The sequence below is a fragment of the Triticum dicoccoides genome, chromosome 2A, assembly GCF_002162155.2.
Source record: "Triticum dicoccoides isolate Atlit2015 ecotype Zavitan chromosome 2A, WEW_v2.0, whole genome shotgun sequence".
Lineage (NCBI taxonomy): Eukaryota > Viridiplantae > Streptophyta > Magnoliopsida > Poales > Poaceae > Triticum > Triticum dicoccoides.
The window spans coordinates 164325204-164397292 of NC_041382.1; the positions used below are offsets into that span (position 1 = coordinate 164325204).

At 47.4% G+C, this 72089-nt stretch overlaps 3 protein-coding genes across 3 annotated transcripts; 2 read left to right on the forward strand and 1 right to left on the reverse strand.

The window, feature by feature from the left end:
• Positions 1-5561: 5561 nt before the first annotated feature.
• LOC119353997 (chitin-inducible gibberellin-responsive protein 2-like) lies at positions 5562-9100 on the forward strand. Its single transcript, XM_037620703.1, has 2 exons — positions 5562-5814; positions 7060-9100. Exon 2 carries the CDS (start codon positions 7141-7143, stop codon positions 8803-8805), a length of 1665 nt encoding a protein of 554 aa, XP_037476600.1. The 5' UTR covers positions 5562-5814; positions 7060-7140; the 3' UTR covers positions 8806-9100.
• A 606-nt stretch (positions 9101-9706) lies between these two features.
• On the reverse strand, positions 9707-17769 carry LOC119353998 (WRKY transcription factor SUSIBA2-like). Its single transcript, XM_037620704.1, has 6 exons — positions 17275-17769; positions 16055-16222; positions 14971-15511; positions 14353-14518; positions 14092-14250; positions 9707-10646 (listed from the first exon to the last, which is right to left on the reverse strand). The coding sequence occupies exons 1-6, from the start codon at positions 17506-17508 to the stop codon at positions 10076-10078; spliced, it is 1839 nt and encodes a 612-aa protein (XP_037476601.1). The 5' UTR covers positions 17509-17769; the 3' UTR covers positions 9707-10075.
• A 1191-nt stretch (positions 17770-18960) lies between these two features.
• LOC119357759 (extensin-like) lies at positions 18961-34241 on the forward strand. Its single transcript, XM_037624600.1, has 4 exons — positions 18961-19387; positions 20036-20472; positions 32930-33614; positions 33699-34241. The coding sequence occupies exons 1-4, from the start codon at positions 18961-18963 to the stop codon at positions 34088-34090; spliced, it is 1941 nt and encodes a 646-aa protein (XP_037480497.1). The 3' UTR covers positions 34091-34241.
• The last annotated feature ends 37848 nt before the right edge of the window (positions 34242-72089 follow it).

Sequence of the window (72089 nt, forward strand, 5' to 3'; positions counted from 1 at the left end):
CCGCATCTAGTGGTGCAAGTGGTTGGACACGGGGACGCCGGAAACGACGCCGGCGAGCTCGACAGCGGCGGCCGGAGTTCGGACGGGGTTGGGTTCGATGCTACGGTGCACGGGAGAAGGAGCTGGTGGTGGCTACGGGCTCCTGGTGCTGCGCTGAGCACAACGGTGAGCTTGGCTTCGAGCCACTGTGGCTCTAGCCACGACGGCGCCATGGCCGGCGGCGGGGAGCTTTTGGGTGCGGTGGAAGTGGCGACTACAGAGGCCAAATGAGCACAGGAGCTAGGGGGAGAGGAAGAGGAGCTCACAGCGGGGTCGGAGAGGGGGTCAGCGAGCTCGGGGAGGTCCTGGCGGCGGCGAATCGACCGGAGATGGCTCGGGTGCCCGAGGTTGAAGACGAGGGCGAAGACGGCGTTCGGCGGCGTTTGGAGTCGCGTGGGTCAGCGGAGAGGTCCAGGGCGACGAGGCGGAGCTATTGGGCTTGTCGGAGGGGCGAGGGGGTGGCGCTGGTGACGTCTACGGCGAACGGCGGCGAGGATCACGCTCGGCCATCGCGGGAGAGGGTGAGGGAGACGAGGGGGAGAGTGAGGGAGGATGAGAGGGGGACGTGGGGGTCAGCGTGGCATCCCTGGACGTCTCCAGGGCGTCGGCAGAAGCAGGAGGTGGCCGGCGTGTGGCCGCGGGCGCCGGCCACGCGCTCCTCGTCCTTCTGGCGGGAGGAGGACGACGACTGGCAAGGCCAGTCGGCTGGGCTGGGCCAGCACAGGTAAGGCCCAGGTGGGCTTCCCTCTCTCTCCTTTTTTCTGATTGTTTTCTTTTTCTATTAAACTGCAACTGTTGGGCTTTATTAAAAATACTAAAATGTTTCCAAAAATCCTGAAAATAATTGTGGGCTCTGTTTAGAATATTTCCAACAGCAAACATTTATTTCCAGAATTATTTGAGCATTTAAATTATTTTATAGCATTTAAATGCCCAAATTCAAATACTTATGATTTAATTCAATGACCTTCTGTTGACCTAGAAAATTGTGCACCAATTTAGCCAGGGGTTCTAACCCAAGACAAAGAGGGTGAACTTTTTAGAAGGGCATTTCAAGTTCATTGAAAATAATTTTAGTAAACCCTAATTGTTTCCAGGAGGGGTGTTGGGGGTTTCTGCCTTCCCCATTTCAAATTTAAGAGGAATTTAAACATGATGCACACTCTAATGCTTGAACTAGCTAGGGTGTGACAATAGATCTTGTCTACATCATGTCATCGTTCTTATTGTATTACTCCGTTTCTCCATGAACTTAATACACTAGATGCATGTTGGATAGAGGTCGATGTGTGGACTAATAGTAGTAGATGCAGGTAGGAGTCGGTCTACTAATCTTGGACGTGATGCCTATGTATTGATCATTGCCTTGGATATCGTCATAATTATTTGTCTTCTATCAATTGCCTAACAGTAATTTGTTTACCCACCGTGTGCTATTTTCTCGAGAGAAGCCACTAGTGAAATCTACAGCCCCCGGGTCTATCTTTTATCATATTTGCTTTCCGATCTATTTTTTGCCGCATTTACTTTCAGATCTATTATTCCAAAAACCCAAAAATACCTTGCTGCATTTTTTATTTACTTATTTTATTTTGTATTTTTGCGAGATCTATTTACGCAAACTCATACAAACCAATCTATCTTTTCCGCAAGGAGGGATTGAGAACCCCTCTTACGTGTCAGGTTGCAAGAATTTGTTCTTTGTGTGCAGAGACCGTTTACATAGTGTTGCTTGGTTCTCCTACTGGATTGATACCTTGATTTCACAACTAAGGAAAATACTTACTGTAGCTGTTGCATCATCCCTTCCTCTTTGCAGAAATACCGACGCAGTCTAGCCACGTCAGCACCCAATGCGGGCAAAAGGGTTGGCAATCCCCTTGAACTCGTTACTTGCAGGGCCTAAATCTGGTAGTGGTAGATATATAAATTGCAAAACAAAATAAAAGTACATAAATTGCAGCAAGGTATTTTTTAGTTTTTATAATATGATAAAAGTAGACCCGAAGGCCATAGTTTTCACTAGAGACTTCTCTCTTGAAACATAGCATACAGTGGGTGAACAAATTATTGTTGGGCAATTGATAGAAAAACATATAGTTATGATGTTATTCATGGCAATGATCATGCATATAGGCATTACGTCATGACAAGTAGTCCGAAACGACTCTGCATCTACTACTATTACTCCACCAATCGACCGCCATCCAGAATGCATCTATGATATTAAGTTCATAACAAACGGAGTAATGCATGAAGCAAGTTGACATAATGTAGACAGAATAAACTCAAGCAGTATGAATGAACCTCGTCGTTTTACCCTTAATGACAACAATACAAATACGTTTCTCGCTACCCCTTTTGTCACGAGGTGAGGACATCGCAAGATTGAGAGCCCATTACAAAGCATCTCTCCCACTGAAGATAAATCAATCTAATTGGTCAACCCAAACGGATAGCTCGAATAGAAATACAAAGCTACGACAATCATGCATAATAAAGTACAACAAAGACTCAATTACTTTCAATGAATAATCTGATCATAAACCCACAATTCATTGGATCCCAACAAACACACCGCAAAAGAAGATTACATTGGATAGAGCTCCATGGAGATCATGGAGAACTTTGTATTGAAGTTCAAAGAGAGAAAAGAAGCCATCTAGCTACTAGATATGGACCCATAGGTCTGTGGTAAACTACTCACGCATCATTAAAGGGCAACAAGGGTTGATGTATAAGCCCTCTGAGATCGATTCCCACTTTGGCAGAGTACCGGAAAAGGCCTCCAGATGGGATCGCAGAAGAACAGAAGTTTGCGGCGGCGGAAAATGTGTTTCGGGTGGCTCTCTATTGGTTTCAAGATTTACGGAAATTTATGGAGTTGGAATTAGGGCAAACAGAGCTACGAGGGTGCCACAAGCTTAGGGTGCACCCCCTTGGGGGGCGCCTGGTGAGCTGGCTCTCTCATAGCCCCCATGATCTCCTCCCGAGGCTCCTAGGGTCCCTTCTGGTCCTGAAAATATCATCGTAAAGTTTTATTGTGTTTGGATTTCGTTTGGTATTGATTTCCTGAAAAAACAAAAACATGCAGAAAACAAGAACTGACACTGGGCACCGAGTTAATAGGTTAGTTCCCAAAAATGATATAAAATTGCATATAAAGTATCTAAATTTGATAATGTAATAGCATGAAACAATCAAAAATTATTATTACGTTGGAGACGTATCAAGGGCCAGGGTATGTGTGGCCTATTCTTCAGTTGTGGACGAGTCCTCGGCCCAGCCCATGATCGGCAGGCCAACGTGGTGTGCACCCCCTAATCCAGGACACCATCAGGCGGCACTGCCAACGTCAGGCGAAACTGGAAGCCGACTACAAGGAGTTCGACGAGGCGGCGGACGCGGTGCGGGGCAAGACCGACGACGACGAGGACACCGCCAAGGCCGCGCCCGCCGCCACGACCATGAAGTCGGCACGTCCGCCGGCGCCGTCAGCAGCGAGGAAGAGTAGTGCATGGTAGGTCGCCGCTGGTCGGGTCATAGGAAGGCCACCGCTCTTCCCCTCCGCCTGAAGACAAGCTTGGCAGGCCGACAATCGTTCACTCAAGCTATGGTGGCGGAGGCTGCGGAGGCAGAGCTGAAGAGCGCTGATGCGGAACTGGAGAAAGCGAAGGCAAGCACAAGAGCTTCAGTTCTCGGGGCTCATGGTCGGACATGAGAAACGAGCGCCGTCGATCATATAGATTAGGTTTAGAACAGAAGTATGTCCGAAATTATACCTCCGGACTCGGACGAGCTCCACTTTTAGTTGAAGTATGTCCAAAATGTAATGAATTTCATTCAATTTATATAAAATCCACTTTGTTTGCATAAATCTCTTCCCAATTTTATTGAAGTTTGCCCAGCTTGCATGAATTTCGTCTGTTTTGTTTCAATAGTTGTTGAAATATATGCGGCATCGTTGGATGACGGCCTCTGGCACAAGTGTCCGCGAACTAATCCCCTGTCCGGATAGATGTCGGAGCAAATTTGAGGGTCGACGTTGAAGATGCCCTTAGTAACTAGAGAGATGAGTGATACAGCTTGTACCACCGACAGGTGGAGGCTGAGACCGCTTGTCAGTGGCACAAGGTGTGACATTTGTGCCAAAGTAGAAGTCTGGTACTATGTCAATAATCTCAATAATATACTACTCCTATTATACAATCCACAATGACTCCGGCAGCGTTGCTTTTCCTACAAGTACCCGTAGGAGTGAAGATTGCACAATCAGTCCTAGTCACCGCATGCATGCCATCCACAATTCTGGAGGCGTACACTCTAGCGAAGAAGGAACGTAGACCCTTGGAAATCAACCAATTCATACAAGGCGTTCATAATATGATGGAACAGCAGCGCGACAGCCGACACATCAGAAAAGATACCGAGCACTCATGTCTACGATAACGGCAGTGGCGTTATCATGTTAGAAGTATCAGCCGCAGCTAAGCTTGGGCGTGGCGCACATGGACCCACCATGCGATCTTGGAGTTAAAAGGGAAGGAAAAGGTCGCTGGACGCCAAAGGATGGGTTGTCAAAAGCGAGAAAGGCGGTACGTGGATGATAATTTCCCGGGGACAGACATGAGAAATGATGCCACTGAAAGAGGAAATGATGCAAACCGCAGCGTGACTAGGACCCCCCGGCCTTTTCATATCTGTGTAGACGCGGAATATCTAGTACGTGCTGGTCATGTGGTGGAAAAGCCAGGATAAGCATGCGTAAAATCTTGTTTGACGGAACGGATTGGAGATGCTCCGCGTGTGTGGCAGACATAGAAAGAGAGCTCCTCAAAACCATGAGCTCGCTTCGCTTGTTTCTGAACTTTCAGTTCGTGTTCAACACCGACATAGCATACGACACATACGTGTGTTGAGACCAAGGAGACACGGTGAAAAGTGGCAGGAAGGCGACGGAGGCGTGTTGGGAGCAGGCCGCTGTTCATCAGCCCGTTGTTTAGCTCACCTTTTGGCGAGTGTCAGCTGGCAATTTGATGGCACGAAGCGAAAAATATCTATCGAAAATACACCTTGACGAAGCATCGTCTAGTCCCAGCAGCACGTGATGATCTCTCCTTGCACGACGACGGCGACAGTTGCTACGACAAGTATACCGTCGTCGTCATCCCGGCGCATCACGCACAGCACAGTTATCTCGACTCCCGAGCAAGCAAATACCTGGCGCTGGAGTGGAGCCTCGTGGAGTCTCACGGTCCAACCTCCATCCAGTCCGCAGTCCAGCCGCGTAGCGCGTCAAGTATTCGATGCACGACGCACGAGCGCGAGGTTGGTCGCGACTCGCGTGGGGGGCAGTGCTGAGATATTTGATCCATCCCCGTGCCCGGTGCGCGCCACGCACGCAGGCGCGGTCTGAACGCCCCCCGACCCCGACCCCGCCCGCGCGTCACGCCTCACGACGGCACAAACCGCGGACGACGCGTCCCCGCGCGGCCCCGGGGTAGAAATAGCAACGGCCACCCGGAGCATCCACTAGCTCAGCCCAGACCCCCCTACAGGAAACAACATCGCACTCCCCCCACAACCACAGCACCAGAGCCACCAACGCCCACCTCCTCTCGTCTCCTCTTTCTCTTCCCCTCTCCCTCCCTTCGCGATCTCTCTTCTCTCTTCTCCCGGCGCTAGCTCTTCACCATCGCCGCACGAATCCTCCTCCCCCCGACTTCAGCTCAAGGGTTCGACCGAGAGCCACCGGCCGGAGCTACCCGGGTAGAGGTACTTCCCTTCCTCGTTCCTCCCCTCTCGCCTGCCTTCTCTGTAGCAGCTACGAAGGAAGCTAGGCCAGTTTTGAGCTTCATGAGCGCTTGAACAAAATGAAGGCGGATGCTAGGCTAGGCCATGGCCTGCCCTTGCTCGTTCCGGGTCACGGTTAGCTAGGGGGCCCTTGATGTTTGGTCGCGGCCAGTGGTTTTCTCCCATGAATCCATGCCCAGTTCGTTAGTTTTCTCGTGAGATTGGCAGTCGCTCAAGCGAGGAAGAAGCTGCTTCCGTAGTTTTTTGTTTTTGTTTTTGGCTAGTACTTTTTGTGCGACAGTCGGCGTATTTTGCTTGCAAGCCTAGTCGTCGCAGCCGCACACCACACCACCCGTACGGCCTCGGTACTAGCCAGCCTACTAGGCCATGACCAAGCTTGCGAGCTACGGAGAATTTCCTCAGACCGCGTCAAATGGAGGTTGGTGATAGATTAGACCTCTCGATTTGCGCCCGCCAAAACAAGCAGATCCAGGGGCTTTTGACCATTGACCCGTGCGATCTTGTGTATATTTATTTCAGTGGATGTCAGTTGATTAATCCTGTCCCTGCGCCGGGACGGGAAAGGGGGTGTGGTTGGTTTGGTTGTGCCGACGGGCGGGTCAAACTGCTGCCGGTTTGGTGCACTGCAGGAAAATTATGATGAGGTGGGGATTACTTTACGACCCGTTGTAGTCGTCTACAGGCCCCTCTTTTGTTTGCGCGCGCTCAGGTCATACTCCCACTTTAGTAGTACTACGGCTGTTTTTTCTTTGCCCGGACTGGGAGTCTTGGCGATGTAATCGTGACGATCTTCTTCGGTCAGCACCATGCTCCTCCCTTCACTTGCTTCTTGTTAACTGTAGGATGCCTACTGGTTGTTTGTGTTGGTTCTGTACTACTCAAAGTGTTTTCTTCAGACTAACTTGATCATCTATTTATATATGCCTTGTATGCCATCTTGTAGTGCTAGTACTATTACTTTTCATCACTAGTAAAAGTATGATCGCTTGTGATTGTTAGGCTCTTGTACTTTTACATGTCTTTTTTCAGATACAGTATGTTATTATTTCCTGTGTCTGGGATTGAGATGGTGTTTCCATTCCATGTATACAATACACCAATTCTATCTCTGTTACTGGAAGTGTATGCTTGGCTACCAGTATTACCTTTGGAGTTAGTAACTCGGTGTGCTTTTCTTCTTACAGTCTTATTACTCTCCTGTTTCAGATTTCTCGTTTCATCTGGATTTCTGGGCTAGAAGATAGATCCATGCAGTGAATAGTGCGTCAGATCCTTCACAGAACAAGTATGGCCGATACTCCAACCTCCCGGATGATCCACCCCTTCAGCAACATGCAGAGGCAGAACCCGAAGCAGTTCCAGTTCCAGTACTCGGACAACCCACAGCATCCCTGCCGCCCTTACCAGCCATCTCCAGACACCCATGTCGTGCCACAGCACCTCTACAGCCTCAAGTCGTCATCAGACGCTAGCTATGAGAACCAGGTCGCTCAGATGAAGCACACTCTGGACTCCTCGGCGGCAGCCGGCTGCATGAGGCACGACTCGCCGTCCAGCCATAGCTTCACTCCTCCGTCCATCAGGAGCGGCAGCGGCAGCCCGTCGTCCCACGACGACAGCCGCTCCGACTCCACCAACGGGTCTCCGGTGAGTGCTTCATGCGTCACTGTGACGACCGAGGATCCCAACGATCTGAAGCAGAAGCTCAAGGACCTTGAGGCTGAAATGCTCGGGCCGGACGCCGAGATAGTGAACAGCCTCGAGAGCTCCGTCGCGAAGCAGCTGTCGCTGGAGCCGGAGAAGTGGGCGCAGAGGATGGACTTCCCCAGGGGCGACCTGAAGGAGCTGCTGCTCGCCTGCGCCAGAGCTGTGGAGGAGAAGAACATGTACGCGGTGGATGTGATGGTGCCGGAGCTGAGGAAGATGGTCTCGGTCTCCGGCACACCGCTGGAGAGGCTGGGAGCCTACATGGTGGAAGGGCTGGTGGCCAGGCTCGCCTCCTCCGGCCACTCCATCTACAAGGCCCTGAGGTGCAAGGAGCCCAAGAGCTCCGACCTGCTCTCCTACATGCATTTCCTCTACGAGGCCTGCCCCTACTTCAAGTTCGGCTACATGTCGGCCAACGGCGCCATCGCGGAGGCCGTCAAGGGGGAGGACCGGATCCACATTATCGACTTCCACATCGCCCAGGGAGCGCAGTGGATCTCCCTCCTCCAGGCCCTCGCGGCCAGGCCCGGCGGGCCGCCGACGGTGAGGATCACCGGCATCGACGACACGGTGTCGGCCTACGCGCGGGGCGGCGGGCTGGACCTTGTCGGGAGGAGGCTGTCGCACATCGCCGGGCTCTGCAAGGTCCCCTTCGAGTTCCACTCGGTGGCCATGGCCGGCGAGGAGGTGGAGGAGGCGCACCTCGGGTTCGTCCCCGGGGAGGCGCTGGCGGTGAACTTCACGCTGGAGCTGCACCACATCCCGGACGAGACGGTGAGCACGGCGAACCACCGGGACCGGATCCTGCGGCTGGTGAAGGGGCTGCGGCCCAGGGTGCTGACGCTGGTGGAGCAGGAGTCCAACACCAACACGGCGCCGTTCCCGCAGCGGTTCGCGGAGACGCTCGACTACTACGCGGCCATCTTCGAGTCCATCGACCTGACGCTGCCGAGGGACGACAGGGAGCGGGTGAACATGGAGCAGCACTGCCTGGCGCGGGAGGTGGTGAACCTGATCGCGTGCGAGGGCGCGGAGCGGGTGGAGCGGCACGAGGTGTTCGGCAAGTGGAAGGCGCGCCTCACCATGGCCGGCTTCAGGCCGTCGCCGCTCAGCGCGCTGGTGAACGCCACCATCAGCACGCTGCTGCAGAGCTACTCGGAGAACTACAAGCTCGCCGAGAGGGACGGCGCGCTCTACCTCGGCTGGAAGAGCAAGCCCCTCGTCGTCTCCTCCGCATGGCACTAGTGCTGTGGTGTGACTGCTTTTGTGACCTCGCTGCTCGTAGGCGAATCTAGATGCATGCTTTGTTGGACTCTAGGATGCTGCTGCTGCTGCTGTGGAGAAGAATAGCTCCCAGGTAACCTGCTGTTGTAACGCCGAACTTAGGTCTAGGCCTGGATAAGAGGCTGATGAGATGTAGTAGTGGTACAAGTTCGAGGGCTACAGTATATGTTTCAGTTTCAGACGTCTAATCTTAATGTAATTGCATGTAAGTAAGTCTCAATCAGCACTGCCAAGTAACTAAAATGATTTGAGATGATGGGTGTTGGTGCCTTTGGAGATCTTTTTTTCTTTTTTGAGGGAAAGCCATCACGACAATTTTATTAATTTTCGAACATGGTAACATCATCCACCAGGCTAGATATACAAAACAAAAGTCGGAGGATCTCCCGTCGAGAAAAATTCCTCGCTAAGAGCACACACTCTTCGTAAATTGCCGAAGCTTTGGTTGTTGAATAGCCACCATCATGCATAGACTAAACCACTTCCATACAGTCCGAGTTAATTATGATATTCTCGCATCCAACCTGTCCTGCAAGGATTAGACCATCCATGAAAGTTCTAGCTTTTGCAGTAGGTGCCGAGTTTACATGATCTATTCTACTGTTACTCGCCGCAAAACAAAATGCCCACGATCATCTCTGATCAGTACTCCAGTAGCACCAATCTCCTCCTGAAGGCTCAAGGCAGCAACAATATTCAATTTAACATAACTCTCAGGAGGTTTCGACCACCCATGCTTCTTGATGCACTTCTGGTTGTTCATGCCCTTTTTGGAGTAGGGTTGGAACTTGTAATTGAGTAGCACAAAGTAAACCTAAACCCAATCAAAAATGATTGCTGTACAAGCATCCATAAATAACAGTTGTCTTAACGGTAAAAGAAAATTACGATGGATCTATATTTCTGTCAATATTCCAGTACAGAAGATAAGACAGTTCACAAAACCAAATTCTCATAATCTAATTAACTAATCATATTAGGTTCGCTGTACAACGAATGTAGGGCTGCAGCGCTACATACAGCAGGGGCCTTTTCCGCACTTAAAAAGACACATGCGCATTTGCTGCAGTCCCCCAGGTATAGCTTATAGCTTACTTGCCTCCGGCTGGAACTGACTTGTAACCGATACACAATTAAGAATCTTGCTGAAGAGATTGTCGTTACAAAAGCATTGTTTGTAATATATGATTCATGGAGCTATAAGCATTTGCAGACACTCTCATCATTCCACTCATGGACCCATGACCAAGTTCCCAGCACCGCTATAGCATAGGTTAGCTGAATGGTCCATCGGTGTGGCTCTGAAAGTAAACCCTTCGCTACCTTTATCTTCTCTGGAACCATACATGCGGCCAGCAGAGTTCCCTTGTACCGTTGGCATTGCCATTGATGGATGTCTCATGTTGCTATACATCGAAGCCATCGGTTGCATTTGATACTGCATCTGATCAGGACCTGTAGACTGCATTTGGTTTGTGGCGTCGCTGTGGTTCGGGCTGATCCCAACACCAAGGTCAAGACTGACATTGTCGGTTTCAGCGGCTTGAGAATATTGGTTGCTGAAGTTCCTGACTTCACATGCTCGCATCATGCCGCCAATGCTGCTGGGCATATTGCTGTTAATCTGATGCACGACATTCTTCATGGGAGGCGCGGACATCTCATGGATTGCATTCCTCGCAGCAGGGACTTCATGGTTATGTTTTCCTTCATACGTTGTTATCACTGATTTAGGATCATGCGATGCTCTCTCAACATGCTTCCTCACAGGGCATCCTGTGCTTGTGCATTTGTAGTAACTCCTGCAGTCAAGAACAGAAAATATATAAGAGTGCAATGGCTCACATAACAAACTGAGTAGCTACTAGCTACATATAAATCCATTCACAAGGTGATACAAATTTAGGTCGCGGTGCGATCCATGTGGTTGACTTTTCGTAACATCAATCACCAGAATCAATCAAGCCCTTAAAAGCCTGACTCACATATTATCATCCAAAAAAATGCATGCTCATGTGGCTCATTATTACTTGGTGCTGTATGTTATGGTTCATTATTACTTGGTGCTGCCAGCGTGTGGTCAGGTTGAATGAGTGTAGCAGTGTGATTAACCAGTGGTTGAACTGCTTTTTTTACTACTCCCTCTGTCCCAAAATGTAAGACGCTTTTTGACACTATCATAGTATCGAAAACGTCTTACATTTCGGGACGGAGGGAGTGGAAAATTTGCTGCCTAGCTGTCCTAAAAGAAAAAGGCCGGAACATTTAATGCTCATAGCTTTGTTTTTAAGAAGACATGCATTCGAATGATCCCATCTTATTTGTTATAAGGACTAGCATAATGTCGGTGTGTTATTACGCAACCACAAAAATGATTACAGTTGTACTCCCTCTAAAGAAATATAGAGCGTTTAGATCACTCCGCAGAGGGAGTATTAGATTAGTAGCAGTATACAACAACCAATGCACTTGCTAAGCATAACACCATAAAAGGTAATACACCATAACTATAAATGGATACTGGGAGGCTGGAGGACATGGATTGGGAAGGAGGGAGCGCCAGCCAGCGACTGGCTGGCTTGTGTTGCAGTGGAAAAAGAAGTGTACGCTCGTGCACTTGTAAAGTATTTTCTCATTCAAAAAATATTAGTAAGGCAGTGGCTTGCTGGTTTGACTGAGCTATGTTTAGCAGCAGGTCTGGGGTCCATAATTGCATTATATTACTGTTTTGTTTATCATTTTCCTTCTTTCCTGGTGGGTCCTGGATGGATGAGAGAAATTGGGCTGGAGCGGTGGGAGTGAACTCACCACGATCACCACTAACTCCAATTTATAAGATAAATAAAATAGAATAAAAAAGTATATTAGTATAAATAAAATAGAAGGGGAGCCTTGGCGCAGTGGTAAAGCTGCTGCCTTGTGACCATGAGGTCATGGGTTCAAGTCCTGGAAACAGCCTCTTACAGAAATGTAGGGAAAGGCTGCGTACTATAGACCCAAAGTGGTCGGACCCTTCCCTGGACCCTGCGCAAGCGGGAGCTACATGCACCAGGTTGCCCCTTTTTTATTAGTATATATAGAACATCCATCCTTCGTGAAAGATCTACGCTTGTAGGAATCCTTGTTGAGCCACATTCTTTTATTGGAATAAGTGGGAGTTGTGGCATCATTTGCATTTGATCAAGTATGTTACAAGGTGAGCTTTTTGGAGTTCGGACCTGCATTATGGGTACCTCTTACACTTTGTTTCCGTGTGTGATCAGCACGACCCAACCAATTAATGCAAACTCTAATTCTGCTTACGTTTTGGGACAGTTGGGCATGTAATCCAAACAGAATAATTTATTAGACAAGAAAATTGTTTGTCAATTAGTGCAAAAGTTTTCCCAGACCATGAATTCATTTGCCTCTTGGAGGAGGTGCAGGGAAAGTTGATGATGCGTTGACTCCGATCTGACATGTAAACTGTACGACATCCCATTGGTGTGTTCATTAGCAAACTATAAATAAATGCGCGAAGTTAAAGCAATCTGCAAGCACAATGGCCATATAGATCACAACACATCTATCGGACGGTGATGCATGGGTGGATATAGCCCTCGAGGGGCTAAAAAGACTGGACTACAAATTAAATGCCTCCCTTTGGTATACATGGGAATAGCATTTCATATGGCACAGTGTATCCGTACAACATTGCCATTTTAACATACTTAAAAATGAAGTACTCCCTCCGATCCAAATTAATTGATGCAGCCTCTATAAAATGAAGTACTCCCTCCGAGGCCGCGTCAGTTAATTCAGATCGGAAGGAGTAGTGAAAGGCCATGGCATACAAATACATGCAAGCACACCAGTATAATCTGTTTGGTTGTCAAAGTTTCCACTGCTAATGTTTGCGAAAATTCTGGTCATGCCCGTGAATATTTGGCCAAAAAAGAACCAGGAGTTGAAGTCAAAACTTAGGCAGCAAAGCAAATGCATGACAAATACATTTTCAACACTAGCAATTCTTACGCAACCATTAGCTTCAAACCAAACATTTATGTAGCTAGTCTTTTCTCCCTCATGAAAAGGGCGTCTTTGACTAGCTAGCAACTCAAACTGCAAAGGACTATTCTAAAGCCTTGCACCCCATGCATAAATAAACTGGCTGCACACATGGACTTGGGGCCAAATATCACCCTTACTAAAACAGACATACACCAGCCAATCAATTGTCTTCACTTTGTATGCTTAGGGATAATATTTTATATAGTACTACCTCTGTAACTAAATATAAGACGTTTTTCCAGTTCAACGTCTTATATTTAGTTACAGAGGTAGTATAATTTAAGAGTGGAGCATTGCTTTCTAGTTTTATTATCTCTGCTAACTATAGTGTTGCAGGGCTCATCGTATACACGCATACATACATGATACATCAATATAATCATGTGCCATGACACAAATGAAGTGCGTGTGTTTTTGTTTTGCATTATATGTTATACGATTCTCAATATCATATGTTATATGATTCTCAATAGCATATCTGCCTTTAAATGTGATCTTCACCAGAAGGGGGAAAACTCATCATATAACAAAACTAATGGACCTCTGTACCAGCCCACATAAATAATACACCCTCCGTTCCAAAATACTTCTCGTGGTTTTAGTTCAATTTTGAACTAAAGCCACGACAAGTATTTTGGAACGGAGGGGGTAGAACTGGATGGTAAAAACTATATGACGGACTAAACGCGGTCTAGCTTTGAGCGGCCTTCAAGACACATGTGCTGATTGTAGTACGGAATAGGAATTCTTCCATATCCGCATGTGATCACCAACAGTGAATCAGTGATAAAGGTGAAGTAACATATATTTCATCTTCATCTACCACATGTCTTCACCAGATGTCCACTTATTCATTCATATAAAACCTTGAGCATAGGTGTGAAGTAGAATACTTGTTCAATGGCCATTTTATTTCATTTCTATCAGCCTTCTACAACAAATTTATGATTGAAAGATATTACATTTAACCAGTATCATCTTAATCACAGGCTCTCTTATGTTAGGGATAAAACTCAACACATGCATGACACGTGACTGAGAAAGCATATAAAATACAATTATGCATAGACATGTCGCAAAATACAAAGTGCAAAAAGTTCTTAGCCAGAATAGATATTTACCATTACAATGACAATCTTCTCAAGAGCCAGACAATAAAAGGATAAAAAGCAACTAATGAAGAAAATAAATACTTACCGTGGATTGGGGTTTCCTTTGACAACTTTCTGTCCATATTTCCGCCAACGATACCCATCATCCAAGATGTCAACCTCACTTACAGTTTGAACGACAACACGGGGCTCACGGTTAGGTTTACCCATCAGAGCAGCATCAATACCAGCAGACTCCATTTTCCTGTTTTCATATTTGATAGTTGTAGACAAGAAGATTAGCACTTGTCACTTGACAGGAATGATTCTTTGAAGTGTAAATTTACCAAGTTCAAACCAAGCATACCTGCGTTTTGACTCTAAATCCTCCTCCTCAGTACCATCATCCCCAGGGTAGGATCTTCCACCTCCAGCATCTATGTCATCATCACTAACTGAAACTGGAACAGGCTCAACCATGCCAGGCGAATTTACCGCATTAGCAAGGTTGCTAAGAGCATTGGAAGATTTATCTGCAAAAAAGATAGAAGTCTGAGATAGCGAGAAAACAATGACTACAAGAAAATTAAAGCACTTCTACCACAAGCTCTCTTTTTGTGTACGGACTGGTCAATATATATCTATTGTGATGCCCACGTTCAACTCAGGGAAACTCATATGTACTAAATCAGCGACAATTAATATAGATTGGAGTGAGAATTAAATTTGAGTTTTGTAACTTCAAGGGATTCATTTCCAAGAATTTTACAATTTTGAACTGATGGTTTTTACTACAACTATATTAAGTTCATAAAAAATAGGAAGCTACTCGAGAGGAGGGAAAAGCAGCAATGGGATCCTAAAATTCAACCATAGATGTCGATACATTTTTACTTCCATGCTAGATACAAGAATGCAGGATGCCAAGCTCCAAACTATAGGGACCTGATGCAGTATTTCCAAGAAATCATGACAAACATCTCACCATCAGCAGCTGCCGCACCATCATATCGTTCTTCACCCTGGTTCAAAGGAACTGCACCACCAGCTAACCTCCTATTAGGCTGGGGCTTAGGATGATTATGGCGCCCCTTATAGACAACTTCCGTGATCAGACCATCAACCGCACGCTCCAATAGCTTTTTTACTTCACAATTAGGATGTGTGCACTTGTAATAACTTCTAGGGTTTTCACTTCCCTTGACATGCTTCTGCCCATATTTGCGCCAGTTGTAGCCATCATCTGCTGACTTGTCAGCAACATTTTCAGACTGCGGCTCTTGCATGGCATTGTCAGAACTATTCATCTGCTGCGGCTCAGAAGTACCAACTTCAGCAGGCATGCTGTCAGTCAAACCAACCATTCCAACAGGTTGGTTCGGAGCACTTACATTCACTGTAAGACTTGACTCGCGTGAACAGGGAGGTCTGTTTTCATTCACCATATTGCTAGATGATGAGCTGGGATTCATACTCTGATTTTGCATAGAATGCTCGTGTTTTTTTAGATCACTCATAGCAGGAGCCTGCAGTACAAAATATGAGCATTACAAATGTTACACGATGCAAAACAAAATATGCAAAAACAAGTCAACAGGAATTAAGAAAGAATGTGACTAACATAGCAAGCACAGATAGATCTAACTACATATGTACCATAGTTTTTCCCCAAACTGTCATTCAAAGTGCTTTTTTCAAACTCTACTATTTATAAAGAAACTTCTCCGCTACATGTGAAAGAAGTAATGTTACATATGGATATTGAGTTAATGAGTTCTATACTGAGATTTGCCATGCATCTGGGATAGTGTTACCTTCCTACCCTCCAAAGAAGATCAGAATAAAATAGGTAAGTTCGTACATGCATTTACAAATGATAGGCAAGATTATGAATTATGCAACAATTCAAGAACCTAGCCGAATTATGGTTATAATATGCACAATAAAGGCCAGATATATTTGTGGGGTCGTATAGAAACAAAATGCTTAAATTTTCTTTTGATGTTCTGCAAGATAAAGTACATTAATCTCTATGGGACACAGAGAAAAGAAAATTAAAGGTTGTGTACCACTGATTGAGAAGACGAATTCAGATGAGGCTTGAATTCAAAATCCCTAGAACCCCCATCTTCATGGGCTCGAATGGACTTATCCCGTGGCGAAGGCATGTCTGGATGAGCACTCTTGTGCATAATTGCAGCCATGCTCAGACTACCAGTTGTTGGTGAAGGTTCAACCTGAAAGAAATTTTTGTTAACTATTTTCAGTGTCCACCACGCTTTAAGACCTCTGAATACTTGTGAACGCAAAATAGGAAGTACAACAACACTACAGCCTGCAAATTGCATATATGAAGTACATCGCCCTCTGAAATAAATGTCACCTTAATAAATATTTTTCTTTACTATAGCCTGCAGATTGCATATATGAAGTACCTCGCCCTCTGAAATAAATGCCACCTTAATAAATATTTTTCTTTAAAAGTAACAAGTTTGCCAATCATTTTCTCCTATGCTTGAAAGAGGAAACATGAAGAAGAAGGCCGGCAAGAATAACAGAGCAAGACAAAGAAAGCAACAATGATGCTGCAAGCAAGTGACTAGGCCCAGCAAGCAAGGGCCATTTCAGTTTGTACGCTGCCAGCAAGAGGACTCAGGAAAACAAATACCACTTCTACAACCAATCCCGAGGAAGAATAACAACCAAACGGTCAACCCGAACACAATTACTTGGTGATGTCCTTATGAACGAGCACCATCTCTTAGCACACCACCAGTATAACCGGCCAGGGCCGAGGGGGCGTTTCCTTAAATAAGGCCCTACAGAGCCCCCGTAGAAGGAATGTCAAATGATGATTTGTTCTCGTAGCCACCAAGTGTGTGCATAACTAACAGAATAATTCCCTGCAGACGCACAAGCAACAGCATCCCCCTCACTCCACAGCAAGTAGACGGCGCGGGGACGCTCCAAAAGAAGAAGCGGGGGGAAAACAAACATATCACGAAGAACCCCCGCAGAAAAGGAAGTTCCAGAAGCTTCATGGCATGGCCGGAAATGCGAAAGCGCACAGGGAAAGCGCGTTATTCCGAGGCCACGAGCCAATTAATTCCCCGGCGCAATTGTCTCATAAACTAGAGCGCGGAGCTAATGCGCATCGGAATCCCTCCTTTTCCCCAGCTCAAATTGACCTCAGCATGACACGGACGCCGTACGGCCCGCAGATCCCGCGGTAACAAGTAGTAACAGCAGGCGAGAGGCGAGAGGTACAGTACAGGGAGGCGGCAGTCACCTTGAAGTTGGTGAGGAGCACGGGGGAGTCGAGGAGGGCGGAGGGGCTGAAGCCGGCGGGGATGGTGAGGCAGGGCTCGCGCGAGATCGGCAGCCGCGCGGGGGACATGGCCTTGTACCTCGCGCCCGCGCCGGCGAGCGCCGCGACGCGTCGATCCGCGGGGTACGGCTTGTCGGGCGAGCTCCCGGCGGGCGAGGGGAGGTCCCCGGAGCTAGGGTTCGGCGAATCGGCCATCGGCGCGGTGCGGGGCTGAGCGGAGGGGCCTGAGTGAGGAGGAAGCCGGAGGTGGTTTTGGAGGCGACGGTGCGAGGGGCAGTTTGGGGAGGGCGGGCTCGTCCGCTAGCGAAGGCGGCGTGGGGCGTGAGGCTGCGGCTCGTGTGGACTTGATTAATGGGGGCAGGGGAAATGACCCTTCCGCCCCTGGATGGCCCCCGAAATCTCCCCGGTTGGGTACGGCGGTACGCACCCGAGCGAGCTCAGAGGGGGGAGGGAGGGAAGCGGCCGTGCGTGGTGTGGTGTGGTGTGATGTGGGCAACCGCGGCACGAAACCGGTGGTGGGATCCGGGGGCAGGGGGTGGCGACAGCGACCGCGGCTGGCTGCGGGGTTGGGACTTTGGGGGCACCGATGGGCTGCTTTTCTCCGTGTGGCTGTCGGGTGGGGCCGCGGGGGGCCGGTCGGGGCGTCAGGGAGAGGGGTGAGGGGGCGGGTTGGGGCTGCGGGTGAGGCTGGGATACTGGTGGGGTGGGCAAAGTAAATGCGTGTTTTAAATTCGGCATGGGATGCCTGTCAGAGTGCCCCATGATGATCCTCTTGGCATTGAATGAGAACGACATGGTAAATCGGGGCCTGGATTTTGAAATGTCGCGGGGATTTTCTACCGCGGTTAAATGGGTTTTATTGTTCTGCAACGACTCTTTTTGGCTACACTGGATACCAAATCTACGCAGGGTAGAAAAGCATGGACGACTGGCGACAGTGTAACGTGCGGATACGTTGATGAGGCAGTTGTGTATTAGGATAGGGAAACGTTTCCCTGCGGACGACCGGCCGAGCGCTCGCCCGGTCGCCGCTCGCTCGCTCACTTTTTTACGCGGAAGCGGACTGGGCCACGTGAGTTCATGGGCCTTTTAATCCAACAGCCTAGAACCAGACGTCTTGAGAAAGCTTTATTTTACTCTAGACTCTAAGCGCATGTCCAGCTGCGCCCCCAACAGACCCCCTCAAAGCCGTTTTTTAGCGCCGGCATTGAAAAATCGACCCAGTCACGTCTTCAAGAACCTGTTTTTTGCCGGATTGAACCGAAATTGACGCTGGCGCACCCAACCCAAACCCGGCGCGCTGCGGGGCGCCGGCGCGAATGTTTTGGCGCGAAAGAGTGGCGGGACCGGCGCGTCAGCGAGACGAAGGCTGGTCGTCCTCATCGTCTCGGTTTTCCCGCGAGGAATCAATGCCAAGGCTGCCGCCGGTCAGCCTGCCATTGATTCACGGGCGGCGAAGTGCGGCGACGCCGCCCCGCCTTCCGCCATGCTTTCGCACGTGGCCGCCCCTGAGCCGCTATAAAAGGCACCCCTGGCCGCGCCGGTGAGGCACCCATCCATCGGCATCGGCAGTCCTCCCCCTCCTCATCGCCGCACTTCCTTCCCTCTCTCGGCCGTTCGAGCCCCTCTCTTTCCTCCCCGGCAACCATGAGCGCGAGGTACCCCGGAAACGCGGCAGCGGCCAACGGTTTCGGCCGCCGCTCGCTGCATGAGTGGGAGGCCTACCTCCTCCACGAGACCAACTACCCCGCGCCGCCCGACGTACGCGCTCCGTCGCGGTGGAGGCTCGGCGTCGGCGGGGTCCCTGTCCCTCCTCTGCCGGTCCTCGAGACGCCCGCCTATTTCCACGCCGAGATCGAGCGTGCGCGGGCGTCCCTGGCGGTCGCGGAGCGGGCGCTCCCGGATTACGCCACCGGCAACCACGCGGTGTGGGCGGCGTACTTCAAACGCCGGCAGGAGGAGCGGCTCACCTCCACCAACAACGCGCCGACGCCGCGCGTCCGCAATAACAGCGAGGGCCGCCGCCTGTGGTGGGGCGTCCCGGGCCGCACGCTCAGCGGCGTCCTCGCGCACTGTGACGCCCGGATAATTAGACTACAGTAAACTTTTATTAATGATGCCACGTCATCTTGATTACTGTTGCTAATCTTGCGTTAGTTCGAAATTGGTTCAAATTCAAAATCACAATCAAGCAAACAATACAGGTTTTCAAATATAAAATCTAAAATGTTCGGAGTGGGCCAAATAGTGCATAAGAAAATTATGGTGAAGAATTCACACTTTTATAAAGTAGTTAAATGCATTAAAATAAATAAAACAGTGGCAAAACTATTATTTAAATGCTCTTAAATTAATAAACAAATACAAACTACTTTGATTAATGTGCCAAGTTATTTGTGGAAGTGGAATGTTTAGTAACGCTAATTTAGAGAATCTTATTGTGTTTTGTTTAAACTAGAGCAATTAAGGATTAAAAAAGAAAAAGAAAACAAAACAAAACAACAAAAATAAAAAGCAGGCAACCCGCCCCCACTGGGCCGTGGCCCAACTTGGTCGGACGGCCTCGGCCCACCAGGCCACCACCCTGGTCGGCCCACTTCTCCCTCTCCCTTATCCCCCCCAAGCACCGAATATATCTAGACGAATCGTCCCACTCCCCCACGTCTTCCTCTCGCTCCCCTCCTCTCAGTTGGATCGGGTTCGAGCCCGATTTCGTCCTCAGCGCCACCACCCCGGTGCCCCCGCCGCCGCCCTTCCGCCGGTGCCACCTCGCCAGAAGCATTGGCCTCCTCCCGAAGCCCCCCCCCTCACCGCGACGCCTTGGACGCCACTGCCTCGCCCCGATCTGGTGCCGCGCCTCCCCGAACGCCGCCACCTCACAGCGCCGTCGCCGTCCCCGCCATCGACCACCGCCGTCCCGAGCTCTGGTGCCTCCCCGAGCTCACTTTAGCACCTCTACAGGGCCTCGTGAGCACGCTCCCCTCTCCCGCCTTCCCGCTCCTCTCCCTTGGCCTGCGCGCCCCGCGTCGCCATTGCCTGCTCGCAGCACACGGCCTCCCGAATGAGCGCGTGGTTGTGCCCTGCCTGGCACGCCCAGCGCCCGACCACCGCGCCCCACAGCTTCGTCTGGCCAGCCTCGCCTCGCTGTGTCGCCCTCCCGTGCGCGCCCACGACGCCGCACGCACTCACGCGCGACCCTGTCCGCTGTGGCCTCACCCCGCTTCCCGCTCTGCTCCTGCCTTCCCCACCGCCGTCACTGGCCGCCCCTGGCCTCGCCTCCGGTCGGCTTTCCTCGTGATACGTCTCCAACGTATCTATAATTTTTAATTGCTTCATGCTATGTTATCTACTGTTTTAGGCAATATTGGGCTTTATTATCCACTTTTATATTATTTTTGGGACTAACCTATTAACCGGAGGCCCAGCCCAGAATTGTTGTTTTTTTGCCTATTTCAGTGTTTCGAAGAAAAGGAATATCAAACGGAGTCAAAACGGAACGGAATCAACTAGAGAAGTTATTTTGGAAGGAAAGCTACCGGAAAAGCTTGGAGTGCACGTCGGGAAAGAAGGGAGGTGCCCACGAGGGTGGGGGCGCGCCCCTTGCCTCGTGGCCCCCCTTCGGTCCACCGACGTGCTTCTTTCACCCATATATACCTATGTATCCTAAAACTTCCAGAACGCACAATAGATCGGGAGTTCCGCTGCCAGAAGCCTCTGTAGCCACCAAAAGCCAATCTAGACCCGTTCCGGCACCCTGCCGGAGGGGGCAATCCTTCTCCGGTGGCCATCTTCATCATCCCGGTGCTCTCCATGACGAGGAGGGAGTAGTTCTCCCTCGGGGCTGAGGGTATGTACCAGTAACTATGTGTTTGATCTCTCTCTCTCTCTCTCGTGTTCTTGAGGTGATACGATCTTGATGTATCGCGAGCTTTGCTATTATAGTTGGATCCTATGATGTTTCTTCCCCCCTCTACTCTCTTGTAATGGATTGAGTTTCCCCTTTGAAGTTATCTTATCGGATTGAGTTTTTAAAGATTTGAGAACACTTGATGTATGTCTTGTCGTGCGTATCTGTGGTGACAATGGGATACCACGTGATTCACTTGATGTATGTTTTGGTGATCAACTTGCGGGTTCCACCCATGAACCTAAGCATAGGGGTTGGCACACGTTTTCGTCGTGATTCTCCGATAGAAACTTTGGGGCACTCTTTGAGGTCCTATGTGTTGGTTGAATAGATGAATTTGAGATTGTGTGATGCATATCGTATAATCATACCCACGGATACTTGAGGTGACATTGGAGTATCTAGGTGACATTAGGGTTTTGGTTGATTTGTATCTTAAGGTGTTATTCTAGTACGAACTCTAGGGCTGTTTGTGACACTTATAGGAATAGCCCAACGGATTGATTGGAAAGAATAACTTTGAGGTGGTTTCGTACCCTACCATAATCTCTTCGTTTGTTCTCCGCTATTAGTGACTTTGGAGTGACTCTTTGTTGCATGTTGAGGGATAGTTATGTGATCCAGATATGTTAGTATTGTTGAGGGAACTTGCACTAGCAAAAGTATGAACCCTAGGCCTTGTTTCAACACATTGCAATACCGTTTACACTCACTTTTATCATTCGTTATCTTGCTGTTTTTATATTTCCAGATTACAAAAACTATTATCTACCATCCATATACCACTTGTATCACCATCTCTTCGTTGAACTAGTGCACATATACAATTTACCATTCTATTGGGTGTGTTGGGGACACAAGAGACTCTTTGTTATTTGGTTGCAAGGTTGCTTGAGAGAGAGACCATCTTCATCCTACGCCTCCTATGAATTGATAAACCTAGGTCATACACTTGAGGGAAATTTGCTATTGTCCTACAAACCTCTGCACTTGGAGGCCCAACAATGTCTATAAGAAGAAGGTTGTGTAGTAGACATCACCTCGTCATATCATTTCGCCTTGAACAACAAGCTTGATTTCGAGTTTGTGTCGTACCCTTGGTTCCAATAACTTTTCGCTTCATCATTCCTGTGACTTGATGTCATCACCGGTCGGTTACATCTTCATGAAATCTCTCGACAATTGTGTCGTGATGATCATCAACATTCTGAGATCTTCTAGGATGTCAATTGAATTCAGGATGAGAAATACCATCCTTGCCCTTGATGATTTGTATTACCATCGACCATTTTATTGCCTTCCCACCAACACAAACTTGTTCGTGTTTGGTGTTATACCTTGAGTTCCTTGCTATCCAGCCTTAGTTCTTCAGTATCGTGGAGTATTACCATTTTTTTGTCAGGAATGTCATGAGATTGCTCCACCTCTTAAGAATTCTTGGTAAAGTGATACTTCTCGCCATCACCATTCTTTCTTGGTCCCTGTGTTGTTTCTAACCGGAATACCAACAATTGAACTATGATGTGTGAATTCAAATTTTTTAGCAACCCTATTGTTTGAAGTGAATGGTCAGTAGCTTCATTCTAAGTCTTTTGGTTATTGAATCGCCATTCTAACATTGATCATGCTACCTGAGCCCATATTTTGGGTGCACCTTTCAACTAATGTTTAATTGTGTATGTTTTCCTCGAGCATACCTCATTATATCATTTGATCCGACAAATGCTATCTCCTTGTTCACATAATTGTGGAAATCCATCTTTTGGAAATCTCAATGAATTGTCGTTGAGTTCATCAGCCACCTCCTCATCCTATCATTGGTTTAATGATGAACTCTTGTTTCGGAACTTGCTTCCATAGTTCAATTCCCGAGAATCTTATAATGTCATCTCGTCAATTTGTATTGCACCTTTCTTCTCAGGCATCCTGAGTCTGAGTTATCCTGACACCAGTCATATCTGAATCTTAGTCAGATATGATGGTTGGAACATATTTCCAAGAGTTATAACATTGGTCTTTATATGACCCGGTAAGGTGATGTCATGCCTAGCACACCTGGCCGGAGGCCCTATTGTTATAGTTTCCTTGTTAGCAAGGTTATCCATTCTTCCATAAGTAAATTGTAAGACTTATTCTATGAGTTGTCCCTGATGGATCCCTTGTGTATCCAAAGTCTGACCTTTGCTTGCAGACCATGTCAATGCTATCCCGAGGCATGTCTATGGTAATCCGCTTTTCAACAAGAATATTCGAAGTCCAATGCTAAATGTTTCTCGCTCAATTATCCAAACACCATTGTATGGGTAATGCCATGGAATTTCTCTCCCCTACCTAAAGAGTTTTCTACATTATATCCTGTCATGGATATCGTGCTCTGCTTGTCCTTGGGAAGGATATACCCTTGAAATATGTGTTTAAACACATTTTCCTTTCCATTGTCCTGTTTAATCTGATAATCATATTTTTCTCTCCATTGTTTGGTTTAACCTTTCTAGTGATCTATATGATCTAAGCAGTAATATTCTTCTGCCTATGTAAACACCTTGGTGTACAACCGTGTCAGTAAGACCCTATTGCTTTTGTTGATAGCATTCCAGTAACCACCGATGGACGAGAACTTTGCCTATTGGTCCGCCTCGTTCAATGAGCAGGAAAATGGTTCTCTTCGTCCCTCGCCCTTGGTACCAATGGTTGTTGCCGACATAATCGATAGTCTATCCTCTGACATGCCTTGCTTACATGATCATGCAAGACGTCACCCCCTTCCTACTTTTAACCCACATGGCGGGCCCATAACCCACAGTTCCACAGGATCGAAACCTGACTCTCCTGTACACCTTGTTGTCAAAGTTATTCCTCACGTTTGACTTCGTATGTAATTCACGGGCCACCTTCCTAGTGATCTATTCTAGTACCAGACGCAATACTTAATCCCATTGCCCTGATCCCCTTTCACCCCTCCGCGTTTCAGGCAATGAATGATTGCCTACCCGCTTGAAGCTTCTTATTACACCTTCTTACCTTGCTCTTGATGAATTTATTGAACTTTAACTCGACACTTGCCCTATGTCACGTTCACTGAGATGGCCCCACGTACCTATCATGTTTTGAGCTCCGTCCTTCCCGAGTCTTTCCCCCTTACTCCACGCCTTAAATCTCGGGACGATATTTCTTGTAGTGGAGGAGAATTGTGATGCCCGGATAATTAGACTATAGTAAACTTCTACTAATGATGCCACGTCACCTCGATTACTGTTGCTAATCTTGCGTTAGTTCGAAACCGGTTCGAATTCAAAATCACAATCAAGCAAACAATAAAAGTTTTCAAATATAAAATCTAAAATGTTCGGAGTGAGCCAAATAGTGCATAAGGAAATTATGGTGGAGAATTCACACTTTTATAAAGTAGTTAAATGCACTAAAATAAATAAAACAATGGCAAAACTATTATTTAAATGCTCTTAAATTAATAAACAAATACAAACTACTTTGATTAATGTGCCAAGTTATTTGTGGAAGTGGAATATTTAGTAACGCTAATTTAGAGACTCTTATTGTGTTTTATTTAAACTAAAGCAATTAAGGATTAAAAACAGAAAAGGAAAACAAAACAAAACAAAACAACAAAAATAAAAAGCAGGCAACCCACCCCCCACTGGGTCGTGGCCCAACTTGGCCGGACGGCCTCGGCCCACCAGGCCACCACCCTGGCCGGCCCACTTCTCCCTCTTCCTTATCCCCCCACGCACCAAAAATATCTAGACGAATCGTCCCACTCCCTCACGTCTTCCTCTCGCTCCCCTCCTCTCAATTGGATCGGGTCCGAGCCCGATTTCGTCCTTGGCGCCACCTACCTAGTGCCCCCGCCGCCGCCCTTCCGCCGGTGCCACCTCGCCAGAAGCATTGGCCTCCTCCCAAAGCCCCCCCTCGCCGCGACACCTCGGACGCCACTACTGTTGGGGAACGTAGCAGAATTTTAAAATTTTCTACGCATCACCAAGATCAATCTATGGAGTCATCTAGCAATGAGGGAGAGGGGAGTGCATCTACATACCCTTGTAGATCGCGAGCGAACGCGTTCAAGAGAACGGGGTTGATGGAGTCATACTCGTCGTGATCCAAATCGCCGATGACCTAGCGCCGAACGGACGGCACCTCCGCGTTCAACACACGTACGGTTGGGAAGACGTCTCCTACAACTTGATCCATCAAGGGGGAAGGATAGGTTGATGGAGATCCAGCAGCACGACGGCGTGGTGGTGGAAGTAACGGCGATCTCGGCAGGGCTTCGCCAAGCACAACGAGAGGGAGAGGTGTCACGGGACGGAGAGGGAGGCGCCAGGGGCTAGGGTGCGGCTGCCCTCCCTTCCCCTCACTATATATAGGACCCCTAGGGGGCGCCGACCCTAGGATATGGGATCTCCAAGGGGGGCGGCGGCCAAGGGGGGTGGAGTGCCCCCCAAGCCAAGTGGGGCGCCCCCCACCCCTAGGGTTTCCAACCCTAGGCGCAGGGGGAGGCCCAAGGGGGGTGCACCAGCCCACCAGGGGCTGGTTCCCCTCCCACTTCAGCCCATGGGTCCCTCCGGGATAGGTGGCCCCACCCCGTGGACCCCCGGGACCCTTCTGGTGGTCCCGGTACAATACCGATTACCCCCGAAACTTTCCCGATGGCCGAAACTTGACTTCCTATATATAAATCTTCACCTCCGGACCATTCCGGAACTCGTCGTGACGTATGGAATCTCATATGGGACTCCGAACAACTTTCGGGTTACCGTATACTAATTTCTCAACAACCCTAGCGTCACTGAACCTTAAGTGTGTAGACCCTACGGGTTCGGGAGACACGCAGACATGACCGAGATGACTCTCCGCTCAATAACCAACAGCGGGATCTGGATACCCATGTTGGCTCCCACATGCTCCTCGATGATCTCATCAGATGAACCACGATGTCGAGGATTCAATCAATCCCGTATACAATCCCTTTGTCAATCGGTACGTTACTTTCCCGAGACTCGATCATCGGTATCCCAATACCTCGTTCAATCTCGTTACCGGCAAGTCACTTTACTCATACCGTAATGCATGATCCCGTGATCAACCACTTGGTCACATTGAGCTCATTATGATGATGCATTACCGAGTGGGCCCAGAGATACCTCTCCGTCATACGGAGTGACAAATCCCAGTCTCGATTCGTGCCAACCCAACAGACACTTTTGGAGATACCCGTAGTGCACCTTTATAGTCACCCAGTTACGTTGTGACGTTTGGCACACCCAAAGCACTCCTACGGTATCCGGGAGTTGCACAATCTCATGGTCTAAGGAAATGATACTTGACATTTGGAAAAGCTCTAGAAAACGAACTACACGATCTTTAAGCTATGCTTAGGATTGGGTCTTGTCCATCACATCATTCTCCTAATGATGTGATCCCGTTATCAATGACATCCAATGTCCATAGTCAGGAAACCATGACTATCTTTTGATCAACGAGCTTGTCAACTAGAGGCTCACTAGGGACGTGTTGTGGTCTATGTATTCACACATGTATTACGATTTCCGGATAACACAATTATAGCATGAACAGTAGACAATTATCATGAACAAGGAAATATAATAATAATCATTTTATTATTGCCTCTAGGGCATATTTCCAACAGTCTCCCACTTGCACTAGAGTCAATAATCTAATTACATCATGATGAATCGAACACCCATACAGTTCTGGTGTTGATCATGTTTTGCTCTAGGGAGAGGTTTAGTCAATGGATCTGCCACATTCAGGTCCGTATGTACTTTACAAATATCTATGTCTCCATTTTGAACACTTTCACGAATGGAGTTGAAGCGGTGCTTGATATGCCTGGTCTTCCTGTGAAACCTGGGCTCCTTGGAAAGGGCAATAGCTCCAGTGTTGTCACAGAAGAGAGTCATCGGGCCCGACGCATTGGGAATGACTCCTAGGTCGGTAATGAACTCCTTCACCCAGATTGCTTCTTGTGCTGCCTCCGAGGCTGCCATGTACTCCGCTTCACATGTAGATCCCGCCACAACGCTTTGGTTGCAACTGCACCAGCTTACTGCCCCACCATTCAAAATATACACGTATCCGGTTTGTGACTTAGAGTCATCCAGATCTGTGTCGAAGCTAGCATCGACGTAACCCTTTATGACGAGCTCTTCGTCACCTCCATAAACGAGAAACATATCCTTAGTCCTCTTCAGGTACTTCAGGATATTCTAACCGCTGTCTAGTGTTCCATGCCGGGATTACTTTGGTACCTTCCTACCAAACTTACGACAAGGTTTACATGAGGTCTGGTACACAACATAGCATACATGATAGACCCTATGGCCGAGGCATATGGGACGACACTCATCTTTTCTCTATCTTCTGCCGTGGTCGGGCATTGAGCCGTGCTCCATCTCGTACCTTGCAATACGGGCAAGAACCCCTTCTTTGACTGATCCATATTGAACTTCTTCAATATCTTGTCAAGGTACGTATTCTGCGAAAGACCAATGAGGCATCTCGATCTATCTCTATGGATCTTGATGCCTAATATGTGAGCAGCTTCTCCAAGATCCTTCATTGAAAAACACTTGTTCAAGTAGGCCTTTATGCTTTCCAAGAATTCTATATCATTTCCCATCAACAGTATGCCATCCACATACAATATGAGAAATGCTACAGAGCTCCCACTCACTTTCTTGTAAATGCAGGCTTCTCCATAAGTCTGCGTAAACCCAAACACTTTGATCATCTCATCAAAATGAATGTTCCAACTCTGAGATGCTTGCACCAGCCCATAGATCGAGCATTGGAGCTTGCACACCTTGTTAGCATTCTTAGGATCAACAAAACCTTCCAGCTGCATCATATACAATTCTTCCTTAAGGAAACCATTAAGGAATGCCGTTTTGACGTCCATTTGCCATATCTCATAATCATAGAATGCAGCAATTTCTAACATGATTCGGACGGACTTCAGCTTCACTATGGGTGAGAAAGTCTCATCGTAGCCAACCCCTTGAACTTGTCGATAACCCTTAGCGACAAGTCGAGCTTTATAGATGGTCACATTACCATCCGCGTCTGTCTTCTTCTTATAGATCCATTTATTTTGTATGGATCGCCGATCATCGGGCAAGTCAGTCAAAGTCCATACTTCGTTTTCATTCATGGATCCTATCTCGGATTTCATGGCTTCCAGCCATTTGTCGGAATCTAGGACCGCCATCACTTCTTCATAGTTCGAAGGTTCACTATTGTCTAACAACATGATTTCCAAGACAGGTTTGTCGTACCACTCTGGTGCGGAACGTGTCCTTGTGGACCTACAAAGTTCAGTAGCAACTTGATCTGAAGTTTCATGATCATCATCATTAACTTCCTCTCTAGTCGGTGCAGGCACCTCAGGAACATTTTCTTGAGTTGCACCACTTTCCGGTTCAAGAGGTAATACTTCATCAAGTTCTACTTTCCTCCCACTTATTTCTTTTGAGAGAAACTCTTTCTCTAGAAAGTATCCATTCTTGGCAACAAAGATCTTGCCTTCGGATCTAAGGTAGAAGGTATACCCAATAGTTTCTTTAGGGTATACTATGAAGACGCATTTTTCCGATTTGGGTTCGAGCTTTTCAGGTTGAAGTTTCTTGACATAATCATCGCATCCCCAAACTTTTAGAAACGACAGCTTAGGTTTCTTCCCAAACCATAATTCATATGGTGTCGTCTCAACGGATTTCGAGGAGCCCTATTTAAAGTGAATGCGGCAGTCTCTAAAGCATAGCCCCAAAATGACAGCGGTAGATCGGTAAGAGACATCATAGATCGCACCATATCCAATAGAGTGCGATTACGACGTTCGGACACACCATTACGCTGAGGTGTTCCAGGCGGCGTGAGTTGTGAAACTATTCCACATTTCCTTAAGTGCGTGCCAAATTCGTGACTCAAGTATTCTCCCCCACGATCTGATCGCAAGAACTTGATTTTCCTGTCACGTTGATTCTCAACTTCACTTTGAAATTCCTTGAACTTTTCAAAGGTCTCAGACTTGTGTTTCACTAAGTAGACATACCCATATCTACTCAAGTCATCAGTGAGAGTGAGAACATAATGATAGCCACCGCGAGCCTCAACGCTCATTGGACCGCACACATCAGTATGTATGATTTCCAATAAGTTGGTTGCTCGCTCCATTGTTCCTGAGAACGGAGTCTTGGTCATTTTACCCATGAGGCATGGTTCGCACGTGTCAAATGATTCGTAATCAAGAGACTCCAAAAGTCCATCCGCATGGAGCTTCTTCATGCGTTTGACACCTATGTGACCAAGGCGGCAGTGCCACAAGTATGTTGGACTATCATTATCAACCTTACATCTTTTGGTATTCACACTATGAATATGTGTAGCATTACGCTCGAGATTCATTAAGAATAAACCATTCACCAGCGGGGCATGACCATGAAACATATCTCTCATATAAATAGAACAACCATTATTCTTGGATTTAAATGAGTAGCCATCTCGAATTAAATGAGATCCTGATACAATGTTCATGCTCAAAGCTGGTACTAAATAACAATTATTGAGGTTTAAAACTAATCCCGTAGGTAAATGTAGAGGCAGCATGCCGACGGCGATCACATCGACCTTGGAACCATTCCCGACGCGCATCGTCACCTCGTCCTTCGCCAGTCTCCGCTTATTCCGCATCTCCTGCTTTGAGTTACAAATGTGAGCAACCGCATCGGTATCAAATACCCAGGAGCTACTACGAGTACTGGTAAGGTACACATCAATTACATGTATATCACATATACCTTTAGTGTTGCCGGCCTTCTTGTCCGCTAAGTATTTCGGGCAGTTCTGCTTCCAGTGACCACTTCCCTTGCAATAAAAACACTCAGTCTCAGGCTTGGGTCCATTCTTTGACTTCTTCCCGGCAGCTTGCTTACCGGGCGCGGCAACTCCCTTGCCGTCCTTCTTGAAGTTCTTTTTACCCTTGCCTTTCTTGAACTTAGTGGTTTTATTCACCATCAACACTTGATGTTCCTTTTTGATTTCCACCTCCGCTGATTTCAGCATTGAATATACCTTAGGAATGGTCTTGTCCATCCCCTGCATATTGAAGTTCATCACAAAGCTCTTGTAGCTCGGTGGAAGCGACTGAAGGATTCTATCAATGACCGTGTCATCCGGGAGATTAACTCCCAGCTGAGTCAAGCGGTTATGCAACCCAGACATTTTGAGTATGTGCTCACTGACAGAACTATTTTCCTCCAGCTTACAACTGAAGAACTTGTCGGAGGCTTCATATCCCTCGACCCCGGCATGAGCTTGGAAAACCATTTTCAGCTCTTCGAACATCTCATATGCTCCGTGTTGCTCAAAACGCTTTTGGGGCCCCGGTTTTAAGCTGTAAAGCATGCCGCACTGAACGAGGGAGTAATCATCAGCACGTGAGTGCCAAGCGTTCATAACGTCTTGGATCTCTGGGATGGGTGCGTCACCTAGCGGTGCTTCTAGGACATGATCTTTCTTGGCAGCTATGAGGATGATCCTCAGGTTCCGGACCCAGTCTGTATAGTTGCTGCCATCATCTTTCAGCTTGGTTTTCTCTAGGAACGCGTTGAAGTTGAGGACAACGTGGGCCATTTGATCTACAAGACATATTGTAAAGATTTTAGACTAAGTTCATGATAATTAAGTTCATCTAATCAAATTATTCAATAAACTCCCACTCAGATAGACATCCCTCTAGTCATCTAAGTGAAACATGATCCGAGTCAACTAGGCCATGTCCGATCATCACGTGAGACGGACTAGTCAACATCGGTGAGCATCTTCATGTTGATCGTATCTTCTATATGACTCATGCTCGACCTTTTGGTCTTCTGTGTTCCGAGGCCATGTCTGTACATGCTAGGCTCGCCAAGTCAACCTAAGTGTATTGCGTGTGTAAATTTGCCTTACACCCGTTGTATTCGGACGTTAGAATCTATCACACCCGATCATCACGTGGTGCTTCGAAACAATGAACCTTCGCAACGGTGCACAGTTAGGGGAAACACTTTCTTGAAATTATTACGAGGGATTATCTTATTTAAGCTACCGTCGTTCTAAGCAAATAAGATGTAAAACATGATAAACATCACATGCAATCAAATAGTGACATGATATGGCCAATATCATTTGCTCCTTTTGATCTCCATCTTCGGGGCTCCATGATCATCGTTGTCACCGGCATGACACCATGATCTCCATCATCATGATCTCCATCATCGTGTCTTCTTGAAGTTGTCTCGTCATCTATTACTTCTACTACTATGGCTAACGCTTTAGCAATAAAGTAAAGTAATTACATGACGTTTATGTTGACACGCAGGTCATAAATAAATTAAGACAACTCCTATGGCTCCTGCCGGTTGTCATACTCATCGACATGCAAGTTGTGATTCCTATTACAAGAACATGATCAATCTCATACAACACATATATCATTCATCACATCCTTTTGGCCATATCACATCACATGGCACATGCTGCAAAAACAACTTAGACGTCCTCTAATTGTTGTTGCAAGTTTTTACGTGGCTGCTATAGGTTTCTAGCAAGAACGTTTCTTACCTACGCCAAAACCACAACGTGATATGCCAATTTCTATTTACCCTTCATAAGGACCCTTTTCATCGAATCTGATCCGACTAAAGTGGGAGAGACAGACACCCGCTAGCCACCTTATGCAACTAGTGCATGTCAGTCGGTGGAACCAGTCTCACGTAAGCGTATGTGTAAGGTCGGTCCGGGCCACTTCATCCCACGATGCCGCCGAATCAAGATAAGACTAGTAACGGCAAGTAAATTGACAATATCGACACCCACAACTGCTTTGTGTTCTACTCGTGCATAGAAACTACGCATAGACCTAGCTCATGATGTGTGACGCCCCGAGACCGTTGCGCCAGGTGTCTTCCAGTTATTTGTTGTTGTTGCCATGTCATTTGCCTGCGTGTTGCATTTCATCATGTCATCATGTGCATTGCATCATCATATTTTCAAAACTTGCATCCGTCCGGGTTCCCCCAGTTCCGTCCGGGTTCCCCCAGTTCCGTCCGTTGTCCGTTCTGAGCCCAACCACACTCGCACGCGCCCGCGGCATGTCCGATATATTATTTTATAAGTGGCCGGAAAATGTTCTCGGAATGGGTTGAAAGTTGGCGTGCGGTCTTATTTTAGTGTAGGAAGACCGCCAGTCAAATTTCATCGCGTTCAGAGTCCGTTTGATAGCCCAACCATTAACTATAGCGACAATATAGTCGGTCAAAACGTCGGACGTTTTCGGTCTTCGGAAACAGTCGCCGGGTCTCTCTCTTCTCTTCTCTCAACCCAAGGCTTTCTGCATGGCCCACTACCTGCAGCCAGGTCCAACCTAACCTCTCTCGTCACACCGCGTCCCTCCTCGCACGCGCGTCCGAATGTTGTCCCGGACCCGACCCGGGCAGTCATCACCGTTGGGTCCGGATCATCCCCAAACATCTACAAAACATCACCGTTTCTTTATTTGGACTTCCTAGTCTATTTTTCTCGACCGCTCGATTTTAATTGGAGGGACGGATTAGCCCCTAAACTCCCCCTCTTTCCTTATATATATATCCTCCCTAGTATAAATCTAGACCAAACCCTAAAATCTAGGAGTCTTGTCCCTGCCGTCGCCACACTCAAATCCCCATCGGGATCTCACCCGAGCCAACCACCCACACCCCAGATCCCCTCCTCTCGATCCAGAGCATCAGCGGCAATCCCGAGCGCCAAGCCCCTCCAGGATGGATCGGGAGCAGTGCTGCCTTTTGCTCGTCGCCGGTGGCCTCAACCACCAGGACACCACTGCCAGAGCACCAGCAGGACCGCCGCGTCCCTCCCCTGTTCCCTGCTCGTCCTTCTCTTTCCCCTGCCTCTCCCTCATGTTTTCTCTCACTCACAGGAACGCCATGGTCGGCCCTCGCCCTCGAGCTCCAACGGGATCCATGCCCCTGGATCCCCTGCTTCGACCACCTCCTGGAGCCCGACCATGCGCGCCCTCAAGCCCCTGCCACGGGCACCCACGCAGGCAGCCGCAGTTCCCGCATCTCCGGCGAGTCGGCGACCACAAGAGACATCCATGGCCGCCCCTTGGTGCTTCGCATCGCGCCCGACCATCATCCCCAATGCCGGCGAGTTCCTGTTGCATCATCGTCGCCCGTACGGGACCTCGTCTGCCTCCCCTGCCTCACGCCTCGTCGCCGGGAGTTCTCGCCAAGTCCGACTTCCATCGGCCACAGTCCAGCCACTCCCAGTCCACATGGCCCCCGTCCGCACCATCCCAAGCCGGACCTCGCCGGTGAGACCCCGCCGTCGCACGTCCCCGTCTCTCCCTCTTTTGCCTGCTCTGACCTCCCCTGCTCTCCCCTTCCCTGTCGAACAGAAAGCAGCAGCATCGCCTCCCTGACCTTCGGACTGGCTGGATCCGCCGCGCCCACGTGGACCTTGCCCTTGCCCGGACCCGCCGCCTGCAGGCCTCTTCTCGACCGGGTCCGCTGCTACCGCTGTTTCCCCGTCGAACGAGCAAGCACGAACCCCAGCGCCAAGTCCACCGCGATTCCCTGCGTGTTGACCACGCCCCTGCATCGTCCCCTGTGCCTGGGCCATGAGGGCGCCATGGCCCAGCAACATCTTCTCATCACCAGAACCGGCCCAGCCGCTTCTCCACTTTCGGCCCAATGGCCCGATGTGAGCATAGCCCGGTCCCTCCGGTATTTTGTGCATGTGCGTCTGATAGCTATGTTGCGCCTATTGCCTTACTGGGCCTCTCCTTAGATTCAGCATGGTATATTTTTTCCTGTTCTGCGAATTTGTCTTTTTATCCAGTGAGCTGCAGTTTTGCAGATTAGTCCCTCTAGATCATGCATTTAATATCTCCACAACCGTGCATCGGATTAAAACAAATTATATATGAAAGTTGGTTAGAATTTTGTGTAGAACAATAATATCAAACTTTCATCTATGTTTGAAATGTTTAAAATGCTGTTTGTTTAAATTTTCTTAAATAACTGGCTAAAATGCTTTATTTCATAACTAAATAACCGTAACTCCGATTTTAATAAACTTTATATGTATTTGGGGTAGAAAATGCCTAGTTTAACATGGTGGCTTTACTTTGCATGTTTAATGACTCTAAAATTATGTTTAGGGCAGAATAGTACCAAACCAATATATGCATATGGGGATATACCGGAATTGTTGTTCGTTGCTTCTGGCCTCATTTAAACTTGACTAGATAGGTAGTTTTACTTTGCTTCACCTCTTGCCATGTTAACAACATTTAATCTTGTTGGGTACATAAACGAGAGAGAACTAAATAAGTCATGTGGTGTTTTCTTCAATATGCAACTCCGTTGCATAATGTGCTCCACTTAATTTGTAGGATTGTTTGTGCACTTTGCCATGCCATGCCTCATTAAACCGGACATGCATCATACTTGTTTGTGCATCGTGCCATGCTTATGTGGTGGTTGTTTACTATGTTGTTTGCTTTCTTTCCGGTGTACTTCTTCTCGGTAATCCGGTAACGTCGCATTTGTGAGGATTCATTCGTCTACGTGCGTTTGTCTTCCTCATGGACTCGTTCTTCTTCCTTGCGGGATCTCGGGCAAGATGACCATACCCTCGAAATCACTTCTATCTTTGCTTGCTAGATGCTCGCTCTTTTGCTATGCCTATGCTACGATACCTACCACTTACTTATCATGCCTCCTATATTGTTGAACCAAGCCTCTAACCCACCTTGTCCTAGCAAACCGTTGTTTGGCTATGTTACCGCTTTGCTCAGCCCCTCTTATAGTGTTGTTAGTTGTAGGTGAAGATTGGAGTTTGTACCATGTTTGGAACATGGATATTTTGTTGGGATATCACAATATCTCTTATTTAATTAATGCATCTATATACTTGGTAAAGGGTGGAAGGCTCGGCCTTATGCCTGGTGTTTTGTTCCACTCTTGCCGCCCTAGTTTCCGTCATATCGGTGTTATGTTCCCGGATTTTGCGTTCCTTATGCGGTTGGGTTATAATGGGAACCCCTTGACAGTTCGCCTTGAGTAAAACTCCTCCAGCAATGCCCAACATTGGTTTTACCATTTGCCACCTAGCCTTTTTTTCCTTGGGAGTCGCGCTCCCGAGGGTCATCATTATTTTAACCCCCCCGGGCCAGTGCTCCTCTGAGTGTTGGTCCGACCGAGTAGACTGCGGGGCCACCTCGAGGCAACTTGAGGGTTGGTTTTACTCGTAGGATGTCTCATCTGAGTGTGCCTTGAGAACGAGATATGTGCAGCTCCTATCAGGATTTGTCGGCACATTCGGGCGGTGTTGCTGGACTTGTTTTACCATTGTCGAAATGTCTTGTAACCGGGATTCCGAATCTGATCGGGTCTTCCCGCTAGAAGGAATATCCTTCGTTGACCGTGAGAGCTTGTGATGGGCTAAGTTGGGACACCCCTGCAGGGATTTGAACTTTGGAAAGCCGTGCCCGCGGTTATGGGCAAATGGGAATTTGTTAATGTCCGGTTGTAGAAAACCTGAAGTTGACCTTAATTAAAATCCATCAACCGCGTGTGTAACCGTGATGGTCTCTTTCCGGCGGAGTCCAAGAAGTGAACACGGTGTTGGAGTTATGCTTGGCGTAGGTTGTTCTAGGATCACTTCTTGATCATAGTTGTTCGACCGTGCTTTGCCTTCTCTTCTCGCTCTCATTTGCGTATGTTAGCCACCATATATGCTAGTCGCTTGTTGCAGCTCCACCTCATACCTTTACCTTACCCATAAGCTTAAATAGTCTTGATCGCGAGGGTGCGAGATTGCTGAGTCCCTATGGCTCACAAATACTTCCAAAACTAGCTTGCAGGTGCCGATGAGTCCGTGCAGATGACACAACCAAGCTCAGGAGGAGCTCGATGAAGATCTTGTCCTTTGTGTTGTTTCGTTCTAGTTGATCAGTAGTGGAGCCCAGTTGGGGTCGATCGGGGATCTGTGTAGCATTTGGGGTAGTCTTCTTTTATTTTGGCTCCGTAGTCGGGCCCTGATTGTATTTGGTTGATGTAATGCTTTATTCATGTAATTGTGTGAAGTGGCGATTGTAAGCCAACTATGTATCTTTTCCCTTATGTATTACTTGGGTCGTGTGAAGATTACCTCATTTGTGACATTGCTTTCAATGCGGTTATGCCTCTAAGTCATGCTTCGACACGTGGGAGATATAGCCGCATCGAGGGCGTTACATGATGCCACTGTTGGGGAACGTAGCAGAATTTTAAAATTTTCTACGCATCACCAAGATCAATCTATGGAGTCATCTAGCAATGAGGGAGAGGGAAGTGCATCTACATACCCTTGTAGATCGCGAGCGGGAGCGTTCAAGAGAACGGGGTTGATGGAGTCGTACTCGTCGTGATCCAAATCACCGATGACCTAGCGCCGAACGGACGACACCTCCGCGTTCAACACACGGTTGGGAATACGTCTCCTCCAACTTGATCCAGCAAGGGGGGAGGAGAGGTTGATGGAGATCCAGCAGCACGACGGCGTGGTGGTGGAAGCAACGATGATCTCGGCAGGGCTTCGCCAAGCACAACGAGAGGGAGAGGTGTCACGGGAGGGAGAGGGAGCGCCAGGGGCTAGGGTGCGGCTGCCCTCCCTTCCCCCCACTAGATATAGGACCCCTAGGGGGCGCCGACCCTAGGAGATGGGATCTCCAAGGGGGGCGGCGGCCAAGGGGGGTGGAGTGCCCCCCAAGCCAAGTGGGGCGCCCCCACCCCTAGGGTTTCCAACCCTAGGCGCAGGGGGAGGCCCAAGGGGGGCGCACCAGCCCACCAGGGGGTGGTTCCCCTCCCACTTCAGCCCATGGGGCCCTCCGGGATAGTGGCCCCACCCAGTGGACCCCCGGGACCCTTCCGGTGGTCCCGGTACAATACCGATTACCCCCGAAACTTTCCCCGATGGCCTAAACTTGACTTCCTATATATAAATCTTCACCTCCGGACCATTCCGGAACTCCTCGTGATGTCCGGGATCTCATCCGGGACTCCGAACAACTTTCGGGTTACCGTATACTAATATCTCAATAACCCTAGCATCACCGAACTTAAGTGTGTAGACCCTACGGGTTCGGGAGACACGCAGACATGACCGAGACGACTCTCCAGTCAATAACCAACAACGGGATCTAGATACCCATGTTGGCTCCCACATGGTCCTCGATGATCTCATCGGATGAACCACGATGTCGAGGATTCAATCAATCCCGTATACAGTTCCCTTTGTCAATCGGTACGTTACTTGCCCGAGACTCGATCGTCGGTATCCCAATACCTCGTTCAATCTCGTTACCGGCAAGTCACTTTACTCATACCGTAATGCATGATCCCGTGATCAACCACTTGGTCACATTGAGCTCATTATGATGATGCATTACCGAGTGGGCCCAGAGATACCTCTCTGTCATACGGAGTGACAAATCCCAGTCTCGATTCGTGCCAACCCAACAGACACTTTCTGAGATACCCGTAGTGCACCTTTATAGTCACCCAGTTACGTTGTGACGTTTGGCACACCCAAAGCACTCCTACGGTATCCGGGAGTTGCACAATCTCATGGTCTAAGGAAATGATACTTGACATTTGGAAAAGCTCTAGCAAACGAACTACACAATATTTAAGCTATGCTTAGGATTGGGTCTTGTCCATCACATCATTCTCCTAATGATGTGATCCCGTTATCAATGACATCCAATGTCCATAGTCAGGAAACCATGACTATCTTTTGATCAACGAGCTAGTCAACTAGAGGCTCACTAGGGACGTGTTGTGGTCTATGTATTCACACATGTATTACGATTTCCGGATAACACAATTATAGCATGAACAATAGACAATTATCATGAACAAGGAAATATAATAATAATCATTTTATTATTGCCTCTAGGGCATATTTCCAACAGTCTCCCACTTGCACTAGAGTCAATAATCTAGTTACATCGTGATGAATCGAACACCCATACAGTTCTGGTGTTGATCATGTTTTGCTCTAGGGAGAGGTCTAGTCAACGGATCTACCACATTCAGGTCCGTATGTACTTTACAAATATCTATGTCTCCATTTTGAACACTTTCACGAATGGAGTTGAAGCGATGCTTGATATGCCTGGTCTTCCTGTGAAACCTGGGCTCCTTGGCAAGGGCAATAGCTCCAGTGTTGTCACAGAAGAGAGTCATCGGGCCCGACGCATTGGGAATGACTCCTAGGTCGGTAATGAACTCCTTCACCCAGATTGCTTCTTGTGCTGCCTCCGAGGCTGCCATGTACCCCGCTTCACATGTAGATCCCGCCACAACGCTTTGGTTGCAACTGCACCAGCTTACTGCCCCACCATTCAAAATATACACGTATCCGGTTTGTGACTTAGAGTCATCCAGATCTGTGTCGAAGCTAGCATCGATGTAACCCTTTACGACGAGCTCTTCGTCACCTCCATAAACGAGAAACATATCCTTAGTCCTCTTTAGGTACTTCAGGATATTCTTGACCGTTGTCCAGTGTTCCATGCCCGGATTACTTTGGTACCTTCCTACAAACTTACGGCAAGGTTTACATGAGGTCTGGTACACAGCATAGCATACATGATAGACCCTATGGCCGAGGCATAGGGGATGACACTCATCTTTTCTCTATCTTTTGCCGTGGTCGGGCATTGAGCCGTGCTCCATCTCGTACCTTGCAATACAGGCAAGAACCCCTTCTTTGACTGATCCATATTGAACTTCTTCAATATCTTGTCAAGGTACGTACTCTACGAAAGACCAATGAGGTGTCTCGATCTATCTCTATAGATCTTGATGCCTAATATGTAAGCAGATTCTCCAAGATCCTTCGTTGGAAAACACTTGTTCAAGTAGGCCTTTATGCTTTCCAAGAATTCTATATCATTTCCCATCAACAGTATGTCATCCACATACAATATGAGAAATGCTACAGAGCTCCCACTCACTTTCTTGTAAATGCAGGCTTCTCCATAAGTCTGCGTAAACCCAAACACTTTGATCATCTCATCAAAACCAATGTTCCAACTCTGAGATGCTTGCACCAGCCCATAGATCGAGCGTTGGAGCTTGCACACCTTGTTAGCATTCTTAGGATCGACAAAACCTTCCGGCTGCATCATATACAATTCTTCCTTCAGGAAACCATTAAGGAATGCCGTTTTGACGTCCATTTGCCATATCTCATAATCATAGAATGCGGCAATTGCTAACATGATTCGGACGGACTTCAGCTTCGCTACGGGTGAGAAAGTCTCATCATAGTCAACCCCTTGAACTTGTCGATAACCCTTAGCGACAAGTCGAGCTTTATAGATGGTCACATTACCATCCGCGTCTGTCTTCTTCTTATAGATCCATTTATTTTCTATGGCTCGCCGATCATCGGGCAAGTCAGTCAAAGTCCATACTTCGTTTTCATACATGGATCCTATCTCGGATTTCATGGCTTCCAGCCATTTGTCGGAATCTAGGCCCGCCATCGCTTCTTCATAGTTCGAAGGTTCACTGTTGTCTAACAACATGATTTCCAAGACAGGGTTGCTGTACCACTCTGGTGCGGAACGTGTCCTTGTGGACCTACAAAGTTCAGTAGCAACTTGATATGAAGTTTCATGATCATCATCATTAACTTCCTCTCTAGTCGGTGCAGGCACCTCAGGAACATTTTCTTGAGTTGCACCACTTTCCAGTTCAAGAGGTAATACTTCATCAAGTTCTACTTTCCTCCCACTTATTTATTTCGAGAGAAACTCTTTCTCTAGAAAGTATCCATTCTTGGCAACAAAGATCTTGCCTTCGGATTTGAGGTAGAAGGTATACCCAATAGTTTCTTTAGGGTATCCTATGAAGACGCATTTTTCCAATTTGGGTTCGAGCTTTTCAGGTTGAAGTTTCTTGACATAATCATCGCATCCCCAAACTTTTAGAAACGACAGCTTAGGTTTCTTCCCAAACCATAATTCATACGGTGTCGTCTCAACGGATTTCGACGGAGCCCTATTTAAAGTGAATGCGGCAGTCTCTAAAGCATAGCCCCAAAATGACAGCGGTAGATCGGTAAGAGACATCATAGATCGCACCATATCCAATAGACTGCGATTACGACGTTCGGACACACCATTACGCTGAGGTGTTCCAGGCGGCGTGAGTTGTGAAACTATTCCACATTTCCTTAAGTGCGTGCCAAATTCGTGACTCAAGTATTCTCCCCCATGATCTGATCGCAAGAACTTGATTTTCCTATCACGTTGATTCTCAACTTCACTTTGAAATTCCTTGAACTTTTCAAAGGTCTCAGACTTGTGTTTCATTAAGTAGACATACCTATATCTACTCAAGTCATTAGTGAGGGTGAGAACATAACGATAGCCACAGTGAGCCTCAACGCTCATTGGACCACACACATCAGTATGTATGATTTCCAATAAGTTGGTTGCTCGCTCCATTGTTCATGAGAACGGAGTCTTGGTCATTTTACCCATGAGGCATGGTTCGCATGTGTCAAATGATTCGTAATGAAGAGACTCCAAAAGTCCATCCGCATGGAGCTTCTTCATGCGTTTGACACCTATGTGACCAAGGCGGCAGTGCCACAAGTATGTGGGACTATCATTATCAACCTTACATCTTTTGGTATTCACACTATGAATATGTGTAGCATTACGCTCGAGATTCATTAAGAATAAACCATTCACCAGCGGGGCATGACCATAAAACATATCTCTCATATAAATAGAACAACCATTATTCTCGGATTTAAATGAGTAGCCATCTCGAATTAAACGAGATCCTGATACAATGTTCATGCTCAAAGCTGGTACTAAATAACAATTATTGAGGTTTAAAACTAATCCCGTAGGTAAATGTAGAGGCAGCGTGCCGACGGCGATCACATCGACCTTGGAACCATTCCTGACGCGCATCGTCACCTCGTCCTTCGCCAGTCTCCGCTTATTCCACAGCTCCTGCTTTGAGTTACAAATGTGAGCAACCGCACCGGTATCAAATACCCAGGAGCTACTACGAGTACTGGTAAGGTACACATCAATTACATGTATATCACATATACCTTTAGTGTTGCCGGCCTTCTTGTCCGCTAAGTATTTCGGGCAGTTCCGCTTCCAGTGACCACTTCCCTTGCAATAAAAACACTCAGTCTCAGGCGTGGGTCCATTCTTTGACTTCTTCCCGGCAGCTTGCTTACCGGGCACGGCAACTCCCTTGCCATCCTTCTTGAAGTTCTTTTTACCCTTGCCTTTCTTGAACTTAGTGGTTTTATTCACCATCAACACTTGATGTTCCTTTTTGATTTCCACCTCCGCTAATTTCAGCATTGAATATACCTCAGGAATGGTCTTTTCCATCCCCTGCATATTGAAGTTCATCACAAAGCTCTTGTAGCTCGGTGGAAGCGACTGAAGGATTCTGTCAATGACCGCGTCATCCGGGAGATTAACTCCCAGCTGAGTCAAGCGGTTATGCAACCCAGACATTTTGAGTATGTGCTCACTGACAGAACTATTTTCCTCCATCTTACAACTGAAGAACTTGTCGAAGGCTTCATATCTCTCGACCCGGGCATGAGCTTGGAAAACCATTTTCAGCTCTTCGAACATCTCATATGCTCCGTGTTGCTCAAAACGCTTTTGGAGCCCCGGTTCTAAGCTGTAAAGCATGCCGCACTGAACGAGGGAGTAATCATCAGCACGTGAGTGCCAAGCATTCATAACGTCTTGGTTCTCTGGGATGGGTGCGCCACCTAGCGGTGCTTCTAGGACATGATATTTCTTGGCAGCTATGAGGATGATCCTCAGGTTCCGGACCCAGTCCGTATAGTTGCCGCCATCATCTTTCAGCTTGGTTTTCTCTAGGAACGCGTTGAAGTTGAGGACAACGTGGGCCATTTGATCTACAAGACATATTGTAAATATTTTAGACTAAGTTCATGATAATTAAGTTCATCTAATCAAATTATTCAATAAACTCCCACTCAGATAGACATCCCTCTAGTCATCTAAGTGAAACATGATCCGAGTCAACTAGGCCGTGTCCGATCATCACGTGAGACGGACTAGTCAACATCGGTGAACATCTTCATGTTGATCGTATCTTCTATACGACTCATGCTCGACCTTTTGGTCTTCTGTATTCCGAGGCCATGTCTGTACATGCTAGGCTCGTCAAGTCAACCTAAGTGTATTGCATGTGTAAATTTGGCTTACACCCATTGTATTCGAACGTTAGAATCTATCACACCCGATCATCACGTGGTGCTTCTAAACAACGAACCTTCACAATGGTGCACGGTTAGGGGGCACACTTTCTTGAAATTATTACGAGGGATTATCTTATTTAAGCTACCGTCGTTCTAAGCAAATAAGATGTAAAACATGATAAACATCACATGCAATCAAATAGTGACATGATATGGCCAATATCATTTGCTCCTTTTGATCTCCATATTCGGGGCTCCATGATCATCGTTGTCACCGGCATGACACCATGATCTCCATCATCATGATCTCCACCATCGTGTCTTCTTGAAGTTGTCTCGTCATCTATTACTTCTACTACTATGGCTAACGCTTTAGCAATAAAGTAAAGTAATTACATGACGTTTATGTTGACACAGAGGTCATAAATAAATTAAGACAACTCCTATGGCTCCTGCCGGTTGTCATACTCATCGACATGCAAGTCATGATTCCTATTCACAAGAACATGATCAATCTCATACATCACATATATCATTCATCACATCCTTTTGGCCATATCACATCACATGGCACATGCTGCAAAAACAAGTTAGACATCCTCTAATTGTTGTTGCAAGTTTTTACGTGGCTGCTATAGGTTTCTAGAAAGAATGTTTCTTACCTACGCCAAAACCACAACGTGATATGCCAATTTCTATTTACCCTTCATAAGGACCCTTTTCATCGAATCTGATCCGACTAAAGTGGGAGAGACAGACACCCGCTAGCCACCTTATGCAACTAGTGCATGTCAGTTGGTGGAACTAGTCTCACGTAAGCGTACGTGTAAGGTCGGTCCGGGGCGCTTCATCCCACGATGCCGCCGAATCAAGATAAGACTAGTAACGGCAAGTAAATTGACAATATCGACGCCCACAACTGCTTTGTGTTCTACTCGTGCATAGAAACTACGCATGGACCTAGCTCATGATGCCACTGTTGGGGAACGTAGCAGAATTTTAAAATTTTCTACGCATCACCGAGATCAATCTATGGAGTCATCTAAAAACGAGGGAGAGGGGAGTGCATCTACATACCCTTGTAGATCGCGAGCGGGAGCGTTCAAGAGAACGAGGTTGATGGAGTCGTACTCGTCGTGATCCAAATCACCGATGACCTAGCGCCGAACGGACGACACCTCCGCGTTCAACACACGTACGGTTGGGAAGACATCTCCTCCAACTTGATCCAGCAAGGGGGAAGGAGAGGTTTATGGAGATCCAGCAGCACGACGACGTGGTGGTTGAAGCAACGACGATCTCGGCAGGGCTTCGCCAAGCACAACGAGAGGGAGAGGTGTCACGGGAGGGAGAGGGAGCGCCAGGGGCTAGGGTGCGGCTGCCCGCCCTTCCCCCCACTATATATAGGACCCCTAGGGGGGCGCTGGCCCTAGGAGATGGGATCTCCAAGGGGGGCGGCGGCCAAGGGGGGTGGAGTGCCCCTCAAGCCAAGTGGGGCGCCCCCCACCCCTAGGGTTTCCAACCCTAGGCGCAGGGGGAGGCCCAAGGGGGGCGCACCAGCCCACCAGGGGCTGGTTCCCCTCCCACTTCAGCCCATGGGGCCCTCCGGGATAGTGGCCCCACCCGGTGGACCCCCGGGACCCTTCCGGTGGTCCCGGTACAATACCGATTACCCCCTAAACTTTCCCCGATGGCCGAAACTTGACTTCATATATATAAATCTTCACCTCCGGACCATTCCGGAACTCCTCGTGACGTCCGGGGTCTCATCCGGGACTCCGAACAACTTTTGGGTTACCGTATACTAATAGCTCAACAACCCTAGCGTCACCGAACCTTAAGTGTGTAGACCCTACGGGTTCGGGAGACACGCATACATGACCGAGACGACTCTCCGGTCAATAACCAACAACGGGATCTGGATACCCATGTTGGCTCCCACACGCTCCTCGATGATCTCATCCGATGAACCACAATGTCGAGGATTCAATCAATCCCGTATACAATTCCCTTTGTCAATCGGTACGTTACTTGCCCGAGACTCGATCGTCGATATCCCAATACCTCATTCAATCTCGTTACCGGCAAGTCACTTTACTCGTACCGTAATGCATGATCCCATGATCAACCACTTGGTCACATTGAGCTCATTATGATGATGCATTACCGAGTGGGCCCAGAGATACCTCTCCGTCATACGGAGTGACAAATCCCAGTCTCGATTCGTGCCAACCCAACAGACACTTTCGGAGATACCTGCAGTGCACCTTTATAGTCACCCAGTTACGTTGTGACGTTTGGCACACCCAAAGCACTCCTACGGTATTCGGGAGTTGCATAATCTCATGGTCTAAGGAAATGATACTTGACATTTGGAAAAGCTCTAGCAAATGAACTACACAATCTTTAAGCTATGCTTAGGATTGGCTCTTGTCCATCACATCATTCTTCTAATGATGTGATCCTGTTATCAATGACATCCAATGTCCATACTCAGGAAACCATGACTATATTTTGATCAACGAGCTAGTCAACTAGAGGCTCACTAGGGACGTATTGTGGTCTATGTATTCACACATGTATTACGATTTCCGGATAACACAATTATAGCATGAACAATAGACAATTATCATGAACAAGGAAATATAATAATAATCATTTTATTATTGCCTCTAGGGCATATTTCCAACAACTACCTCGTCCCGATCTGGTGTCGCGCCTCCCCGAATGCCGCCACCTCACTGCGCAGTCGCCGTCCCTGCCGTCGACCACCGCCGTCCCGAGCTCCGGCGCCTCCCCGAGCTCACTTTAGCACCTCTACAGGGCCCCGTGAGCACGCTCCCCTCTCCCGCCTTCCCGCTCCTCTGCCTTGGCATGTGCGCCCCGCGTCGCCATTGCCTGCTTGCAGCACACGGCCTCCCGAACGAGCGCGTGGTCGCGCCCTGCCTGGCACGCCTGGTGCCCGACCGCCGCGCCCCACAGCTTCGTCCAGCCAGCCTCGCCTTGCCGTGCCGCCCTCCCGTGCGCGCCCACGACGCCACACGCACTCACGCATGACCCTGTCCGCCGTGGACTCACCCCGCTTCCCGCTCTGCTGCTGCCTTCCCCACCACCTTCGCTGGCCGCCCCTGGCCTCGCCTCCGGTCGCCGCCGCGCCCTCCTGCGCCTTCGCCTGCATCGTCTGAATGCATCGCCTGCCCCACGACGCAGCTGGCCGCCGTCGGCGCCATCCCGCCTGCGCCTTCCCTGTCCTGGCCACCGGCGCCTCCTGTGCGCAGGCACAGCCATGGCCACAGGCGGGCGCTATGTGTGTATGTGTGTGGGGCCAGCCCCATTTAAGTCTACATTAGGTTAATTTAATTAGTTAGTTAGTCTGATGTGCTACTAACATGTGTCCCCTGTTGGTAATTAAAATGGAAACTTTAAATTAAAAAATTAGCTAAGCCAATGACATGTTCGGCCCACTATTACTGTTCGCTTTGACCAGTCAAAGCTGATTGGGCAGTTGACCAAGTCAACTGGCCCCCACCTGCCATATGCTGGCTGGGTACACTTCTAGGTGTACCTAGCCTTTTGTTATTTAATATTTTTTTTACTATAAATCCAGGAAATTGGAAAATCATTTAAAACTTTGAAAATTAATATAAATTAAACCGTAACTCGGATGAAAATACCTTGTACATGAAAGTTGCTTAGAACGACGAGACAAATCTGGACACACAGCCCGTTTGTCCGCCACACATCCCTGGCATAGCAAACACGTAACTTTCCCCCTCCGGTTCATCTTTCCAAAAACGCGAAACACCAGGGATAATTTCCCAGATGTTTTCCCCCTTCACCGGTACCACTTCATACCGCGTTAGGGCACACCTAGCATCACGCTTTGTCATGTCATGCATCATCATGCATCTGTTTGCTTAATATTTATTATTTCTTCCCCCTCTTCTCTCGCTAGACACCGAGACCGACACCACTGCTACCCAGTACGACTACGGTGTTGACGACCCCTCCGTCTTGCCAGGGCAACCACGCAAGCCCCCCCTTTGATCACCAGATATCGCCTATCTTCTCTCTATTTCCCGCATTAGAGTAGTGTAGCATGTTACTGCTTTCCGTTAATCCTATCCTGATGCATAGCCTGTCCTTGCTACTACTATTGTTACCTTTACCTGCAATCCTAATGCTTAGTATAGGATGCTAGTTTATCATCAGTGGCCCTACATTCTTGTCCGTCTGCCATGCTATACTATCGGGCCGTGATCACTCGGGAGGTGATCATGGGTATATACTATATACTTTATACATGATACATGTGATGACTAAAGTCGGGTTGGCTCGAGGAGTACCCGCGGTTGATTCACGAATTGGGGGCTGGAAGGACATACTTTCCCGACGGCCCTGTTTGTGGATCTTTGTGACGAAGCGACAGGGCAGGTTGAGACCACCTAGGAGAGAGGTGGGCCTGGCCCTGGTTGGCGTTCACGGTTATTTCAAGATAACACGTTTAACGAGATCTTGGTATTTGATCTGAGTCTGGACACTGGCCTATACGCACTAACCATCTACGCGAGGACAGTCATGGGCACTCGACGTCGTGGTATTAGCCGAAGCCTTCGTGATGTCAGCGACTGAGCGGCGCGCACCGGATTGGACCGTAAGCCTGCTCTTGTATTAAGGGGGCTAGTTCTGCTTCCGGGCGCGTTCGCAACGTGCAGGTGTGAAATGGGCAATGGGCCCAGACCCCTGCGCCATAGGATTTAGATCAGCGTGCTGGCCTCTCTGTTGTGCCGAGGTAGGGTTGCGACGTGTTGATCTTCTGAGGCCGGGCATGACCCAGAAAAGTGTGTCCGGACAAAGGGGATCGAGCGTGTTGGGAAATGTGGTGCACCCCTGCAGGGAAGTTAATCTATTCGAATAGCCGTGATCTTCGGTAACAGGACGACTTGGAGTTGTACCTTGACCTTATGACATCTAGAACCGGATACTTAATAAAACACACCCTTCCTAGTGCCAGATACAACCGGTGATCGCTCTCTCACAAGGCGATGAGGGGAGGATCATCGGTTAGGATTATGCTATGCGATGCTACTTGGTGAACTTACCATCTACTCTCTTCTCCTGCTGCAAGATGGAGGTTACCAGAAGCGTAGTCTTCGACAGGATTAGTTATCCCCCCTCTTATTCTGGCATTCTGCAGTTCAGTCCACATATGATATCCTTAATCCATTTGATACCAATGCATACATATGTAGTGTAGCTCCTTGCTTGCGAGTACTTTGGATGAGTACTCACGGTTGCTTTTCTCCCCCTTTTCCCCCTTTCCTATACCCGTTTGCTGCGACCAGATGTTGGAGCCCAGGAGCCAGACGCCACTGTCGATGACGACTACTACTACTCTGGAGGTGCCTACTACTATGTGCAGCCCGCTGACGACGACCAGGAGTAGTTTAGGAGGACCCCCCTGATGTCTACTACACAACCTTCTTCTTGTAGATGTTGTTGGGCCTACAAGTGCAAAGGTTTGTAGGACAGTAGCAAATTTCCCTCAAGTGGATGACCTAAGGTTTATCAATCCATAGGAGGCGTAGGATGAAGATGGTCTCTCTCAAGCAACCATGCAACCAAATAACAAAGAGTCTCTTGTGTCCCCAACACACCCAATACAATGGTAAATTGTATAGGTGCACTAGTTTGGCGAAGAGATGGTGAAACAAGTGGTATATGGATAGTAGATAAAGGTATTTGTAATCTGAAATTATAAAAACAGCAAGGTAACTAATGATAAAAGTGAGCGTAAACGGTATTGCGATGCTAGGAAACAAGGCCTAGGGTTCATACTTTCGCTAGTGTAAGTTCCCTCAACAATACTAACATAATTGGATCACATAACTATCCCTCGACATGCAACAAAGAGTCACTCCAAAGTCACTAATAGCAGAGAACGAACGAAGAGATTATGGTAGGGTACGAAACCACCTCAAAGTTATTCTTTCCAATCAATCCGATGGGCTATTTCTATAAGTGTCACAAACAGCCCTAGAGTTCGTACTAGAATAACACCTTAAGACACAAATCAATCAAAACCCTAATGTCACCTAGATACTCCAATGTCACCTCAAGTATCCGTGGGTATGATTATACGATATGCATCACACAATCTCAGATTCATCTATTCAACCAACACATAGAACCTCAAAGAGTGCCCCAAAGTTTCTACCGGAGAATCACGACGAAAACGTGTGCCAACCCCTATGCATAGGTTCATGGGCGGAACCCGCAAGTTGATCACCAAAACATACATCAAGTGAATCACGTGGTATCCCATTGTCACCACAGATACGCACGGCAAGACATACATCAAGTGTTCTCAAATCTTTAAAGACTCAATCCGATAAGGTAACTTCAAAGGGGAAACTCAATTCATTACAAGAGAGTAGAGGGGGAAGAAACATCATAGGATCCAACTATAATAGCAAAGCTCGCGATACATCAAGATCGTATCATCTCAAGAACACGAGAGAGAGAGAGATCAAACACATAGCTACTGGCACATACCCTCAGCCCCGAGGGAGAACTACTCCCTCCTCGTCATGGAGAGCGTCGGGATGATGAAGATGGCCGCTGAAGAAGGATTGCCCCCTCCGGCAGGGTGCCGGAATGGGTCTAGATTGGCTTTTGGTGGCTACAGAGGCTTCTGGCGGCGGAACTCCCGATCTATTGTCTGTTCTGGAAGTTTCAAGATACGTAGGTATATATGGGTGAAAGAAGCACGTCGGTGGACCGAAGGGGGGGGCACGAGGCAGGGGGCGCGCCCTAGGGGGGTGGGTGCTCCCACCACCCTCGTGGGCACCTCCCTTCTTTCCTGACGTGCACTCCAAGCTTTTCCGGTAGCTTTCCTTCCAAAAATAACTTCTCTAGTTGATTTCGTTCCATTTCGAGTTTGTTTGATATTCCTTTTCTTCGAAACACTGAAATAGGCAAAAAACAACAATTCTGGGCTGGGCCTCCGGTTAATAGGTTAGTCCCAAAAATAATATAGAAGTGGATAATAAAGCCTAATATTTCCCAAAGCAGTAGATAACATAGCATGGATCAATCAAAAATTATAGATATGTTGGAGACGTATCACCCCCCCAGGCAGGAGGCCTACGCCTCTTTCGATCTGTATCCCAGTTTGTGCTAGCCTTCTTAAGGCAAACTTGTTTAACTTATGTCTGGACTCAGATATTGTTGCTTCCGCTGACTCGTCTATGACCGAGCTCTTGTATTCGAGCCTTCGAGGCCCCTGGCTTGTAATATGATGCTTGTATGACTTATTTTATTTGTAGAGTTGTGTTGTGATATCTTCCCGTGAGTCCCTCATCTTGATCATACACGTTTGCGTGTATGATTAGTGTACGATTGAATCGGGGGCATCACAAGTTGGTATCAGAGCCGACTGCCTGTAGGAATCCCCCTTCCAAACTTCTTGGCCGAAGTTGAGTCTAGTCACTGAAAAAAACTTTTACTAACTTGGCTGTGCGGCCCATGGCCCCACGTTGCCATTGGGTGGTATTAGGATCTTTTATTCCTCATCTATACTCTGGGACTCTAATCTCTCCTCTATTCGGGTTAATGAATTTTGCTAAAACTAACATCAGGATCTCGTGATCACTCTCACCCGGAGAGCACCTTATTACGATGATCATCTGCTGCACCAGAATATTCTGAGGATACTCGATGATGTTCTCTCGAGACTTTGTGCCCATTGCTTTTGCCATCCCCTACCACCGAAATATCCCTATGGATAAATACCTACACCTTTCATCCTTACTTTTATTCCCAATTAATTTTGTTATTACAAGATACCTCGAAATTCTCTCTATTGTTCCGAAAATACTTTGTGCCCACTGCCCTTGCAGTTCTTTGCAACCTGAATACCCCTACGAATAATTTATCGCACTTATCAAGTACCCGCTCATCCCCAGTGGATACATGTATTTCACAAAAGTCTTCGAAATACCATTCGATCTCCAAAAATCCCCAACAGCCTATTGCTCTTGAAATTCTTGCTTGCTTGCATTATGATTAACCTCATAAGTACAGTAATCTTATTGGCATCCTTAGTCATTATCAGTTTGAGTCTGTTGAATCAATATGTTGTGAATGCTCGCATTCCTTAATTAGATCCTTCCTTTTGTCCTTCTGGCTCAGACGCCATTTTAAACATGAGCTGGATCTCGACCAATTAAATTTTGCCATCGATTGTACCCCTAAGGCTATTCAACTTATCCATCCCTAATCAGAGCATTTCTTCTGATCTCTTGTCTTGGAATTGATAATTCCTTTGCATTTGAACTTTGAGTTAGTCAGTTGTTTCTATAAACTAATCTCCCTGCATTCCTTCTTCCTCTGGTTGAGTACCGATACTCACATCAGATCCCTTGTGGACCACCAGATCCTTTGTTGGATTTTATCTGACAGCGTCCTTCATATTCTATAAGATTGTGAGCCTTTCCTCGGATACATAATGCCTTTGGTAAATTGTATCCTCTGCTTTCTCCAGCATGCTCTACTATTGAGCTTGTGATATTTATTCCTGAAATTGTGGTATATGCTCCTAAGATGCCTCGATGGGTTGAATCTATGCCTTCCCCCAAACCGTATGAACCCGAAGGTTTTCGCGAGTCATACTCTTCTGTTGTTTCGCCATATAAAATTTCTACACTACAGCCTCATCAAAAGCAGGAAGTAAAATGAAAGGTTATGCATTGAAGAAGTGGGAGTCAACCTTGAGCCCCTGTGTTCATGCCCATGGACCCGATGTGGAACTTATCATCGAAGCTTCTTGTAAATGATAATGATCCCCTTGTTATAAGTTTGTCCTATATCTATGTTTGGTCTTTTGCACTCATGGTTCCGACCATATTTTCTCCTTAATACCATTTCTCGGACAAGTTAAAGCACTTGTCTTTTGCTAATCAATACACCAGTCCAACCTCTACTTTGATCTACTGTCGAGTATTACCCTCTGGTATCTCGAGAATATCTAAGAACTGTGTTGCATCTTATGAGTTCTTCATCAGCTATTATTTCTCACCGATTCCAATTTTTCATGGGTTCTGAGTTGCTAGTCGCTCAAGAACACCGATATGTGAACCAATTCCGCATTCCGGTATGATAATTCTTAAGTAATTTTCGTTGCTTATGAGTTTAGTCCTTCAAGTCATTCCTGGCCTTATTGGCTACATCATTATCTTGCAACTTTTTAATTGTGCTACTTGGTCCTTCTTTCCAAAGCACAATTTTCGATGATGAGCTAAGCTTACGTCGGCTTTCCTCGTCATATCATTTCGCCTTGAACAACAAGCTTGATTTCGATTTTGTGTCGTACCCTTGGTTCCAATAACTTTTCGCTTCATCATTCATGTGACTTGATGTCATCACCGGTCGGTTACAACTTCATGAAATCTCTCGACAATTGTGTCGTGATGATCATCAACATTCTCAGATCTTCTAGGATGTCAATTGAATTCAGGATGAGAAATACCATCCTTGCCCTTGATGATTTGTATTATCATCGACCATTTTATTGCCTTCCCACCAACACAAACTTGTTCGTGTTTGGTGTTATAACTTGAGTTCCTTGCTATCAAGCCTTAGTTCTTCTGTATCGTGGAGTATTACCAATTTTTTTGTCAGGAATGTCATGAGATTGCTCCACCTCTTAAGAATTCTTGGTAAAGTGATACTTCTCGCCATCACCATTCTTTCTTGGTCCCTATGTTGTTTCTAACCGGAATACCAACAGTTGAACTATGATGTGTGAATTCAAAATTTTTAGCAACCCTATTGTTTGAAGTGAATGGTCAGTAGCTTCATTCTAAGTCTTTTGGTTATTGAATCGCCATTCTAACATTGATCATGCTAGCTAAGCCCATATTTCGGGTGCACCTTTCAACTAATGTTTAATTGTGTATGTTTTCCTCGAGCATACCTCATTATATCATTTGACACGACAAATGCTATCTCCTTGTTCACATAATTGTGGAAATCCATCTTTTGGAAATCTCAATGAATTGTCGTTGAGTTCATCAGCCACCTCCTCATACTATCATTGGTTTAATGATGAACTCTTGTTTCGGAACTTGCTTCCATAGTTCAATTCCCGAGAATCTTATAATGTCATCTCGTCAATTTGTATTGCACCTTTCTTCTCAGGCATCTTGAGTCTGAGTTATCCTGACACCAGTCATATCTGAATCTCGGTCAGATATGATGGTTGGAACATATTTCCAAGAGTTATAACATTGGTCTTTATATGACCCGGTAAGGTGATGTCATGCCTAGACACCTGGCCGGAGGCCCTATTGTTATAGTTTCCTTGTTAGCAAGGTTATCCATTCTTCCATAAGTAAATTGTAAGACTTATTCTATGAGTTGTTCCTGATGGATCCCTTGTGTATCCAAAGTCTGACCTTTGCTTGCAGACCATGTTAATGCTATCCCGAGGCATGTCTGTGGTAATCCGCTTTTCAACAAGAACATTTGAAGTCCAATGCTAAATGTTTCTCGCTCAATTATCCAAACACCGTTGTATGGGTAATGTCATGGAATTTCTCTCCCCTACGTAAAGAGTTTTCTACATTATATCATGTCATGGATATCGTGCTCTGCTTGTCCTTGGGAAGGATATACCCTTGAAATATGGGTTTAAACGCATTTTCCTTTCCATTGTCCTGTTTAATATGATAATCATATTTTTCTCTCCATTGTTTGGTTTAACCTTTCTGGCGATCTATATGATCTAAGCAGTAATATTCTTCTGCTTATGTAAACACCTTGGTGTGCAACCGTGTCAGTAATACCATGTTGCTTTTGTTGATAGCATTCCGGTAACCACCGATGGACGAGAACTTTGCCTATTGTCCGCCTCGTTCAACGAGCAGGAAAATGGTTCTCTTCGTCCCTCGCCCTTGGTACCATTGGTTGTTGCTGACATAATCGATAGTCTATCCTCTGACATGCCTTCCTTACATGATCATGCAAGACGTCATCCCCCTTCCTACTTTTAACCCACATGGTGGGCCCATAACCCACAGTTCCACAGGATCGAAACCTGACTCTCCTATACACCCTGTTGTCAAAGTTATTCCTCACGTTTGACTTCGTATGTAATTCACGGGCCACCTTCCTAGTGATCTATTCTAGTACCAGACGCAATACTTAATCCCATTGCCCTGAACCCCTCTCACCCCCTCCGCGTTTCAGGCAATGAATGATTGCCTACCCGCTTGAAGCTTCTTATTACACCTTCTTACCTTGCTCTCGATGAATTTATTGAACTTTAACTCGACACTTGCCCTATGTCACTGAAGGAAATATGCCCTAGAGGCAATAATAAAGTTATTATTTATTTCCTTATTTCATGATAAATGTTTATTATTCATGCTAGAATTGTATTAACCGGAAACATAATACATGTGTGAATACATAGACAAACAGAGCGTCACTAGTATGCCTCTACTTGACTAGCTCGTTGATCAAAGATGGTTATGTTTCCTAGCCATAGACAAAGAGTTGTCATTTGATTAATGGGATCACATCATTAGGAGAATGATGTGATTGACTTGACCCATTCCGTTAGCTTAGCACTTGGTCGTTTAGTTTGTTGCTATTGCTTTCTTCATAACTTATACATGTTCCTATGACTATGAGATTATGCAACTCCCGAATACCAGAGGAACACTTTGTGTGCTACCAAACGTCACAACGTAACTAGGTGATTATAAAGGTGCCCTACAGGTGCATCCGATGGTACTTGTTGGGTTGGCATATTTCGAGATTAGGATTTGTCAATCCGATTGTTGGAGAGGTATCTCTGGGCCCTCTCGGTAATGCACATCACTCAAGCCTTGCAAGCATTGCAACTAATAAGTTAGTTGCGGGGTGATGTATTACGGAACGAGTAAAGAGACTTGCCAGTAACGAGATTGAACTAGGTATTGAGATACCGACGATCGAATCTCGGGCAAGTAACATACCGATGACAAAGGGAACAACGTATGTTGTTATGCGGTCTGACCGATAAAGATCTTTGTAGAATATGTAGGAGCCAATATGAGCATCCAGGTTCCGCTATTGGTTATTGACCGGAGACATGTCTCAGTCTTGTCTACATAGTTCTCGAACACGTAGGGTCCGCACGCTTAAAGTTCGGTGATGATCATAATTAGGGTTTTTGTGTTTTGATGTACCGAAGGTTGTTCGGAGTCCCGGATGTGATCACGGACATGACGAGGAGTCTCGAAATGGTCGAGACATAAAGATTGACATATTGGAAGCCTATATTTAGATATCAGAAACGTTCCGGGTGAAATCGGGATTTTACCGGAGTACCGGGGGGTTACCGGACCCCCCCGGGGGTTATTGGGCCTACATGGGCCATAAGGGATAAGAGGAGGGCCGGCCAGGGCTGGCCACGTGCCCCTCCCCCTAGTCCTAATAGGACAAGGAAGGGGGGGGGGGCGCCCCCCTTTCCTCTTTCTCCCTTCCTCCTTCCTTTTCCAACAAGGCAAGAGGGGGGAGTCCTACTCCCGGTTGGAGTAGGACTCCTCCAGGCGCACCCATAGGGCCGGCCGCACCTCCCCCTCTCCCTCCTTTATATACTGAGGCAAGGGGACACCCCATGACACACAAGTTGATCCTCGTGATCGTTCCTTAGCCGTGTGCGGTGCCCCCTTCCACCATATTCCACCTCGGTCATATCGTAGCGGTGCTTAGGCGAAGCCCTGCGTCGGTAGAACATCATCACCGTCATCACGCCTGAGGGAGTCCTGGATTAGGGGGTGTCCGAACAGCCGGACTATATCCTTTGACCGGACTCCTGGACTGTGAAGATACAAGATTGAAGACTCCGTCCCGTGTCCGGAAGGGACTTTCCTTGGCGTGGAAGGCAAGCTTGGCGATACGGATATGAAGATCTCCTACCATTGTAACCGACTTTGTGTAACCCTAACCCTATCCGGTGTCTATATAAACCGGAGGGTTTTAGTCCGTAGGACAACATAGACATCAACAATCATACCATATGCTAGCTTCTAGGGTTTAGCCTCCCCGATCTCATGGTAGATCTACTCTTGTACTACCCATATCATCAATATTAATCAAGCAGGACGTAGTGTTTTACCTCCATCGAGAGGGCCCGAACCTGGGTAAAACTTTGTGTCCCTTGCCTCCTGTTACCATCCGGCCTGGACGCACAGTTCGGCACCCCCTACCCGAGATCCGCCAGTTTTGACACCGACATTGATGCTTTTATTGAGAGTTCCTCTGTGTCGTCACCACCAGGAAGGATGCCTAGCCCCGTCTTTAAAGATGGCACCGTTGCTAAGGGAGCTTTGGCTGTCGGCCAAACCCTCCGGCTAGGTGGTTTTCTTATGACCGCCTGTTCGGCTTCTGTGCCGACGATGACCTCTCGAGCCATCGAAAACAATCTTCATGTCAGCTCGGAACTCGCTGAGCAGTTAGATCCAATGGAGCTCTCCTCCATAAACGAGCTCTTGGATCGCTTCGCCGCCCTGGGAGTCGCCACGTATTACGACCAGATTGGGTCTAAACCCGATCTGAGAGAGACTAACTCTCCCAAAGTCACCCATCACATTGCCGTGGTAGAGGGACAGTGCGGCGACCCTTCATCTAAGACTCGCTACGTCCGGATTCACGATCCCTCCAAGCCGGATACCCGCGGAGGGGAGGATATCACTCAAGACCTAAACTTAGAGTCAGGCGACGGGCTGGATTCGTTGACAACATCCAGGAATCCAAATTTTTGAGTTCAGAAATTCCTCGGCCTCTGAGCCTCAGAGGGGGTGAGGCTTCGGATTTAATTCCACCCACCCACCCCAACATATGCAATCTATCCAAAATCAGGCAAGAGCCCGATGAAACAGTACATCATTACTGGGCCAGATTCCTCCTGGTTAAGAACAGGCTAAGGGACTGCCGCGAGGAACACGCAATCTCAATCTTCTGCAATAATTGCACGAACAAGGGAATACTCAACGCCATAAGTCGTCATGATATTACACGCTTCGCTGACTTGGCGTCCATTGTATGAAAGTACTGTGCGATGGAAAGCGCCTGGAAAACCGAAATAAAATTTTGGGACAATCTGGCCCTGAATACAAACCCAGTCCGAAATAAAAGGGTGCATCATCACCAGACACCCGGGTCAAGCACTAAAAAGCAAAAACCCTCTACAAAGCATGGAACCGTACTAGAAGGATGGCTTAATGGACCCTGTAAAATTCACAATACAGAGGACGCCACACCAACTCACAGCCTTAGAGCATGTTGGATACTCCGCCAGGTGGCCAAAATTGGCGAAAATCTCCTAATTCCGGAGGCCACAGAAAGCCACCCCAGAGACACCAATACGGTATTAACAGTCTTCGAGACTTTCGCATCAAATAATATGCGAAAAAGGACACTCCGCAGCCTTGCCGAAGTCTACCAAGTAGCAACAATAAACCCATGGAGTGACACGGCTATTACCTTTAATGCTAGTGATGAACCTAAATTCCGAATAGCCCGAGCACCAGCCGCATTGGTCCTCAGTCCAATAGTGGACGACTCTCGTCTTACCAGGGTACTCATGGACGGCGGCAGCGGATTGAACCTCATTTATGAGGAAACCCTTCAAAAAAAGGAAATAGACTGGAACCGCATTGAGCGAAGCAGCACAACCTTTAGAGGAATAATCCCCAGTCGGGAAGCGCACTGTACAGGAAAAATCACACTAGATGTGGCGTTCGGCACACCGAACAATTACAGGTCCGAAGAGATCACGTTCCATGTGGCTCCGTTCAGCAGCGGTTATCACGCTCTGCTAGGGCGGGAAGCGTTTACAATCTTCCAAGCAATACCCATTACGGGTACATGAAGCTCAAGATGCCCGGGCCTAATGGGATCATCACTCTCGCTAGTGATCCGGACATAGCACTCCGCACCGAAAACAAGACAGCCGCACTGGCCCTCGAGGCACTATCCGAAGCCCTAGCGGCTGAGGAACTGACTGCGCTGCGCTCTATGGTGAATAGGGACGATGTGGTACTCGACAAAAGATCCAAGTCCACCTCCTTTAAACCGGCGGACGAAATAGTCAAATTCCAAGTCCATCCTACGGACCCCAATAAAACAGCTTCCATCGAGGCACAGTTAAACCCTGATGTAGACACCGCCCTGCGAGAGTTCCTACGAGAGAATTGGGACATTTTCGCCTAGCACCCTTCAGACATGCCAGGAATCCCATGCAGTCTGGCCGAGCACAGCTTAAATATCCAAACAGGATTCAAACCTGTCAAACAGGCTCTTCGGCGTTTTTCCGAACCTAAGAGACATGGCATGGGAGAGGAGCTAGCAAAGCTATTGGAGGCCGGATTCATCAGAGATATAAAACATCCGGACTGGCTAGCAAACTTGGTGATGGTACCAAAGAAGGACAAATCCTGGCGCCTGTGTGTTGATTTTAAAGACCTTAACAAGGCTTGCCCAAAGGATCCCTTCCCCCTCCCCCGCATCGATCAAATTATCGACGCTACCGCAGGACACGATTCGTTGTGTTTCCTCGATGCATATTCCGGCTACCATCAAATCAAGATGGTAGAACCAGACCAAGCCGCAACGGCATTTATCACACCATACGGCCCATTCTGCTTCAACACGATGCCCTTCGGGCTCAAAAACGCCGGCGCAACATATCAGCGCATGATTCAGACATGTCTGGCAAGCCAAATCAGCAAAATAGTGGAGGCATATGTAGATGATGTGGTTGTCAAAACAAGACATGTCGAATCTCTACTAGATGACTTGAGGCTCACATTTGATAACCTCCGAACATATGACATCAAGCTCAACCCGGAAAAATGCGTTTTTGGTGTTCCAGCCGGAAAGCTCTTGGGCTTCATAGTATCCGATAGAGGAATTGAAGCAAATCCAGCCAAGATCCAAGCTCTGCCGCAACTGGATATCCCAAAGGACCTCAAACAAATACAAAAGTTAACCGGATGCGTGGCGGCTCTAAGCCGCTTTATCTCCCGCTTGGGAGAAAAGGCCCTACCCCTTTACCGCCTCCTTCGGCGCACTGAACACTTCAAATGGACGGATGCAGCCACGGCCGGACTCAACGAAATAAAAGCCATATTGGCAACAAACCCAGTCCTGGCTGCACCAAACATTGGCGAACCAATGCTATTATACATTGCAGCAACACATCAGGTTGTAAGCGCAGTACTCGCCGTCGAATGAGAAGCGGACGGACACAAATTCCCCCTTCAAAAGCTGGTCTATTATGTGTCCATTGTCCTCACTCCCTACAAATCACGGTACCCGCATTATTAAAAGATCGCGTACGCGGTATTCATGGCATCCCGGAAGCTACAACACTACTTTCAAGAGTGTTCAATAATAGTAGCCTCGGAAGTACCACTTAACGATATTATAAACAACCGTGACGCAACGGGCCGGATTGCAAAATGGGCCATTGAGCTCCTCCCGTTCGACATAACTTATAAGCCACGGTGAGCCATCAAGTCGCAAGTCTTGGCCGACTTTGTCGTAGAATGGACGGAGGCCGAACTCCCTAAAGAGTACATCACATATTCAAATTGGATCATGCATTTCGACGGCTCCAAAATGTTGGCCGGACTAGGGGCTGGTGTCGTTTTGACATCCCCCACAGGAGACACAGTTCAATACATACTCCAGATTATGTACACGGACTCCAACAATGCAGCCGAATATGAGGCCCTTTTACATGGTCTCCGGATGGCAGTATCCATGGGCATTCAATGCCTAGAGGTGCGCGGGGACTCGAACCTTGCAATATCCCAAATAAATGGAGACTTCGATGCCAAGGATCCAAAAATGGCAACTTACCGCAACGCCGTCCTAAAAATGTCAGCTCGGTTCGAGGGGCTCGAATTTCACCATATAGCCCGGGAAAATAATCAGGCGGCAGATGTCCTGGCACGCATCGGCGCAAAACGCGATGTAGTCCCCCCAACATCTTCTTGGACAGGCTGTTCATGCCATCCGTAGTATGGGAAGGGGAGCCGAACAACAACAGCCTGGACCCAACCGCACTGCCCGACACCGAACATTCTGACACAATCGGAGGCTCTGCCAATGAAATAACACCTTCAGCCCATGTAATAATGGCCGTCATCGCCCCGTGGACAGAACCATTCCTCGCCTACCTTACTAGGCAAGAACTCCCCGAGGACCAAAATGAGGCACGCTGCATAGTGCAGCGATCCAAAGCCTACAGAGTCCACGAGGGAGAGCTTTATAAGAAAAGCACTACCGGAGTCCTTCAAAGGTGCATCTCCGAAGAGGAGGGGCGGAACCTCCTGGCTGAAATTCATGCCGGACTGGGCGGTCATCACGCTGCAGCTCGGTCCCTTGTAAGCAAGGCCTTCCGTACAGGCTTTTATTGGCCGACGGCCTGGGCAGACGCTCAGGACTTAGTCCAACGATGCACCGGTTGCCAGCTCTTTGCAAACCAAAGCCATATGCCACCCACCGCCCTCCAAACTATCCCCATTACTTGGCCCTTCACGGTCTGGGGGCTTGACATGGTTGGACCTCTTAAAGGCGGAACCCACAAGCAAAAATACTTACTGGTCATGGTGGATAAGTTCACCAAATGGATAGAAGCCAAGCCTGTTAAGACGGCCGAATCCGGACTGGTGATAGACTTTATATCCGGGGTTGTACACCGTTACGGCGTCCCACACAGCATCATCACTGATAACGACACGAACTTCACGACCGATGAGGTAAAACTCTGGTGCAAAAGCATGGGCATCAAGCTCGATTATGCTTCCGTCTATCACCCACAAACTAACGGCCAGGTCGAACGTGCAAATGGTCTTATCATGAGTGGCATCAAACCCAGATTAGTGCGGTCCCTCAAGGAATCTAACATGCGCTGGGTAGAGGAGCTCGACTCCGTACTCTGGGGACTGCGGACCACACCGAATCACACCACCGAATACACACCATTCTTTATGGTGTACGGTGCGGAGGCAGTTTTGCCTTGCGATATAATTCATGACTCACCTCGAGTGCGCATGTACGAAGAACGAGAAGCCAAGCTCGATCGGCAGGACAACTTGGACGCATTGGAGGAAGAGCGTGACGTGGCAAAAGCCCGTTCCGCATTCTATCAACATCAGGCTCGAAGATACCAAAGCAGAGAAGTACGGGCCAAAAATTACAACGTTGGCGAATTAGTTCTACGACTACCGGACAAGAAAAAGGACAAACTCAAGCCCAAGTGAGAAGGTCCCTTCATAATTGACCAAGTCCTGACTGGTGGAGCGTACCGCCTGCGGGATGCATCGGATAACCGACTCAAGCCAAACCCATGGAACGCAGCCCGTCTCCGAAGATTCTATGCCTAGCGCCGGACTCTGTGTTCGTCTCCTTCCTCTGTCCATTTTTTATATATTTTCTGTCTTACATTTCTTTTCTTCTTCTTCTCTCTCTCTCTCTTATAGACTCTAAAGGCTCATAAAGTGACGCGCTATCTGCGCTCATTAAACCTGGAGGCTTCTTTAAGCGGAAGCTTATTCATACGGGCTTCATGCCCAACACATGTGTCACACTTCTGCATGTACCTTTTATTCGCCATTATATGCATCGATATGACTTAAGTTTTGGCCAAGCTGGGTTGCCTGGCTCCTATGCTTACCCCTACGTTCCCGATTGTTTGGCTAGGTGGTAAAGGGAGCACCTCTGTGATTGTTACTGCCGGGTCAGCCGGACGTGTACCTCAGACTGGGTGAAGCCGAAAGCTAGCGTTCTTAAGGGAATATTCGGTCGATGAACTAAAGATGATCTTTTTTTATTTTTATCTATACGCCCCCAGATGTTTTTCCTGCGTTTCTTTTCGCAGCATGGACATGCACCTTAGGGCATGCCTCCCAGGGAAAGGAACCCCTAACGGAACTATTCTCCCTGGAAGATGTTTCTTACTAACCATGTAATATAACATAACTAGTCGGGCACTTGTCTGTTCACGCCCCAATGACCCCTACACCTGGTCTCCATGCATTCCCCGGTTCCTATATAACCGCATGGGAATTCAGACACACTCCGGTCCGTCAGGTCCCGAGGCTGAAGCGAAAAGGTCAGCCATGACAAATGATCTACAATCCGGCTAGAAGGCATTATAAATGTCAATTAAATTACATAGTCATTTTGACTGGCTGTATTCCTCTTCAATACCATCTAACAGGCTGTCTAATTTACAGTCTTGCTGGGAATACTTTGCGGCCAACTCTACTTGGCCGTATACTAAGCTTACATGGATCTCCTTCCCATCGGGCCCTACAGGACCGACCTCAGCCATGTGGTTGGGGTCAGCCTTTGCGTACTGCATCTTCACCATGGCCCAGGCCTCCCTAGCGCCTTGACGGCAGGCTGATATCTTCCACAATCGGAAGCGCCGTCGTGCTCCCTTTAGCTTCTCCGCAAGCTCTCCAAGACCTTCGGGCATGGAGACGGATGGCCACAGGGCCTGGGCGACGCCTTGCATCGCCTGCCGAACTCGATCAAGCAGTTGTGAGAGCTCGGGAAGAAGGTCACCCGTAGAACCGGGCATCTCCTTTGCAGGACGACCTGTTAGTACACCTACAGACACTGCTCTGTTAGTCGACTTCCCCACCGAACTTTCTTTCAAAAGGTTAGTTCAAGCACTTACTAAATATGCCGCGTCGAAGCCGCTGATTCTCCTTCACGGAGTCTGACAGCTAGGCACGAACATCTTTCAGCTCGACGCCCAGCTTGGTGTTGGCATCTTGGAGATCGTTCTTCTCCCCCATCACCTTTATCAGCACCCTCTCACCAGCCTTTAGCTGGCGTAGGAGGTGTTGCCTTTCCGGATTCAATCCGGCGCCATCTGCAATTTCATTTGTCAGATTCGCACCCATGCCATGCTTCACAAAATACTTATCTTTTGAAGTATATATTACCAGAGGGGGTCTCCTTGGGCTCCCCTGCCGCAGCTAGTGTGGCCTCAAGTTGGGCTTTGCACTCTTCCAGCTCCTTGGACAGTAGGGAATTCTTTTCTGTAAGAACCTGCATAACAAATGATCCTTAAATCAGTTATTCTAACTGTTTCAAGTCTTGGGGGCTACTGGTATCTATATATAATTACCAAAAAAATTCTTACCCGTATGTCTTTTACATATTGCTCCGTGGCTCTGGCTAGACCATTTTGAGCGGCACGGAGGTACGCATCTCCCGATTTGAAGGCATCTAACGCCTCCTGGGAGAAACAAGCGTCACGAAGAATTGTCCGACGACGCCCGTGGTTCATGGCACTCTCCACCTCAGAATTGGTGGCAGACAACCTGTCCGTATCCTCCGTCGGAGGAGCGCCCGGTGCGCGCCTTGTGTTCGCCTCCACCTCCGGACCAGGCTTTGGAGCCTGGCTGGTGGAGGCGCGGTTGGCAGCCTCTCCGAATCCAGTCCGGCAAGGTCTCTTTGTCCTGAAAAGAGCACGAGTGTTAATGTGCCATGAAGGTGTAACACCTGGGATAAGGGGGCGCACCATACCTTCGCGCTGACGTCTCGGTCCGGACTGCACCTCTTTTCTGCCCATGGGGCCCTGCGGCCCCTTGTTAGCTTGTCGCCCCAGGATCAGCCTCCCGTTTCTGGGAGGCCGGGATTAGCCCTGGGTAATCAGCCGTAATGGCCACCAAGACGTTGTCCTTGCTCAATTGATGGAACACTCCATCAATCAGCTCCACCGAAACGTCCGGATCCTCTTGAGAGTTCGGGTCGAGGGACCATCCTGTGTCCTCGGGTTGTGGAGGAGGGCTGCTTATTTTTTCAACAGCCTGGCGCAATTCCTGCGTCGAAATCACCAGATTGAGTATTTAACAATGGGGATATAAAACGGATGGGCAAGATGTGAGCACTCACCCAACTTGGAGAATTGTACATGGAAAATCCACCCTTTGGGTCGACGCGGAGAAAATCCTCCTCTTCTCCCTTGTACAAAGCGGACAAGGTCTTTATTAGAGCCGCAACCGAATCCGGCCCTTTACGGCCATAGAGGGTGGTGTCGTCCTCCCCGTTGAAGTCCCACATGGGGTGGCCTCTATACTGTAGCGGCTGCACCCCTCGCATGATGCATGCGGCCATGACCCCGATCATGGTCAGTCCGGAATGGGCTAATAATCTTATCCGGCCCATCAGGTAAATAACGTCCTTGTCACTTTCCCTCTAAGGGCTCCATGGGTGCCAGCTTAGGCGCTTCTTTAAGGGAGCACTGTTGAATTCAGGGAGGCCGATCCGGATAGGATCCGGCAGCGGGACGTCTTCTATATAAAACCACTCTGAGGGCCAGTCTTCGGACGCCTTCTTTGGGGTTCCGGACAGATATCCGGTCCCGACGATGCGCCACACTTCGGCTCCGCCCACTTGATACATTGACCCCTTCCTGGAACGGGGCACGAGGAAAAATAGCTCCTTCCATAGTCCGAAATGAGCTTCAACACCCAAGAACAGCTCGCTGAGAACTACAAAGCCCGCGATATGCAATAGTGAGGCGGGCGTGAGATGATGTAGCTGGAGGCCGTAGAAATCTAGCAGTCCCCGGAGAAATGGATGGATTGGAAATCCGAGCCCCCTTATTAAGTAAGGGACGAGGCACACCCGCTCTCCTTTGGAGGGATTAGGGGCATTCTCTGCTTGCTCTCCGCCGTTGTAGACGGCAAGACCGGCTCGAACCGGGACCATATAGGCCGGGGGGAGGAATCCCTTGGTCTGGAGTGTCACTAGCTCGCTATGCGGGATGGAACATCTCTCCCAGTATCCAGGCTTGGGGCTGGAAGGGCGAGGGGAGGAGTTGCAATGGCTGGCCATGGTGGAATGGACCTTTGTCGGGTGCTACTGAGGGAGTCCTGGATTAGGGGGTGTCCGGACAGCCGGACTATATCCTTTGGCCGGACTCCTGGACTGTGAAGATACAAGATTGAAGACTCCGTCCCGTGTCCGGAAGGGACTTTCCTTGGCGTGGAAGGCAAGCTTGGCGATACGGGTATGAAGATCTCCTACCATTGTAACCGACTTTGTGTAACCCTAACCCTATCCGGTGTCTATATAAACCGGAGGGTTTTAGTCCGTAGAACAACATAGACATCAACAATCATACCATAGGCTAGCTTCTAGGGTTTAGCCTCCTCGATCTCGTGGTAGATCTACTCTTGTACTACCCATATCATCAATATTAATCAAGCAGGACGTAGGGTTTTACCTCCATCGAGAGGGCCCGAACCTGGGTAAAACTTCGTGTCCCTTGCCTCCTGTTACCATCCGGCCTAGACGCACATTTCGGGACCCCCTACCCAAGATCCGCCGGTTTTGACATCGACAACGCCGTTGTGCTGACGAAACTCTCCTTCAACGTTTTGCTGGACCGGAGCTCGAGGGACGTCACCGAGTTGAACGTGTGCAGAACTCGGAGGTGCCGTGCGTTCGGTACTTGGATCGGTCGGATCGGGAAGACGTACGACTACTTCCTCCATGTTGTGTCAACGCTTCCGTTGCCGGTCTACGAGGGTACGTATACAACACTCTCCCCTCTCATTGCTATGCATCACCATGATCTTGCGTGTGCGTAGGAATTTTTTTGAAATTACTATGTTCCCCAACAGTGGTATCAGAGCCAAGTTTTATGCGTTGATGTTGTGCACGAGTAGAACACAAGTGAGTTATGGGCGATATAAGTCATACTGCTTACCATCATGTCATACTTTGGTTCGGCAGTATTGTTGGATGAAGCGACCCGGACCGACATTACGCATACGCTTACGCGATACTGGTTCTACCGATGTGCTTTGCACACAGGTGGCTGGCGGGTGTCAGTTTCTCCAACTTTAGTTGAACCGAGTGTGGCTACGCCCGGTCCTTGCGAAGGTTAAAACATCACCAACTTGACAAACTATCGTTGTGGATTTGATGCGTAGGTAAGAACGGTTCTTGCTCAGCCCGTAGCAGCCACATAAAACTTGCAACAAAAAAGTAGAGGATGTCTAACTTGTTTTTGCAGGGCATGTTATGATGTGGTATGGTCAAGACGTGATGAGATATAAGTTGTTGTATAAGATGATCATGTTTTGTTGAAGTTATCGGCAACTGGCAGAAGCCTTATGGTTGTCTCTTTATTGCATAAGATGCAAGTGCCAAATAATTGCTTTACTTTATCGCTATGCGATAGCAATAGTTGCAAGAGCAATTGTTGGGGAGACAACCATGTGACGACACATTGATATAGATCAATATGATGGAGATCATGGTGTCATGCCGGTGACGATGGAAATCATGACGATGCTTTGGAGATGGAGATCAAAGGCACAAGATGATGATGGCCATATCATGTCACATATTTTGATTGCATGTGATGTTTATCTTTTATGCATCTTATTTTGCTTAGTTCGACGGTAGCTTTATAAGATGATCTCTCACTAATTATCAAGGTACAAGTGTTCTCCCTGAGTATGCACCGTTGCGAAAGTTCTTCGTGCTGAGACACCACATGATGATCGGGTGTGATAGGCTCTACGTTCAAATACAACGGGTGCAAAACAGTTGCACATGCGGAATACTCAGGTTAAACTTGACGAGCCTAGCATATAACAGATATGGCCTCGGAACACGGAGACTGAAAGGTCGAGCGTGAATCATATAGTAGATATGATCAACATAGTGATATTCACCATTGAAACTAATCCATCTCACGTGATGATCGGACATGGTTTAGTTGATTTGGATCACGTGATCACTTAGAAGGTTAGAGGGATGTCTTTCTAAGTGGGAGTTCTTAAGTAATATGATTAATTGAACTTAAATTTATCATGAACTTAGTCCTGGAAGTATTAGCATATCTATGTTGTAGATCAATAGCTCGCATTTAGCTCCCCTGTTTTATTTTTGATATGTTCCTAGAGAAAATTAAGTTGAAAGATGTTAGTAGCAATGATGCGGATTGGATCCGTGATCTGAGGGTTATCGTCATTGCTGCACAGAAGAATTTTGTCCTTAATGCACCGCTAGGTGACAGGCCTATTGCAGGAGTAGATACATACGTTATGAACGTTTGGCTAGCTCAATATGATGACTACTTGATAGTTTAGTGCACCATGCTTAAACGGCTTAGAATCGGGACTTCAAAGACGTTTTGAACGTCATGGACCATATGAGATGTTCCAGGAGTTGAAGTTAATATTTCAAGCAAATACCCGAGTTGAGAGATATGAAGTCTCCAACAAGTTCTATAGCTAAAAGATGGAGGAGAATAGCTCAAGCAGTGAGCATGTGCTCAGATTGTCTGGGTACTACAATCGCTTGAATCAAGTGGGAGTTAATCTTCCAGATAAGATACTGATTGACAGAATTCTCTAGTCACCATCACCAAGTTAGTAGAACTTCGTGATGAACTATGATATGCAAGGAATAACGGAAACGATTCCCAAGCTCTTCGTAATGCTGAAATCAACGAAGGTAGAAATCAAGTAAAATATCAAGTGTTGATGGTAGACAAGACCACTAGTTTCAAGAAAAGGGCAAAGGGAAGAAGGGGAACTTCAAGTAGAACGGCAAGCAAGTTGCTGCTCAAGTGAAGAAGCCCAAGTCTGGTCCTAAGCCTGAGACTAAGTGCTTCTACTTCAAAGGGACTGGTCACTAGAAGCGGAACTACCCCAAGTAATTGGCGGATAAGAAGGATGGCAAAGTAAACATAGGTATATTTGATATACATGTTATTGATGTGTACTTCACTAGTGTTTATAGCAACCCCTCAGTATTTGATAATAGTTCAGTTGCTAAGAACAGTAACTCGAAACGGGAGTTGCAGAATAAACAGAGACTAGTTAAGGGTGAAGTGACGATGTGTATTGGAAATGGTTCCAAGATTGATATGATCATCATCGCACACTCCCTATACTTTCGGGATTAGTGTTAAACCTAAAATAAATGTTATGTAGTGTTTGCGTTGAGCATGAGTATGATTGGATCATGTTTATTGCAATACAATTATTCATTTAAGTAAGAGAATAAATTGTTGTTCTGTTTACATATATGGTTACACACCCAATGAAAATAGTTTGTTGGATCTCGATCGTAGTGATACACATATTCATAATATTGAAACCAAAAGATGCAAAGTTAATAATGATAGTGCAACTTATTTGTGGCACTGCCGTTTAGGTCATATTGGTGTAAAGCGCATGAAGAAACTCCATGCTGATGGACTTTTGGAATCACTTGATTATGAATCAGTTGATGCTTGCGAACCATGCCTCATGGGCAAGATGACTAAGACTCCGCTCTCTAGGACAATGCAGCAAGCAACAGATTTGTTGGAAATCATGCATACTGATGTATGTGGTCCGATGAATATTGTAGCTCGCGGTAGGTATCATTATTTTCTGATCTTCACATATGATTTGAGCAGATATGAGTATATCTACTTGATGAAACACAAGTCTGAAACATTTGAAAAGTTCAAAAAATTTCAGAGTGAAGTGGAGAATCATCGTAACAAAATAAAAGTTTCTACGATATGATCGCAGAAGTAAAACATTTGAGTTACGAGTTTGGACTTCTGTTAAAACAATTAGTTTCGCTACTCACGCCACCTGGAACACCACAATGTAATGGTGTGTCCGAACATCGTAACCATGCTTTATTAGATATGGTGCGATCTATGACGTTTCTTACTGATTTACCGCTATCGTTTTGGGGTTATGCATTAGAGACAGCTACATTCACGTTAAATAGGGCACCACTAAATCCGTTGAGACGACACCGTCTGAACTATGGTTTGGCAAGAAACCTAATCTGTCGTTTCTTAAAGTTTGAGGTTGCAATGCTTATGTGAAAAAGTTTCAACCTGATAAGCTCAAACCCAAATCGGAGAAGTGAGTCTTCATAGGATACCCAAAAGAAAATGTTGGGTACACCTTCTATCACAGATCCGAAGGCAAGATATTCGTTGCTGAGAATGGATCCTTTCTAGAGAAGGAGTTTCTCTCAAAAGAAGTGAGTGGGAGGAAAGTAGAACTTGATGAGGTAACTGTACCTGCTCCCTTATTGGAAATTAGTTCATCACAGAAATCTGTTCCTGTGACTACCACACCAATTAGTGAGGAAGCTAATGATGATGATCATGTAACTTCAGATCAAGTTACTACCGAAGCTCGTAGGTAAACCGGAGTGAGATCCGCACCAGAGTGGTATGGTAATCCTGTTCTGGGGGTCATGTTACTTGACCATGACGAGCCTACGAACTATGAGGAAGCGATGATGAGCCCAGATTCCGCGAAATGGCTTGAGGCCATGAAATCTGAGATGAGATCCATGTATGAGAACAAAGTATGGACTTTGATTGACTTGCCCATTGATCGGCGAGCCATTGATATTAAATGGATCTTCAAGAGGAAGACGGACGCTGATAGTAGTGTCACTATCTACAAAAGCTAGAATTGTCGCAAAAAGGTTTTTGACAAGTTCAAGGTGTTGACTACGATGAGAGTTTCTCACTCGTATCTATGCTTAAGTCTGTCCGAATCATGTTAGCAATTGCCGCATTTTATGAAATCTGGCAAGTGGATAAACAAAACTGCATTCCTTAATGGATTTATTAAAGAAGAGTTGTATATGATGCAACAAGAAAGTTTTGTCAATCCTAAAGGTGCTAACAAAATATGCAAGCTCCAGTGATCCATCTATGGACTGGTGCAAGCATCTCGGAGTTGGAATATACGCTTTGATAAGTTGATCAAAGCATATAGTTTTATACAGACTTGCAGTGAAGCCTGTATTTACAAGAAAGTGAGTGGGCGCACTACAACATTTCTGATAAGTATATGTGAATGACATATTGTTGATCGGAGATAATGTAGAATTATTCTGCAAAGCATAAAGGAGTGTTTGAAAGGAGTTTTTCAAAGAAAGACCTCGGTGAAGCTACTTACATATTGAGCATCAAGATCTATAGAGATAGATCAAGATGCTTGATAAGTTTTTCAATGAGTACATACCTTGACAAGATTTTGAAGTAGTTCAAAATGGAACAGTCAAAGAAGGAGTTCTTGCCTGTGTTACAAAGGTGTGAAGTTGAGTAAGACTCAAAACCCGACCACGGCAGAAGATAGAGAGAGAATGAAAGTCATTCCCTATGCCTCAGCCATAGGTTATATAAAGTATGCCATGCTGTGTACCAGACCTATTGTATACCCTGCCCTAAGTTTGGCAAGGGAGTACAATAGTGATCTAGGAGTAGATCACTGGACATTGGTCAAAATTATCCTTAGTGGAATAAGGATATGTTTCTCGATTATGGAGGTGACAAAAGGTTCATCGTAAAAGATTACATCGATGCAAGTTTTGACACTGATCCAGATGACTCAAAGTCTCAATCTGGATACATATTAAAAGCGGGAGCAATTAGCTAGAGTAGCTTAGCGCAGAGCATTGTTGACATAGAAATTTGCAAAATACTTACAGATCTGAATGTGACAGACCCTTTGACTAAACTTCTCTCACAAGCAAAACATGATCACACCTTAGTACTCTTTGGGCGTTAATCACATAGCGATGTGAACTAGATTACTGAATCTAGTAAACCCTTTGGGTGTTGGTCACATGACGATGTGAACTACGGGTGTTAATCACATGGTGATGTGAACTATTGATGTTAAATCACATGCGATGTGAACTAGATTATTGACTCTAGTGCAAGTGGGAGACTGAAGGAAATATGCCCTAGAGGCAATAATAAAGTTATTATTTATTTCCTTATTTCATGATAAATGTTTATTATTCATGCTAGAATTGTATTAGCCGGAAACATAATACATGTGTGAATACATAGACAAACAGAGCAGCACTAGTATGCCTCTACTTAACTAGCTCGTTGATCAAAGATGGTTATGTTTCCTAGCCATAGACAAAGAGTTGTCATTTGATTAACGGGATCACATCATTAGGAGAATGATGTGATTGACTTGACCCATTCCGTTAGCTTAGCACTTGGTCGTTTAGTTTGTTGCTATTGCTTTCTTCATAACTTATACATGTTCCTATGACTAGGAGATTATGCAACTCCCGAATACCGGAGGAACACTTTGTGTGCTACCAAACGTCACAACGTAACTGGGTGATTATAAAGGTGCTCTACAGGTGTCTCCGAAGGTACTTGTTGGGTTGGCGTATTTTGAGATTAGGATTTGTCAATCCGATTGTCGGAGAGGTATCTCTGGGCCCTCTCGGTAATGCACATCACTCAAGCCTTGCAAGCATTGCAACTAATAAGTTAGTTGCAGGATGATGTATTACGGAACGAGTAAAGATACTTGCCGGTAACGAGATTGAACTAGGTATTGAGATACCGACGATCGAATCTCGGGCAAGTAACATACCGATGACAAAGGGAACAACGTATGTTGTTATGCGGTCTGACCGATAAAGATCTTTGTAGAATATGTAGGAGCCAATATGAGCATCCAGGTTCCGCTATTGGTTATTAACTGGAGACGTGTCTCGGTCATGTCTACATAGTTCTCGAACCCGTAGGGTCCGCACACTTAAAGTTCGGTGACGATCATAATTAGGGTTTTTGTGTTTTGATGTACCGAAGGTTGTTCGGAGTCCCGGATGTGATCACGGACATGATGAGGAGTCTCGAAATGGTCGAGACATAAAGATTGATATATTGGAAGCCTATATTTGGATATCGGAAACGTTCCAGGTGAAATCGGGATTTTACCGGAGTACCGGGGGGTTACCAGAACCCCCCGGGGGTTATTGGGCCTACATGGGCCATAAGGGAGAAGAGGAGGGCCGGCCAGGGCAGGCCACGCGCCCCCTCCCCTAGTCCGAATAGGACAAGGAAGGGGGGGGGGGCGCCCCCCTTTCCTCTTTCTCCCTTCCTCCTTCCTTTTCCAACAAGGCAAGAGGGGGGAGTTCTACTCCCGGTTGGAGTAGGACTCCTCCAGGCGCACCCATAGGGCCGGCCGCACCTCCCCCTCTCCCTCCTTTATATACTGAGGCAAGGGGCACCCCATGACACACAAGTTGATCCTCGTGATCGTTCCGTAGTCGTGTGCGGTGCCCCCTTCCACCATATTCCACCTCGGTCATATCGTAGGGGTGCTTAGGCGAAGCCCTGCGTCGGTAGAACATCATCATCGTCATCACGCCGTCATGCTGACCAAACTCTCCCTCAACGTTTTGCTGGATCGGAGCTCGAGGGACGTCACCGAGTTGAACGTGTGCAGAACTCGGAGGTGCCGTACGTTCGGTACTTGGATCGGTCGGATCGGGAAGACGTACGACTACTTCCTCTACATTGTGTCAACGCTTCCGTTGCCGGTCTATGAGGGTACGCAGACAACACTCTCCCCTCTTGTTGCTATGCATCACCATGATCTTATGTGTGTGTAGGATTTTTTTTGAA

What these genes read in the sequence shown, in the direction of transcription:
- LOC119357759 (XM_037624600.1), top strand. Translation starts at nt 18,961, where the DNA reads ATGAGCGCGAGGTACCCCGGAAACGCGGCAGCGGCCAACGGTTTCGGC. An exon ending in CAGCGGCGTCCTCGCGCACT is followed by an intron (nt 19,388 to 20,035) that starts GTGACGCCCGGA and finishes TTTCGTCCTCAG; the next exon opens with CGCCACCACCCCGGTGCCCC. An exon ending in TCCCAAGCCGGACCTCGCCG is followed by an intron (nt 33,615 to 33,698) that starts GTGAGACCCCGC and finishes CCTGTCGAACAG; the next exon opens with AAAGCAGCAGCATCGCCTCC.
- LOC119353998 (XM_037620704.1), bottom strand. Translation starts at nt 17,508, where the DNA reads ATGGCCGATTCGCCGAACCCTAGCTCCGGGGACCTCCCCTCGCCCGCC. An exon ending in GATTTAGAGTCAAAACGCAG is followed by an intron (nt 14,251 to 14,352) that starts GTATGCTTGGTT and finishes ATATGAAAACAG; the next exon opens with GAAAATGGAGTCTGCTGGTA. An exon ending in AAAGGAAACCCCAATCCACG is followed by an intron (nt 10,647 to 14,091) that starts GTAAGTATTTAT and finishes TCTTGACTGCAG; the next exon opens with GAGTTACTACAAATGCACAA.
- LOC119353997 (XM_037620703.1), top strand. Translation starts at nt 7,141, where the DNA reads ATGGCCGATACTCCAACCTCCCGGATGATCCACCCCTTCAGCAACATG.